This window comes from Amborella trichopoda, chromosome 8, assembly GCF_054954075.1.
Source record: "Amborella trichopoda isolate Santa Cruz 75 chromosome 8, AtrichopodaSantaCruz75HAP2 v2.0, whole genome shotgun sequence".
Lineage (NCBI taxonomy): Eukaryota > Viridiplantae > Streptophyta > Magnoliopsida > Amborellales > Amborellaceae > Amborella > Amborella trichopoda.
The window spans coordinates 15,258,883-15,330,971 of NC_142343.1; the positions used below are offsets into that span (position 1 = coordinate 15,258,883).

General features: G+C 36.0%; 2 protein-coding genes and 1 long non-coding RNA gene across 7 annotated transcripts; 2 read left to right on the plus strand and 1 right to left on the minus strand.

Moving 5' to 3' along the window:
* Positions 1-8,803: 8,803 nt before the first annotated feature.
* On the plus strand, positions 8,804-40,612 carry RIBA3 (monofunctional riboflavin biosynthesis protein RIBA 3). 5 transcript variants are annotated; one of them, XR_016061340.1, is made up of 8 exons: positions 8,805-9,138; positions 9,921-10,257; positions 10,433-10,654; positions 10,768-11,093; positions 18,409-18,538; positions 18,991-19,287; positions 39,533-39,733; positions 39,906-40,612. XR_016061340.1 is itself a non-coding variant. In XM_020667165.2 (7 exons), the coding sequence occupies exons 1-7, from the start codon at positions 9,080-9,082 to the stop codon at positions 21,336-21,338; spliced, it is 1,617 nt and encodes a 538-aa protein (XP_020522824.1). In that variant the 5' UTR covers positions 8,804-9,079; the 3' UTR covers positions 21,339-21,968. The 5 variants fall into 5 exon arrangements, 3 of the variants coding, with proteins under 3 accessions (XP_020522824.1, XP_088730679.1, XP_088730680.1); XR_016061339.1 differs by lacking the exons at positions 39,533-39,733; positions 39,906-40,612 and adding exons at positions 19,630-19,865; positions 21,093-21,330; XM_020667165.2 differs by lacking the exons at positions 39,533-39,733; positions 39,906-40,612 and adding an exon at positions 21,093-21,968 and having other exon boundaries at positions 8,804-9,138.
* LOC18434128 (1-aminocyclopropane-1-carboxylate oxidase 1) lies at positions 36,896-44,979 on the minus strand. The gene is made up of 4 exons (XM_006844207.4): positions 44,808-44,979; positions 40,310-40,545; positions 39,876-40,212; positions 36,896-37,363 (listed from the first exon to the last, which is right to left on the minus strand). Exons 1-4 carry the CDS (start codon positions 44,907-44,909, stop codon positions 37,109-37,111), a joined length of 930 nt encoding a protein of 309 aa, XP_006844270.2. The 5' UTR covers positions 44,910-44,979; the 3' UTR covers positions 36,896-37,108.
* A 22,208-nt stretch (positions 44,980-67,187) lies between these two features.
* On the plus strand, positions 67,188-70,464 carry LOC148780814 (uncharacterized). The gene is made up of 2 exons (XR_016060069.1): positions 67,188-67,697; positions 69,036-70,464. It is a non-coding gene; the product is annotated as an uncharacterized LOC148780814 (long non-coding RNA).
* The last annotated feature ends 1,625 nt before the right edge of the window (positions 70,465-72,089 follow it).

Genomic DNA, 72,089 nt, shown 5'->3' on the forward strand with positions numbered 1-72,089 from the left:
GTTACTGAGCACATGGGAGGATGCACTTGTTGGGGTAGGACAACAGTTCGAATCTTTTGAAGATTTTTGAAAAGCTCATAGCAAGTTTGCTATAGCAAACCATTTTACATACCGTCTTGTTAAAAATGATAGGTATCGCATAAGGGCAAAATGCAAGGGTGATGGATGTAAATGGGAGATATATTGTGCGAAGCTTGGTAGGACGAATGTTTTTCAAATCAAAACATGGACAAAATACCATTCATGCAATTTAGGGACAAGCAAAAATGTACAGAGAAGAGCGTCACGAAAATTTGTTGCATCTTTAATCAAGGATAAATTAAGTGACACTACACATTACAAGGCTAGAGAAATCATGAATAATTTATCTCAAGATTATGGGTTAGAAGTACCCTATTGGAAGGCCTGGCGAGGGGAAAAAACAGTCATCAAAGATATACATAATTCGCAAGAAGAGACATACAACAAGTTACCAGCATATGTAAACCGCATGATGGAGACGAATCCTAATAGTTATGCGACAGGACAAGTATGGTCACGAGGGTAGATTTCGTCGATTGTTCTTAAGCTTTTATGGGTCAATACATGGCTTTAAAAATAGATGTCGTCCACTTTTATTTCTCGATGGGACATCATTAAAAGCACGATACCTAGGGACTCTACTTGCTGCAAACTCACTCGATGGGGATGGTCAAATGTTTTCCATTGCATTCGCAATTGTGGATGCCGAAAGTACCGATAACTGGTTATGATTTATGTAAACTCTAAAAATTGCTATTGGGACGAATCGTGAAATCCCTTTTTTGTCAGATAGACACTCTGGATTAGTTGATACAGTTTGTCAAGTTTTTGATAATGCTCATCATGCCTTCTATGAGCGTCATTTAGTCTAGAATTTCAAAAAGGAATGCAAACACTTACCTAATAACGTTAAGAAGGCAGTTGTATGTAACTTTATCGGAGCATGTAGAGCATATACGGAGCAAGAGTATTTTGATAAGATGGTAGAAATTAGATCACTTTCTGAGGATGCATTCAAGTGATTCATGGAAGCATCACCAAATCGTTGGGCCACATCACAGTTCAGAGGTAATCGATATGACCAAGTAACAACCAATGTGGCTGAGTCATATAATAAGTGGATTCTAGAAGCACGAGATATGCCAATTCTCCAGTGTGTTGACTTGATTAGGAGACAAATCATGAAACTAATGGCCACTCGCAGTTTGAAAGTTGAAACCTGGAGTACAACACTTACCCCGAATGCTCAAAACGAATTAAAAAAAATCATTAAGAAATCCGTTTTCGTGAGGGTAACTATGACATCAAATGGAACAATGTATGAAACAAGGGGTGATCGCATGAATTATACAGTAAATATTATTACATGAGAATGTAAATGCCGGGGTTGGCAAATAACATGTTTGCCTTATAAGCATTCTTGTAAAGCCCTTCAAGTAATGTATAGGGACCCTGTTGACTATTGTCAAAAATATTTCACAGTTGCAAAATTTGGTGAAACATATTCTGTAGCTATCGTACCAGACTTATTTGGGCGTAGGTTATGTGGACAGCTTACTCCAGAAAAAGTAAGAGTGTTTCCACCTCACTCAAGACGTCCCCCTAGCCGACCTAAAAAGAAGCACATCGAGTCACAATAAGTACCAGTGCGACCTATACACTGTAGTCGTTGCAAAGGAACTAGTCATAATAGGGCAACTTGTAAAGCACCCACTTGAAGGCATATGCTTGTAACTTTTTTTTCTTTTGGTCTTTTTTAATTTGTAGCAACCATTTTGTGGGAAATACTGAAATTTGTTCTATTTATGTAAATTTTGCGCTTGTGGGGCACATATATTACATTCATTTCATTATTATCTGTTTTTGCGCATTTGGGGCACATTTATATATATATATATATATATATATATATATATATATATATATATATATATCAAGGTTGGATAGGGACATGCTCGTTTGTGAATTGTTTTTCTTTTAATATCATTTTCTACATTATAGGATCAAAGAAAATTTTATGTATGTTATTATCTATCCATATTTAACAATATTATATTAATTCAAAAGGTTAAGTAGTGGAGAGATTGAAAATTTTAGTATATAATTGCTTAATCTACCATGTAGTATACAATGGTAAGTACGCCAGATTGCTTTGGTGTCTGTTGTTGTTTGGTGTGTGTTCTTTCAATACCATGTTTTTATGTTCTTTTTTCTTTCTTTCTTGCTTTTGAGTGTGTTTCTCTCTCTTTCTCTCTTGTAAATGTCATGGGGTGTTTCTTTCTTTCTATATGAAGAGTGGGTTTGGATAACGTACACTCTCAATGTTTTTCCATATGAATGAAATGTGCTGAATTAAAGGAAAAGTGAGTATACAAGTAGTTTTTCATGAGTGGGCGTGTCTTATACCATGTGATTTGATTCATGAGCTATTATTTTCTCAATTTATCTAGGAAATGGTTCTTTGTTTGTTTTTTCTTCTTATCTATAGTTAAAGGACATTGCATACACAGAAGCTCTTTATTGATTGTTGATTTGGATTGAAAGGACATATGGCTAGTGGCCCAATGTTTTGGCATCAAGCATCCTATTATTGATAGACTTCTTATTTTTGATAGACTTCTTATTGTTGCATCAAAATTTGGCATCAGCCATCTTATTGTTGATAGACTTCTTATTGTTGCATCAAGATTTGGCATCAACCATCATATCCTCTTAATTGATGTGATGTGCACATGTAAAACACTGATAATATAAATAGATTTAACGATGCAAGACCTGAAACTGTCAAGAGGAACAAGGGACCCATCCATTTCGTTCGATCAAATGGAAAAGGTACGATAGTCTATTTACCATACTTCATGATTTATATTTATTAGATAACTCTTATATTGTTTATAACTAATGTATGTCATTTCTTATTGAACTTCATTTCAGATGAAAAAAAATATCCGTATTAATGAATCAACTAAGACCCGAAGAAAATGGGAACTAGATCCATGACAAGTACCTTTGGTCGAGAAGACCAAATTGTGCTCGCTGATTGACATTGGGGTCTCCATTATCGACTGTAGTTTATTGAGGGCCTTCATGGGGAAATGGTACAAAGTGACAAATATTGCACGTTTGACTGTTGGTGAGATGACTCTAACCTTATACGACATGTGGCATAGATTGAGGATATTTGTGATAGGAGAGCCTGTAACCGACATCAGACCTACAGACTACAAGGCTTTCCACATAGAGTAGATTGTCTTAAAGGCGACAGCGTATTCCGTCTTAAACATACTTGGTTGAGGATGGAATTTGGTCAACTACCAAAAAAGCCTACCAAATTAAAACTCCTTCAACATACTCGAGCATATCTCCTATATCTGGTCGACACAACGATATTTTCCGATGCATCTCAAGGGTCCATGCTTACAAGTTATATACAACTGTTTCTAGATCTCGATGAGGCTGGGAAGTATGCATGGGGTGTAGCAGCACTTGCCTTCCTGTGTTATTCATTGTCTAAGGTCGTGGATATGGATACGTGTTTTAGTGGGTCAACAACACTACTACAGGTAATACTTCTACAGATACGCTCAGTAAAGAGAATGCGTTGTGCCGGTCATATTTGATAAGTTTTCACATTGCAGATTATTATATACCAGATTGTGTGCTGCGGCAATTTGGGAAGTCGCAAGTTATTTCTGTAGGGCCTCCCAAGTGGGAGAGGAGGGAGAGGGGGGCTATACACCCCACTAGTTGGGGTGATGAGTTGGCTAGCGAGATAAGCGACTGGCGGCAACGAGACCACAATGTTGTCAACGCAGCCACAAATAAATATGGTGGAATACCTACAAAGGATTATATGGCCTGGTACAGTATGTTCACTCATAGATATGGAAATACTCCCTTGTGCCCCCCCTCACAGTCGCAATCTAATGTGCCCCCCTCGCAGGCCATGATGACGAGAGGAGATTGATATATTATTTCATTAATATATTTTAGTTTTTATTGATTAAATTAATTATCTATTCAAAGCAGTTATTTATATTATTTTTATTGTCAACTTGCAGTGATTAACCTGTATAGGGATGCTACAAGAAGCACTTGGTGGTGAAGTATTAGTAGGAGAATCAAGACATTTGATACAGACGACCCATGATTTGTTAGTGCAGCACACTTCTATAGATAACGCCGAGGAGATGGTGGATGTCAGACCGATGGTGGAGATGACAACGACAGTGAGACTGATGAGGAAAGCAAAATTGAAGAGGGAGATGGTGGAGATGAAGAAAGAGAGAGTGAGACTGATGAGGAAGATGAGAGGAGAACGAAGAGTAAAAATGATAAGAAAAGAGAGATCGAGATTGATGAGGAAAATGAAATGAGAAAAAAGAGCAAAAATGATAAGGGCAAGGGCATTCTATGTTGGCCAAAGAAATGGTTGAGGCCAAGAAAGTGAACGCCAATGTATTTTTTTGAAACAAATGTAAATTTAAAAGTATGAACCTTTTTTGAGACAAAAGTTGAGTATCAAGATTGAAACTGATGTTAAGTTATTTTTGTATAATTGAAGCTACTCTATCATAGTAGCCAATTAATGAAATGTTCAATCTTTTTGTTGTCATTATGTTAATGAAATCAATACCCTTTTAAGTTCTTTTTGTTGTCATTATGTTAATGGAATCAATACCCTTTTAAGTTGTTTTTGTTGTCATTATGTTAATGGAATCAATACCCTTTTATGTTATTTTTGTTGTCAAGCTTTGAAACTTGGTCAAGCATATGCCAATGTGTTCTTTATGAATGAGTTTATAAAGATTGATATGATTGCATAAGCATTTCATATTTGCATAAGCATATGCCAATGTATTCTTTCTTGAATCATTGCATAAGCACTTCAACTTCATCTTGATCAAGTTTTATTACCTTTTGGTCTTCACATCAACTGTAGCGGACTCTCCTCTTAGAGTGGTAAGAGTTATATCTGAATTGGCTTCATTGGCCCCTTGACATGACTTCCCCCTTGGTAAGAGTTATATCTTACTTTTGTTTCTTTGATTATCTCTCTTGCTTCTATTTTTATTTTTTCCTGTGTTGTGTAGTGGTTGCAGATGACGAGGAGAAAGGCTCTCGTGGCTGCTCTAGAGAAGATCAAAGAAGGTTATATTCTTGTAAATGGAGTTTTCATCATGTTTTTTGCTTTAATGGGTTCCTGTTTTTTTTTTTTTCCTAATTAAGGGGGAAACTTATGAATTAAGGGGGCATATGTATCTATTATGGGTTAAAAGGATTGCATGCTGATTTTTAATGAAAGTTGGAAGCTATGAACAAATCTTTAGGGCATGCTATGACTGTGACATGGAAATCCAAGGAATGTACATGATCTTGTAACATGTGATTGACCTATCAAATGATGCTTGAATTGCTTCAAATTATCACCATTAGAAAGGTCTCTAAGTCTAATTTAATCTTCATGTTTGGGTCCAATTGAAATTCTGAATAATTTGAAAGTTATACTTCATTTTATGCACCTATGTCACTGTTGACAGACTCTGTAAATTTCAGAAATATCATTATAGTTGCACTGAGGTTTTGTTTGACCAAATGAAGTCCAAATGACTCATAACCATAGCCATTTGAAAGATACACGAGTTTACTATGAGTTTCATGTTTTAACCTTATCCAAATTTTGTCTAATGTAAGAGTTGTGTTTCAAAGTATGTAGATATATCACTGTCGACAGATTGTAGAAAACTCGGAATTTTTGTTCCTATGTTCATAAGTTTTAAACGATCGAATGGAGTTCAATTTCCTTCAAACCACTGTCATTTGAAAGTTCTATGTGTTCTTTTGAATTCACATGTTATAAAGAATTTTGAAATTATTTCTAAATCAAGAGTTATATATCAAATTATAAGAATACGTCACTGATGATCAAACTCAGCAATTTCCAAAACTATTGCTTCTGTTACCTTAAGCTTTTGACAGACCAAATGGAGTCCAATGCTCTCAAATTACTATCACATGAAAGCTAATAATGTTAACTTGAAACTTTGTTTTGGAATTATATTGAAATTTTGTATAAAATTGATGTTTATATCCCTGTTTATGAAACATACCCCAATAAGACATTTCAGAATCTCAAGATTCTATATTAACCCTGAATTGGTCATGCTCAATTAAGCTTCATACTTTATGAGATTGAGGGAGGCTCATACCCACTCTCAAAGAGCAATTGAACTGAAGTAAATTTCCCTCATAAGTTGGATGTTATGTCTCACCTTGCACATGCAAATTTCTGATAAGAATTACAATGAATTCTTAGTTGTGGCATAGATCATACATCTGCTATGCACAGATATGTTGAACATGGATATATTCTTTTCCAAGATGATTGAAGTTCTATTATAAGATACTGAAATGGCACAATAGAGAGAGAAAGAGAGAGAGAGATGGAGGTTTTACACAATAGAGGTACTCTAGAGAGAGAAAGATGGAGATTTCACACAATAGAGGTATTTTAGAGAGAGATTTCACACAGCACAAATGTTTTCTAGAGAGAGAAAGAAGTTTGTTTGGTGAAAGAAAACTAGTATTTATAGCGAACAAATAATGAAGGAACAAACCAAGAACTTGGAGCATTTTTTATGGATCCGGCATTTTTTGAACGCACTCCGGAGATCACAGTCCGGCATTTATGAAATGAGCTCCGGCAAACTAAAAATCACTCCGGCATTTTCTGCAATCACTCCGGAGATTAGTTCACTGTAAAAAAGCAGTCCGGCACCTGTAAAAAGCACTTCGGCAAAATTAAAACTCACTCCGGCGTTTCTTGAATCTACTCTGGAATTGATTCACTATTAATAGGCATTCTGAAATCTAAAAAAGGCGCATAGGCAAAACAAAGACGCACTCCGGTGTTTTCTGAATGCACTCCGGAGAATGTTCACCATTAAATAAGTACTCCGGCATTTGTAAAATGAACTCCGGCAACATTAGAAAGCACTCCGTCATTTGCTGAAGGCACTCCGGAGATTAGTTCATTGTAAACAAGCAGTCTGGCATCGATAAAAAGCACTCCGGCAAACTAAAAGGCACTCCGGCCTTTCTTGAACCCACTCCGGAGATTGATTCATGGTTAATAGCCAGTCCAGAATCTAAAAAACGCGCACCGGCAAAACTAAGAAGCACTTCGACATTTTCTGAATGCACTTCGGAGAATGTTCACTGTTAAATAAGCACTATGGCATCTGTAAAATGAACTCCGACAATATTAGAAAGCACTCTGGCATTTGCTGAAGGCACTATAGAGATTAGTTGACTGTAAAAAAGTAGTCCAGCAACTAAAAGGCACTCCGACCTCTCTTGAACCCACTCCGGAGATTGATTCACTATTAATAGCCAGTCCGGAATCTAAAAAACGTGCACTGGCAAAACTAAGAAGTACTCTGGCATTTTCTGAATGCACTCCGGAGAATATTCACTGTTAAATAAGCACTTGTAAAATGCACTACAGCAAAACTAGAAAGCACTTCGGCATTTTTTGCAAAGCACTTCGGCGATTATTCACTGTTAATATGTAGTCCGGCATTTGTAAAACTCACGCCGGCATATATATAAAACACACCAGCATTTCATGAGCTCACTACCGCGAATTGTTTACTGTATAATAGTGCACTCCGGCACTTGTGAAGATCACTCCGAAGAATACTTCACTGTTAAATAGGCAGTCTGACATCCATAAAACGCTCTCTGGCATATTTGGAAAACACTCCGGCAATTGATGAACTTGCTTTGGCGACTAGTTGACTAAAATTGACACTCTGCCACATGTGGAAAGCACTTTGGCAAACAGGTTTATGTAACAGTCCGGCCCATGATGAAGCCACTCCGGCGCTTCATTCATATAAGTCTGGCACTTAGATTCCTAGATGAAAGGCCAATCCGGCAATTCACTACCTTAGTCCGGGGAATAGCTCCATGGAATCATGAGCACTCCGGCATATGAGGAAAGCAGACCGGCAGTTTGCTTCTTGGAATCCCAACCACTCTAGCGTTTGTCTGCCTCGGTCCGGCGAAAACGCCACTGGAATCATGGGTTATCCGGTAAGTGATGAACATCGAACCGGTAGTTTCCTCCCTGGAAATTTTTCAGTGCGGTGATTCATCATATCACTCCGCGATATGTTTCCTGGATATAGAGGCACTTCACTCCGGCGTTTTAGATATTCAATCCGACATATTGTTTTCTCATAAGTACTCCGGCGAATAATAACCGCGGTTCGGTGTTAATGAAAATTGGGATCCGTCTGCAGGATTTGATCGCATGTTCAAGGTATAAGAAGAGGTATTTTTGGTAAAAAAATAAACCTTTTTCAGTTGGGGGGGGTTAGTAAGGAAAGTTGGTTTTTTTAAAAAAAGAGTAATGAAAGATTAGGGTGGGGGTACAAGGTCTAAAAAGCTCATTTTGAAGGGGTACTAGTAATTTTCCCAAAAAACTATTCCCAATAAAAAAAAATGATGACAATACCCTTGAAAGTTTTAAGGGGTATTTTAGTTATTATAGTTTATCGAAACATGATTTTAAATAATTTTTTATAGGTGCGACCTAATGAAATACCAAATTTCATATTCATAAAATTTGTATTAAAAAAATTAAAAATAAAATACTATGAGACGTCAGATCTAGGATCAAACGTCGCGTGACTCACTTTATCAAAATTGGAGGGCTGGATGGCACGGAAAGCATAGAGGGGAAGTATAGAAACGTTTCCTATAAAATACTCGAGATTGAATTCTGCTTGAGGGAGTGAATGGAGGGAATTTTCTTGGCATTTTCACAACTCTCGGAAATAGGCAGTTCAATATTCTACAGCGGGACAAAGGTTTTCAAAACTTGTATTTCCTAACCGTTGTGTGGATAAAGGAACAATGAACACGTATCTGAAACTTGCGGTCAGTTTTTATATGCATCTCAAACAAATGGCCACCTCCCTATATCCCCATTTCAACTTATGCAACTCCTCAACTACACCTTCTCCTGTACTGAAACTTTGATTCTGTTTCTATGGATTGCTCCCCACTTTTCCTCCACTCTTCTTATCCAACAACCACCCACATTAGAAGGTATCTAATGGCTTCCTGCAATAATCCACAAATTTTTAGTTCAATTTCGGTTCATTTTCTTTTGAATTTCGAGTCTTCTTTGCTGAAATCAAAGAACCCCATCTTGAATAACCAAGTATGAAATCATTCTTTCTTGCACTTAGCTTTGACACTCCATCTTTTTCCTTTCATTTGTATCTGATTTATTGATGTGAAAACTGTTAAATTTTCTTGAAGGGAGGACACAATTCCCATGGTAGAGCATTTCCTGGTTTAGTTATTTAACTTGGTACTAGTGTCCATAGTTTAGTTTTAGTTCTCTTTACATTTTTTTTTTTATGGAAGTTTCATTTTTACTCTGATGAATTCAATTAACTCAATATTCATTTTGCTTTGGGCTTCCACTCCGACCAATTAACTGAATTCATTCAGGCTTAGACTTTGTTCTGATAATTTCATTTTTATTTCTATTTATATTTATTTTGGGGAAGGCTTCAATGCTTATGGATGAATATTTACTTCTCCCCACTTCAACCAGTTACCCAAATTCAGCAATTCTCTTGCTTTATTTTGAACTGTAAATAAACCATTGTTCTTCTTTTTTGGTTATATTTAGTTTCCTTTTGTTATTATGTTCTTTGGGGAAGTTCGATTCTTATAGTCAAGTATTTCATTTTGGGAATGCTAGTATATTTCCTATAGCCAGGCACTCCAAACCTGTTTACTTTACGCCAATAAAATGGAGAAGGTTGGGTATTTGGCTTACTTTCTGGAGTTTGAGTTTTGAAATTTGTTGCTTTCAGCTGCCATTGTCCTTATGCTGGTGTACACAGTGTTGGGCTTCAATTGAATCTGAAGGGTCAATCTTTATTTGCTTGTCGAGTCCAGGGCACAAGTGAAAATGTGGATTCGAGCATTGCTGGTGTTTCTTCTTCTTCTTCCAATTATTTGGGAGATGAAAATGGTTCTCTCTTTGGTGGTTTGGATGAGGAGAAGGTCACTTCTTTTACTACTTTAACTGCAGAAATCACCCCTGAAACAACAGATTTCTTTGTTAGTGACGCGGAGGATGACCCTGACTGCCCATCAGAGGGTTTTTCTTCGATAGACCAAGCTATTGATGCACTTAGTCAAGGAAAGGTGAAATTTTTATGCCCATTTTTTTTCTTTTTCTTTCGGTTTTTTTTGTAATTGGAAAAGTTGGTTCATTACATGCTTCTTCATTCTTATGAGCTTCATAATGGGGGCTTTATCTGGTAGTGTTCAAAATTAGCCACTTGTTACTCACAATTTCTTTTATTTCTTTGTTATATAGTTTATTATTGCTGTAGATGATGAAGGGGATGACATTGAAGGGGATCTTATAATGGCAGCATCTTTTGTAACCCCACAGGCTGTGGCTTTTATGATTCGTCATGGGTGTGGTATTGTTTCTGTTGCAATGAAGGAGGAGGATTTGGAGAGACTCAAGTTACCCATGATGTTTCCTGACAATGACAATGAGGAGACATTTCACAAGTCTTTTACAATTTCAGTGGTACTGTATTTTCATTGCATACTGCATTTGGTTTCACCTTAGTAAGTTATTGAAAGTATAGAAATCACCATTTCACTCAATGGTGATAGTATTGATTTACTTTTTGTCAATAGGATGCAAAGGGTGGAAAATCTGCTGGTGTTTCAGCCTTTGATAGGGCAAAGACTATTCTTTCTCTTGCATCTTCTGATTCAAAACCAGATGATTTTAGAAAACCTGGACATGTATTTCCTTTGAAGTATAGAAATGGTGGTGTCCTTAAAAGAGCTGGGCATACTGAGGCTTCGGTTGATTTAGTTACCTTGGCTGGCTTAAAACCATTATCTGCCATTTGTGGGATTCTTGATCCCAATGATGGTTCAATGGCCCAATTGTCCCAGTTAAAGAAGATTGCAGAGGAGTATAGCTTACCAATCATATCAATCACGGACCTTATCAGGTGAGTCTACCAGTTGATGCATAACTGAAGTTAGATGACATGAAAATCTGTTTATAACACAGTTGGTTATATTATTCTTTGTCGTGTGATGCTATCACAATTTTTGTTATATCCAATAAATAGAATACTTAAAGACACAGAATGTACCCCAAAGGTTTAGCAATTAGGACATTTGGCGGGTTGCTCTTTGGTTTGAAGTAAACTTCTTGAAGCATCAGCAAATTACAAACAATGAACCAAAAAATTCTTAATTCACAAATTTCTTGTGAAAATTCCAATGGGGTTAAGTTAACAGATTACAAGAAATAAGCATGGAAAAAATTATGAAATCTTACCAAATATAAGATTTGGATCTCCTCAACATTTTGTTAATGACCGATGGTGATCTAGGCAAATTGCAATTGAGGGACTAATATCTCTGTAAACATGAGTATTCGTATGGAAATGAAAATTTGGACCCTGTGGAGCAGGAAGAGATAAACACAACTCTTAAAATCGGTGTCCAACATGCTACTGCCAAATTACTGTAGAGGGTCTCTTAGGTTAATAAACCTGATTCATGAGGGTTCAGGGATGTATGTTTTTCAAACATGTACAAGAAAGGATACCCCAATACCTAGACCATACTTTTAGGTTCCACTTATTCTGAAATACACAAGCAGTGAAACCCTCTTAGCCTGCATTATAGCACAATAGAATATTCACTTCAAGCCAGCTAGGATCCTCTACGGTACAAAAGTTGAAAGATTTATCATGGTGGGAAGAGGAAAAGTAGGTTATTGCCTCACAAAACAGAAATTTGGTATGGCTAAACCATCTGGCTGAAAGAGCTGGCACACTGTTTTCCCTCTGACCGTTTTCTCAGCTTGGCCATAGAGTTCATTTCTTCCATACATCTTGATTTTCCTGGGTGATACCTAAAGCCAAAGGGAAGAATGCCAGGTCCATGCTACCCTAGAAACTAAGAATTTCAAGAAATCACTCCAATAAAGCTGAGAACCCATTTCATATGTCATCAAGTTCAAACCCCCCATATTAATAGTATGGATGAAGTGAATGATATTGTGGAGTTCAAGTTGCCGACATAGTTTTTATCCTTGACCTACACTATATTAAGTATACAGAGTAGGTGTATGGGATGAGCCATGGTCGATGTCCTTGGGTGTTTGGTGATGTAGGTTTGAGTTTGTGAAGTGCATAACCTGCATCCTGGATGTAAATTTGCTTATGGTTATTATCGTACGTGTAGCTTTCTCTGTTGTGATCATCATGAAGTCCCATCCATTTCAGGCCAATGTATTTCACTAGTTTCAGATTTGTAATTTAGTAGTCTATGTTCCACAGTGGTCTCAAACTAATTGGGCTTACTTTGAAGCCGTTACATACACGTTACAACCAAATATCCAGTAAAAATGTACTGATACAACCCATAATTTTTATTTAACATTGCCCAAATAAAGATCATATCACCTCTAGGAAGTCTCAACATGCATTTCATTCAATTAGACAATGAGAGTTTGCTTGGTTACAACTCAATATACTCATATACAAAAATCAGCCATATACATCAATGAATCATTACATGGACCACTTTCGAGCAACAACAAAATCCATTCCAATGCAATCTCTTCATCACAACTCATAAACCAAAATAGTAACACAAGTCATAAACCATGGGGAAGCCAATTTTATCTCAAATTGCCCGTGATCACCTCCACGGGACTTGGTATTCCCCATAATAGATCTTCTCGTTGGATAGTGCCGGGATTCAGGTCCAATGTACTACTCAAATTGGGAAGCAAAGGAAGAAAGCATTCTAACACACATAGACCATTAATAGGGGGCTTAGAATTGAGTGTAGAGAATGGCCAAAAACGCACATTATGGGTTGTGGAGTCTTTGGGATTAATCATTGCCCACAATACTGCACAAATGTAGGAGACAATGTGGGCAAAGGAGAGGGCTTATAAAGGATGACCATAAAGCTTCATGGAGATGAGAAGTTACCTTGCTGAAAATGGCCTTGAATTTCAGACATCTTGAGAGAGGCATGGAGGTCCTTTGATGGAGCCAAGGAGTAGGGATTGGTAGAGAAGAAGGTGATCCATAGCCTTTGGTGGTACACAAGGGGATAGGACCATGAACTATGGAGGCTATTGTGGATCATGAACCAAGGCCAACTTTCTCTCTAGTTGGGGTGTGCCATTCCAAGGGCTTGTCACTCTACAAATGAGCAGCATAACAATGCTTTACAGGTGGATGGAAAAATGAGTGGCAAGGAACCCTATTTATAAAGTTTAAGAGTATAGGAATAATATGGGCCCTTGATGTAGGAGATCTATGGGGCAAGAGAGCCATTGAACCAAGCCATTTGTCCCTTATCTAGCTATCATAGAGTAAGGGCTGAGATTAAAATACCATTCCCCTTAGCTAATCTAAATTCTAGTTTCTTTTTAGTGTATTCAGTCCATATAAAGATTATATTCATTAAGCCATAAAATGTTACTTTCTTTAACCAACTTTACATGTGTTCCATTATTAAATGACAAGTTTCATAAATTATCTTACATGTGGAGTATGGATCTTGTGTCATGTGTCCCGCCATAGGCTATATCCATTCCCCCATGGTCCCATGGCATAAAATTGCAAACTATGTTCTTATGTTCACACATGCGCACATACATCCACTATGCCATACTGTAAGTACAAGCCCGTCCCTACCACCAAGAAAGGGAAGAGCAAATGGACTCGAAAGGCCATTCGTCGTAACACAAATCACTCAATGTGCACTATTCATGTGCAAAGTGTAGGCGCTTTGTCCGTGCTTATGATGAGCGTTGTTCACCCACGCACCGTACAATTTGCACTACGTGCCCCAAAATACATGTGCCCACCTAGGCGCCCAAGGTGCCCTCCTAGGTGGCGTAAAAGGCGGGCACCTAGGCACTACCTCGCTTAATGGCGAAAAATGTCATACGGGCAACTCTAATCCAAAGAAGAAAGGTGGTCTTCCCATAACTAGCTTTAGGCCTGTAAACCTTTGCAATGAGATTTGTAAGGTAATTAGCAAAATCGTTGCTAATAGGCTTAAAGCATGTTAAACTGCATCATTAACCGTAACCAACATACCTTCTCCAAAATTCAAGCATTTTCAAGCGAGTTGTAATTGCACTTGAACTTATCCATAATATAGCAAGGAAACAGAGAGAAGCACATCTTTTTTAAAAGGTAACCTCCATAAGGATTTTGATAAATTTGATTTTGGAAATTTTAATAAATGAACTTCACAGATGTTGTTTATAGATAAATTCATTAATTAGGTCAAGATGTATATTACAACATCGAAATATTGTCTATTTTACCTAATGGCACAACTTTTGGTTATTTAAGGGGAAAAAATGGGCTTTGACAAAGGTGCCTTGTATCCCCATGCCTTTTTCTTATGGCTATGAAATTATTATAGCACGCTTATCAGAAATGAAATGGGGAGTGAAATTACTCTCTCTCATCTTCTCAATGCCGATGGCATTCTCATTTTTTGTAAGGCAAAGACAAAATCATGCCAATTCTTCAAAGTACCTTTAAAACTTCCAATCCTACACCGGCCTTGAGAAAAACTTCCCCAAACGAACATATATTTTTCAATTCCACCACCTTTAAAAATAACCTGAATGCATTGTTTTTCTAGAATGCGGCATTTCTAATCTACCCACTTCTTCTTTTTTTATGGGTAAGTCAGTGGGGGATAAGGCCCCCCAAGTGTTTTTAATAATAAAAAGGAATACAACTCATAAATTTACAACACTTCAATGGGGCAATTGCACAACATGATGGAGTAAAGGAAGGAAAATACAATCAGGTGGTCTAGTGCGCCAAACGGTGGCATCAAAAAAAACCATGGCTTTTTTAGTGTGTATTGGCCACCATATTGGCCTCACGATAGATATGTGAAGTGTACCACTCACGTCCAGTAAGTCTCTGTCTGCTATTGGCAGCAACAATGTGAAGACACCATGGGAATGCATCTATCTTAAATAACATTAACAAGTAGAGATGAATCACTTTCAATTTGTAGAGGAAAGCAATTTAACTCGATGGTGATATCCAGTCTAACTTTCAAACTATGAAATTCAGCATAATTATTTGATGCAACTCCAAGGGGTTGTGCAAATGCAGTAATAAAAGAACCATCTTTACCTCTAATGATCCCACCTCCACCTACCCTTCCTGAGTTATGTAGAGAAGCTCCATCGATATTGAGTTTCAAATGGCCTGGGTGAGGAAAGGACCATGCAATTGGGATAGAAGATTTCGTTTTCTCTTGCCACCAAGTGATACGAAGATTATCTGTTATGGCTTTTTCGGATATTCGAAAGGTTAAAACCTTAGCACTTTCCATCTCTATAATATGCAATATAATCCTCTTGACAAGTTGTTTTCTCATAGAAGCCTTCCCTCGAAAGACCCGATGGTTGCGCTTCCCCTAAATCTACCCACTTCTTTAGGTTTGCCACTATTCCAAGGTGGACTAACCTCTAATCTTTGCCAACCTATCATTGATAAACTATTTCCAAACCCAAAGGATGGAAGTTCAAAACCCATCATACTTTGAAAGATTCATCTTGCTCATATCATTCCTCTCCCCAAATCATTGGTGCTTCGTTTTCAATCCTTCACCAAATGAACAATCTAGAGAGACTCCAAAAGAACTTCCTTTGGGGCAGTCATAAAAACTAAAAGCACGTAAAACTTGTCATATGAATCAGTGTTTGCAAACCAAGAAGCAAAAGTTGGTCTTAGAATTTAAGGGCTAAGGATATGCTAATATACTTATTAGCTAAACTTAAATGGGAATTGTCTAGTGAAAGCCATTTCATGTGGACATATCTAATGAGAAGGAAGTGCCTTTGGAGAATCTCCATATATAGCTCTAGAGTAGTGGCGGGCAAGTCTTAGGCATGGAAAGGAGATAAGTAGTGCTCCCAGCGTCCCACTAATAATAACAAATGGCTAAGGTTTCGTAGGGAATGTCTTTTGGTGCGATCCATGGCTTAATAATCAAAGGTCCTTTAATGAGTTGTATGGGGAAGAAATCATAGGAGACTTGGGCCTTGGAAGATCCCTAAGCATCTCCCAATCTGAGACAAAACTTCGCCCTACATGTGGTGGAGATTGCGGTCTTGGAAGATAACCACGGGTGCCTAATGAATATGGACAGATTGCCTAAAAAAGGGCTCATAAACTTATTAGAGAACATGGGGGGACAAAATACAACACTTGAATCTATATGGATGAAATCAATACGCCCAACGGCTTAGTGGTTTGCATAAGTAACTTATTATAAGAGATTTCCAATTAACAATGGAGTACAAAGCAGTAAGTGCTTCTTACGTACTGATGCAATTGAAGATCCTTATCTTCTTTTCATTACATGTGCCTTTGTAGGTGATATTTGGAATGTAATCATGTGGAGATTTGGCACCATTATAGTTTAGTGGAGAGTTATCGAGATCTTCTAAGGAGGGGTTCGCTTCCACACTTTGGGATCCAGATCCTTATATCAAAAATCATGGTTCCGTGAGTATGCGGAATCGCGATTCCACTAACTTGGAATCGAGTATCCTCTAATTTGGGAGTGAGTTTTATAGACACATGTTTTGGTTCATACACCATGGGATTTGGACCTCCAATTTCTTAGGACCTACAAGCTCTCTGAATGCCATGACCTCCAACTTATTTTACATTTCACAACTTTACGGACCTTGTGAATCGTTACTTATGGATAGTTTTAAAGAAAGGTAACAAGAGAGGGAAAGGAGAAGTTAGTTGCGTTTTGGTTCTATTGAGGAATGTCAATATGCGTAACTTCCATAGGGCTAGTCCATTGGGCATGTCTACCTTTAGAAGGACTTCTATCACTTGAATGTTGGTTAACCAAATCGAGGCACTCATGGGGTTGCCTTAGGGGGATGGAATAATATGTATGCATGGATATGTGAGGAATCTCTCATCTCTGTCTTTGAGCCCCTAGCAATCTTTGACATAGGAGAGCTATGAGTAATTATATATGGAAATGTCTTTTCTTTTTTCTTGCTTTGCAAAGGAGTGCTTAGCTGTCTGTGGCATTTTTTTTTTGGAAACAATCTATCGTTGCATTCTTATATGTAATCATCAATTGATATTCAAGTGGAACTCATCCAATCCAACTGATTGGTGCCAAAAAAGAGCACTTGTACTTTATATGTAGACCAATGTAGGTAGCTGTGCAATTTTTGTGATGGACCCAGATGAGTAATTTTTTATAGTGATTCTTTCTGAAGTATTTATTTTTATCACTATCCATTCCCATTGATAACATGGGATTGTGGACTTTGGTATTATTTTCCATATTGGATTTTATTATCACTATTCATGTGTGAAATCATACTCCAACGATAACAAAATGTCCGAATTCAATGACCTGATTCTGGTTTACATTGATACTTGGGTTTATGAATTTGTAAAAAGTTAACATATTTTTCAATAGAATTCATCCCAAATTACAATGCGGTTGTTAAGTGAGCTTTGAGAACTTTGATACCGATCACGGCGGAACGCAATCCCATTTAGTTAAGAATTCGCTCCCGTGAAAATATAGAACATACTCCCTACAAAGTCAGGGATCTTGATCCCTTGACCTGATCATGCACAGACTTCATCCCCCTACCACAGACCTTCAAGCCTACCTCACTCCGTGCTCCTGCTCTTGATCTTGGAGCTCTTTTCTCTTATGTTCCCAGTAACTATGATACAGAGGTCCAAAGCCTCATTAACAAATTGGTTCCAAAAGAAGTTCAAAAACAAGTTCCTATACAAGCTTCAGTGAGCTTCTCTTCCCATTCTAATTTGGGTAATGTGATAAGAAAGACATTGGCCGGCAAATGAAGACCATCATCGTACCATTCAATGGACACTTGGAGAGATGACATGGAAAATCTGAAATAGCACCTTAGAAGTTAAGATATTACGCCCAAGGAGGGGAAGAGAAAAAATCATATATGAAAGATGGGAAGCAGAGCAAATATGGTGATGTGGGAGACTTGTAGTGAGACCCATTGTTAAAATATGTCACAAAAAGAACTAGCTCCTCACTTATTGTAAACTTCATACAGATCAACACAACTGTGGGATTCTCTCAAAAAGCTGGCAAAACAATGAATAAGTAAATAAAAATATATATATATATATTTTTCCTTTGTTCTTTCACAGAATTTGTACATTACAATTTATAATGGTCTTTATTGGCTTTGTTAACGTTGCGTTGTTGTAATTGCAGGTATCGGAGAAAACGTGAAAAACTAGTTGAAAGGATTGTTGTTTCACGTTTACCCACAAAATGGGGTCTATTTCAGGCATATTGTTATAGGTCAAAGTTAGATGGATTCGAGCATATTGCTCTTGTAAAGGTAGGACATTGATTCTGGCATTCTCATGTTTGCAATTGCATTGTCTCATAGCAAAAATGGAGATGCATTGTGCTTGAAAAGTCTTAAGGAGTTTATATATTGAGTTTTGATGTTAAGGTGCTTGTATATATCGCCTATGCATGGAGGGACAAAGAATACATTCAATATTTCTGGTCAGGTTGATCATCGAATGCTTAATAAGTTTCACATATCTAAATCCCAGTTCCTCTATGAATATGTGTATAGTATTCCTCTGCTTAGCCTCTTGCATTTCAGTATTTGTCACATTCAGATACTAATATTGATACAATTGATAGACTTAGCCAGGATTCTGAAGATAATAGTATAATAAATGAAATCGATGAGTATGTTTAACATTTAAGATAGGGTTGATGCCCTTGAAGGTATATTTAATCATATCCTAATATTGTGTTCTGCTGCAAATTTGACAGGGAAATATTGGGAATGGGCAAGATGTCCTAGTAAGAGTACACTCAGAATGCTTAACTGGTGATATTTTTGGATCTGCTCGTTGTGATTGCGGAAATCAATTATCATTGGCGATGCAACTGATTGAGCAGGCTGGTAGGGGGGTTGTTGTTTATCTTCGTGGTCATGAAGGAAGAGGGATCGGTTTAGGTCACAAACTTCGTGCATACAATCTTCAGGATGAAGGACACGATACTGTGGAAGCCAATTTGCAACTTGGGTTCTCTGCTGATTCTCGTGAATATGGTATTGGTGCACAGGTAACAGCCTGATGTTTCCATTGTATGCAATCTATATATCTACTTATTGTATGTGCATTCTCATGCGTGCCAAGATTTATTTATATATGTTATTATACATCTTGGCTGCATGGTTATAAATTGTTTGGTTACATACAGCTATTTCCCAATGAAATAGTTCCTGAATTGCTATTGAAGATGTTGTATATGGGCCTTACGGGCTCTATGTTCTCTTTGGGTCAACTTTGGACATTTTTTGAGATTTTTCTTTATTCTGTCTTTTGGTGGTTTCCTAACAATAGGACTTGTTTTGACGTTATGGTATTGTTTGTGGGGCCTTTGGCCATATGATGTCAAATCCAGTTTGTATTAGGGAGGTCGAGGTCTCTCATCACCAACATCCGTACCTGCTTTGGGAGGATCACCTAATATGCTCAATGTAGGATTGTCTTCAACTTCACCATGTTTCCATTAAGGAATTGGAGGTTTAAGGATCCTACCCTTTTGGATGATCTCCCTTACTCCCTGAAGCGGCACAACAGAAATATGAATCCATTTCTTCAACAAACCTCTTGGGGTATCCAAGCCAAAGGTTCAAGGTGAGATTCTCATTCACTTCCCCATCGTTAGTGAAGTGAAACAAAGAACTCTATGGGCCTCTTCCACAAAGTGACGCTAATATTATCCCATTTTTCCTTGTACAGTTACTCTGATACCCAAAGTGGTCTTCAATATCCTTTGCATCAACTTAGAGATCGTCTATAGACTGGGAAACATGGATAGGAATTTCTGTGACTTCCATACCCATAGTGGTCTTCAATAACCTTTGCCTCAACTTAGAAATCGTCTATAGACAGGGAAACATGGATAGGAATTTTGTACGTTACGGCTACGAAGATATTATTCCAGTCTACTAGAAATAGCCTAGCCTATACTAAACTATACTGTAGTAGCCTAACCTTCGGTTCCCACAACCTGGTAGGTTACTTTGGTATCTCTCTTTCTGAGGGGCAACCACCTATTGTATTTGGTTGAAAGGCTACCGACTCAATTCCCCCCCCCCCTCCCCCTCCCCCTCCCCCTCCAGAAGGGGGAGCAACGTTCTCCTTCTCCTTCTCCCTCTCCCTCTCCCTCTCCCTCTCCGGAAGGTGAAGCAACGTTCTCATTGCGACTACAGAGTTGTGAAAGATAACATTTATCTGTGGGGAAATAAATCCCATATCCCCAAACCAGGGGTACTGGCTGTGCTCCACAAAATCTAGCTCCACCATCACATTCAGAGTCTCCTCAAATACAATACGTCCAGTAAACCACTTTTGGGCAAAGTTAGGTTACACTAAACCTGTCGTTCTATTGAACTTGTCATTGTCCATGGAAATTGACGAAAATCCTTTCTCTGTAAAACGATTTGCAGATTCTAATAGAAAACAAGGATGTTTTACCTTCAAAAGGCAGATAAAGCAATTCTTCACCATCAAAATAGTTCACTGAATTGTCTTAGCAATTCCACACGCACAAATGTGCATGCATAAATGGAATGAATGTGCATGATTCTAGGAAGTTTGTCCATGTGATGGTTTCCCGTGCTCAAGACAGTAGTAGTTCAACCGTGCATCACCTGTTTTATTGGCAATACAATGTGATGTAATAATCAACATTTTTATCTCCAATGTACTTAACTGAGTTATTCTAGGAGTAAGTTTTCATGCTTCTAGATGTTTTGATGGCCTGCCTTGTGTTTCCCACATTGGTTTTTAGTACAAAATTTCAAAGCATTTTACCATAAGGCATACACACTGTTATATAATACAATACTGATGGTGCAGATACTACGGGACATTGGCGTGCGTACTATGCAACTGATGACTAACAATCCAGCCAAGTTCACTGGCTTGAAAGGATACGGGTTGGCAGTGGTGGGCCGCGTGCCTGTTATCTCACTCATCACAGCCGAAAACCAGAGGTACTTGGAGACTAAACGCGTAAAGATGGGCCATGTGTATGGCTCCGATTTGCCAAGCACCGTTGCCGTGGATGTAGATACTGACAATCCAGCAAAAGATACACTATAACCCTGAAAGCAAGCAGGCAATTGATTTCTGCCGCACAAAAGAGTGGCATCGATGGCAAAGTAACGAAGGCACTTTTCCTAATGAAATTCCTGAAACGTTTATTCTTTCCGTAGAAATGGGTGGTTTGAAAAAAAATTGGCTCACTAAAATAAAAATGATAAGCATGAAGATGTTCACTGTTGGCACAAAAAAGTCACAATCATCCTTAAGATGTAAAATCAAATACGACGAAGGCATAAACCAATGTTCAAGAAAGAAGATCAGTTCGACTCACCAATCTACTTTTATGAGCATTGGTTCACACTTTCGAAGCAGTGGAATGGGTCCAATGGTTGTTCCATGTTGCTCCTTGAGTCTCCCTAGCTGGGGCTGGCCACAAACTGAGGCCCAAGGGTCTGGCCACAAACTGAGGCCGAAGGGTCGGGCTAGGACCAGTTTTATATTTTCTTCTTTGTTTTTGGCCGAGCCCATTACGACCCTTAATTCTAGCGTGGTGGCCCAATGTTGTTGCATGATTCTACTTGGGGTGTATGTGGTGCTTCTTGATCGTTGATTTTTCAAGGTGTATCGTCAATAAAGCAACGCACGGTAAACCAAATAGAGTAAAATACAAGCAGTCCAAAAAGAAAAGTGTTGAAAACAGGGGTTGGTGACCCAAACCGTGCATCCAGATTTCCGAAACCGGTCTTTGGAATGCGACTACTCAACAGGTCATTAAAAAAATATTGGAAAAAAAAAGTGGGTCTGGTTTTGACCCGTTCTCTATTAGATCTGGGCAGAACCGTGGCCTGTTTTGTTAGGGAAGTGGCTATAACCGATTGAGTCATGAGTGGAACCGATTGGTTTTCGATATTTTAGGGGACCTGATTCGTCCCCGATGATTCCTCATCCAAATTGGTTAGATCTAATCCAGATTGGCATTTTTTCAAACATTGGTTGAAAATATAGCCCAGTTATGAGCAGTATCCGCAAACTCGGACAGTCCAACTCAGAACCGACTGGTCAAACTGGAATTGGCCACTGGCCGATTTGGCTTTGGCCGGTTTTGATGGTCTGGCCAGGAAAACAGAATTCGAAAACAAAATATATAAAATTTCCAAAGAATAATGGACTTGTTTGTAATGTGCTTTTGAATGTTTATTTATCATTTTGGCATGGAACGGTTTTTTAGTCATGAACACTTTCCTATCTTTTTCTTAGGAAAGTTTGAAAGTACCTCTGGGCACAAAATCCACTTTTTTTCACTACTTTTCAATTTCATTTGGATATATTTCATTTAATCATGCTTTAAATATATATTTTTTATATTTTTTGGATTTTTTGTATTTTTTTATTTTCCTTCCACATTTTGCACTCGCCGGGACCTGCTCAGTTAGGCCGATTAAATGAATTTGCTTACCGATTACAAAAGAACAAATTGATTTTGATTTTGTAAATTCTTAGATCATGAAATTCACCAAATAGATGGTCTAGATTTATTTTAGAAGTGGGATTCGTTTTTTACAATATCTAACGTGCAAATTAAATTTTAATTTTTTGGAGTTTGATTATTAGCATGAAGAGATGGTGTGTGCAATTTTTGGTGTCATAAAAATGTCACAAACATAGTTTGGTAGAAATGTAGTTGCATTATATGACAATTACATTGTAAAATCACTCTCTTTTCTCTCTCTCTCTCTCTCTCTCTCTCTCTCTCTCTCTCTCTCTCTCTCTCTATATATATATATATATATATATATATATATATATATATATTGTTTGAAGTTTGATTATTAGGATGAAGAGAGGGTGTGTGCAATTTTTGGTGTCATACAAATGTCACATACATATTTTTCTAGAAATGTAGTTGCATTATATTACAATGTTATGGTAAAATCATTGTCTTTTCTCTCTCTCTCTTTATATATATATATAATGAGACCATTTACCTTTGATACATAGTGGTCACAATTAATCTTGACTATTGGATGTGAAATTGGGTCGTTCATTTATTCCATTGATCAAGCTTAAACATCAAATGAAATTTTTTTGAACTTTGTGATACACCCAAGCTATCAAATTTTACTTCAGATGGTTGTAGGTAATTGTGACCACCTTGTATTAAAGGTAAATGTTCTTATTGTATAGGCTCATTTTTTCCAGTGAGCCAGTGGGCTCACCCAACGCCTATAGGCGAAAATGAACAGTCATTTCGCATATCATCATCACCATCCAAACTTCATCGTACGGTCACAGTTGTTCAGTAGTATTTCAATTTTCATTTTTTTTTACCAATAGTAATGATCTGAAATTTGGAGCGTGTGTACATCTTAATGAAGTGCACCTATAAAAATATGAAAAAAATAATTTGCAAAATATAATTTGACCCAAATACCCCTTGGTCAATTTATATTTTACGAATTATTTTTTTCATATTTTTATTAGGTGCGCTTCACTAAGATGTACACGCGCTCTAAATTTCATACCATTACTATTTGGTAAAAAAAAAAATGAAAATTGAAACACTATCGGACAACTGTGACCGTGCTATGAAGTTTGGATGGTAATGAGGGTAGGCGAAATCACTGTTTATTTTCGCCTATAGGCGTTTTATAGTATCTTCATATATATATATATATATATATATATATATATATATATATATATATATATATATAACTACTACAAGACACCTATAGGCGAATATGAACAGTTCCAAAGTTCCGCTTTCTCTACAAGTTTCGGAGGTGCCTTAGTTACAAGGGGCACCCAAAGCCTTGCAAGGGCACTCTGAGACAAGCCACTGTTGAGTTTAATCTCTTGTTCCGTTATTTTTAACCTTCTTTCTCTACATTGGTACTAACCTCTTGTTGTTACAGATTTTCCAACAACATATCGGGGTGTTTTTTTATACTTTGTTGAGTTGTAGATTTGGTTATTCTCTACATGCCCTAGTTGAAGCATTTAGTTAGTTCGTTTCATATCTCATATTTGCTCATTTAGTATGATTCATAGCTTGGTTAAAGTATGATTTAAATGATAACTGTTTGGGGATTTGTTTTGATAAGATCCTAGTTACAGATTATTGTTTATGTTTCTTATATGCTTGGAATATATGCACATGAAGTGTTTGATATTATTCTCAGGTAAAGTTTAAAGAGAGACATTGATCTGATTTTGTTTCAATCCATATTAGTAACCATTCTAAATCGATTTTAACATTGGTATTAGAGCTTTGGTTAACTTCAATGGCTACTACAAAGACTATTCTTTCCGATTTGATAAAGATTGAGAAATTAGATGGCTTTAACTGTTCAATTTGGGAAAGTAAATTGTTTTTCTTATTCCATAATATGGAATTGTTATATGTGATTAATGATGAAAAACCTGTTGAACCTGATGATACAATTCTTACACATAGACAAAGGTTTGTTAAGTGGAAAAATGATTATTTCACATGTAGAGGTGCCATTTTAAATTGTCTAAGTGATATACTACATAAAGTTTTTGAATGCTCTGAAAATGCTCAAGATTTGTGGGTTGGTTTTGATAAAAGACACACCGATGATAACTATATGGCTAAGTGTGAATTGTATGAAAAATACAATATATATATGATGAAGGAAAATCAACCAGTACTTGAATATTTTGATGATATGTGCATTATGGCTAACTAACTTGCTTGTTTTTGTGAATCTATAAGTAAACATCAACAGATTATGAAGATTATAGAAAATCTCCTTAAGTCATGGAAGTATTTAAAGAAAAATTGTATTATAATGGGATTGTCCATACTTTAGATGATCTAAGAGGATACTTAAGGATGAAAGGAAATGATAGGGTTGAGGAAAAAAATTAAAAAGATAGAAACCAAGCCTATCTAGCAATGGGCAACAAGAATGAGAAGGGAAAATCTAAAAGGAAATTTAAAAAACCTCCCTAAGGACAAACTTTAATAAAATTTAAGAAATGTTATAATTGCTATAAATATTGTCATATTGTCAAATATTGCATGGAACTCAAGATGAAAGATGCTGGTCAAACAAGTAACACTAAGGATTTTACTTTTGTGGCTAAATAATCATTGATGGTGAGTTCCACGAATGAGTGGTGGGTGGAATCGAGAGCCACTCGGCACATTTCCAACACCAAAGAACAACATGATAGACTTTAAATAAATGAGTGACGATGTTGGAAAACATTATATAGGCAACTCGTTTAGCATCAACAATCCTGGAGAGAGAATAGTTAGACTTCAACTTCCAATTGGTGGCACTTTAACTCTTACTGATGCATTATTTGCCCCAGATATAAGGAGGAACTTGCTTTCTCTCTCTAAGATTGATAATACTAGAGGTCATGTCTATGTGAAAGATGGAAAAATGATCATTAAAAAAAATGGGGCTTTTATTGTAAAAACCACTATGGTTGGCAATATGTACAAGCTTGATCTTGATAATAAAATAAAAATGTCATTTGCTTGTTATGAGTGTTTCAATAGGTTTGGTCACATTGGTTATGAAAAATAAATATATTAATGAAAGAAAATATAATCCCTTATTTAGAAAAGAAAAATTTCAAATGCGAAAGTTGCTTCAAGGGAAAAATGCATATGAGATCATTTCTTAAAGGTAAAAAGGCTCAAAACTTACTTGAAATTATCCTTACTGATATTTGTGGTAAATTAAAATACAAAAGTCTTGGTAGGTATGAATATTTTATCACTTTTATAGATGATTATTTTAGATATTCTTGAACTTATTTAATAACCCATAAAAATGAAACATTAGACAAATTCCAGGAATATAAAGCAGAAGTTGAAATCAATTAAATAAGATAATTAAAATTCTTATGAGTGATAGAAGAGGAGAATAGATATAATATGAGTTTAATCAATTTGGTAGTGAGAATGAGATTACTAAGCAAACTTCCTTACTGTATACTCCTCAACAAGACAAGAGATCGGTGTTGAATATTATTTTTGGGGTGAAGCTATTATAGCAGCAACATACATATTGAATAGAGTACCTTCCAAATCGATTAATGTAACATTTTTTGAGTTATGGTTTGGAAGAAAACCTAGTTTAGAGTTTGGGGCTCTTTAGCACATGTTCATATTTCTCATGAAAAAAGAGAGAAAGTGGGACCAAAAAGTGTCAAGTGTATAATTGTTTGGTATTCCGTTGATTCAAAGTGATATAGATTTTACATTGATGAAGTTAAAAAAATCGTTGAGAGTAAAAAAGCCCACTTCTTTGAAGACTTCCAAATACTGATATATAAGTAATCTAGATTTTTAGAAGAAAGTGACCAAGAAGTATCACCAAATCCTAGGACAACTGATGTAAGAAGCTCTTCTAGAGTTGATCCGACCTCTAAGTTTTATGAGCTTAGAATGAGTACTAGGGAAATTAAAAAACCTAGTTATTTAGATGATTATGTTTTTTTTAATGAATTGAATGAAGTACCCCATAACTTTAAAGACTTAATTGGCTCCGATGAAGCTAATAGTTGGTTAGAAGCTCTGAAAGATGAATATGAGTCCTTAATGAGCAATAAAACATAATTTATAGTATATTTGCCTTCAGATAGAAAGGCAATTGGTTGGAAATGGGTACTCTAAGAAATTAAATTCTGATGGTAATTTTGAAAGATATAAAGCTAGATTAGTGGTTAAGGAGTTTAGCCATAAAGAAGGAATTGATTTCCAAGAAACATTTTCACTTGTAGCAAGAAAATCTTCAATAATAATAATATTTGAAATAGCTAATCATTATGATTTTGAGGTTCATCAAATAGATGTAAAGTCTGTATTTTTAAATGTCAACTAGAGAAGGAAATCTGCATGACTCGACCTGAAGGTTTTGAATCTCAAGGTCAAGAAGATAAAGTATAGAAATTAATTAAATCACTTTATGGTCTAAAACAGTCCTCAAGGCAGTGGTATTTAATGTTCACTCAAGCACTTAGAGAATTTGAGTTTAATAATATTACTGTTGATTACTGTGTATATACCCGATACAATGGGGTATACATTTGAGTTTGGTCTAGTATGTAGATGATATAATTTTAACTGGAGTGATGCAAAAGTTATTCATGATTGTAAAGAGTGGTTATCCTCTAAATTCGAAATGAAAGACATGAGACAAGTTGATAATATCTTAGGAATCAAAGTAACGAGATATAGAAATAAAAGATTGTTAGTTATTAATCAAGATCAGTATACTCTTAAGATATTAAAGAAATTTAATATAGTGAACACTAAACCTATGGCCACCCCGATTGACAAAAAATGTAAGGTATGTAAGGAAATGTATCATAAAGTGACAAGAAAAGAACATTATGAATAAATACATTTATACACAAGTTGTTGGTTCTCTTAATTATTTGATGAATTGTGTTAGACCCAATATGACTTATGAAGTGGGGGGTTGCTAGCTGATACATGGCTAACCCTGGAATTGAACATTTGAAATTGGTAAAGATGATATTTAGATATCTAAACGGGACACTTAATTATGAGACTAAGGATCTGTTGTTAAAAGGCTATTATGATGCAAATCTAACAGGAGACATTGATGATTATAGATCCACATTAGGATGGGTGTATACATTTTGTGGGACATGTATATCTTGGAGAAGTAAAAAGTAAAAGTGTATATCATATTCTACTATGGAAGCAGAGTATATTGCTTTATATCATGTTTCAAGAGAAGTGATATTCTTAAGGCACTCTCTTAGTGAGATGCCACTAGTCAAATTTGATCATGCACCGACAATAAATTATTGTGATAATCAAGTAGCAATAGCAATTTCTAAACATCCAATGTATCATGGCAAGTCAAAACATATTAAGAAAAAGTATCACTCCGTAAAGGAATATGTGGAAAATAAGGAAGTAAAAGTTAGTTATCTTCCTACTCAATTGATGATTGTTGATTCACTAACAAAGGGTACTCATGTGGACCATTTTATAAGAAGTGTACTTGCCATGGGACTCAGATGCATAGATGAGTCACAATGATATTAGATTTTATAGCATTTTGATGTCTAAGCAAAATATTGGAACTTTAATGGTTGTTGTATAGTGTCATGGATAGCCTTTGTGGTGCATTAACCATTATAACGATCACTTGATTTCCTGCTATTGTGGCATTCTGAGTTTTATCTCGATGACACCTGTGTGGCATGAGCATCTTAATGATGCAATGGTATCTTCGTGATACAACGGTTTCTTTGTGATCCACTAGCTTGTGTAGCATGAGCATCTTAGTGATGCAATGGTATGTTAGTAATATGGTAGTTTCTTTGTGATCCACTAGCCTATATGGCTAATACTCTTAACATTTATGAATGATTGGACCTTCGTGGTTTACCTTGTCATGTACAAGTATCTTTCGACAATTGAGGATTTCTCAGTGAGATGAATCTCTTTGTGGGATTACATGACAACTCACTACAACAATGAACTATCAATTTTGATAATGGGCTCATGAATGGCATCAAAGGTGTGGATGTTTGATACATTATGTTGTTGGGTACCTAATGAGAGAATATGGTGATCCAAAAGCCTATGCATGAAGTTCACAAGATGGTTGATGATCACGCAATACGTCACGCTATGTAATAAGCATGGGAAAGTGTGTGGTCGATGCCATTGAGTGGATAAAATGTATATATTGATGGACTACTGATTACTTGAGGATGTACAACACAAGTAATCATAATAAAGCACATCACTCCAATGGGTGGATGATTTCATTAAAAAAAAAAAAAAGCCGAAAACAGTAGGGAATGTTGGTGGAGATTTTCTCGATTTTTTTATTTCTTAAAATACTTTATTTTCTTATGACCAAAATGACCGTAGCCATATTATAATGTATTTTGCATGTATCCCTTTTGCCAAGTGTTAAAAAGGAAAAGAAAACTCATTCCCCAAAAATTCACACGTTTGGAAGGTTGATGCTTAAAGTGATGGGTTGTGAGAGAAAACTATGGTATTCTAGTCTCTCTCTCTCTCTCTCTCTCCTACTACCAAAAGTTCCTCTCTCTCTATAAATTTCGGAGGTGCCTTGGTCACGATGAGAACCCAAAACCTTGTAAGGTCACCCTGAGACTAGCCACTATCACTGTTGAGCTTAATCTCTTATACCATTATCTTTAACTTTTTCTCTCTACATTGGTACTAAACTTTTGATATTCCAGAATTTCCAAAAACATATTAGTGTGTTTTTTTTATACTTTGCAGTTCTAGATTTGGTTATTATCTAAATCCCCTAGTTGAAGCAATTGGTGAGTTTGTTCCATACCTCATAGTTTCTCATTTCATATGATTAATAGCTTGGTTAAAAATTGATTTAGATGATAGCTGTTTGGGGATTTGTTTTGATGTTTTGAGGAGATCCTAGTTGCATATTATTGTTTATGTTTCTTATACACTTGGAATATATGTACTTGAAGTGTTTTATATTATTCTCAAGTGAAGTTTAAAGAGAGATTTGATTTGCTTTATCCATATTAGTAGTCATTCTAAATCGATCCTAACAATGAGCAGAGTGATGATCTGTAGATGTTCCAAGATGAGTACTGTGGCCGTAGATGATGCTTTGTTATGTTGTTTTTTCACTTAACTTGGAGTACTCATGAGAAAATATGCACCGAACTCTCATGTGATGATTACAAATAACTACAAGACCCATTATAATTCCAATCTTCCATGTCCACATAAAATAATTGAGATTATCATTTTATTAGGGAAAGGAGATGTCAAGTTATAAGCTGCAGGTTCCTTAGGGCTCTTACTCCATAGTCATCATGAGTTTAAAAAGTTCACCCAGGGATTTAAGACCGTGTATTCTATAGTTTGAACTTTCAACTACTTGGTATTTTAATATAGGGAAATTAATCAAATTATCCATAAGAGTTGAACTATTATCACTTGACCTTTTTGGAACTATTCCATCAAAAGACTATGTGTTATTTTATAGGTATTTTAAAATGAAAAAAGTTTATATAGTGCCGAGGCTCCAAACAATCAAATTAGAAGCCTAGCTCAAAAATTTGACTAGAAGAGGTTGATACCCATATATCCTCAAATTGATAATCTTGAAATCAAGCTGCATGGACATGAGAAAAAAATGGATTTCAAGTTTTGGAAATAGTGCATCTTGTAACGCATTTTTGTACCTTTAATTTTCAAGATTTTCAAGTTTTCGTAGATCTGCTCGATCTACACTATTTTTAAATCTTTAAAATTTATATTCAACGATAAAAATATATTATTCTATCACAAAGATTTCCAGTATTGAAACCATATTTCTCAACACTATTTGAAGGTATGATTTATTTTTATTTTTTAGAGCCTCGACTCTATAAAAATTGCACCTTTTTAAAATTAAACATAAAGATATAGGTAAAATATTAAATTGGTAATCATCATGGTAATCCAATAATTTTCCCTTTAATATATAATGAAATTTTTATTCTCATTTTCATTTCTTTTTTTTCTTTTTCTTTTTTTTGTAACATATAAGAATTATTGTGTTTATACTTGAAATTACTAGTAGGGGACTTCACCCCCTCATTGATTTCGAGTGCAAATAAATCGATAAGTTGATAGAGTATGGGTCCCGTCAAAGTACGTTTCGAGGGAGAATCCGGTCCTAAGACCGCCGACAAGGTCGGCTTCCCTATTATCTCAACCTTAGATCTCAATTAAGAAAATTTCGGAAAAGCTTTGGAGATAAGAAGATTTTAAGAAAATATGAGTAAAAAGAGAAGACATAAAGAAAACCAAAGATAAACGACTAAACTAGACAGATTTAAATAAATAGGAGTAAAGAATCTAACCACTAGATGCAAGAAGAACAGGAAATTAAAAAGCATGGAAGCAAAATAAGTAAGGCTAATCCAAGCATACATAACATAAGAGGAAAGAGAGAGATATTACCATGGAGATGCGGGCATGGTTGCGAAGAAGGAAGGGGATAAGATCATCATCGACGAGACATAGAGATACAACATAAAATGTGAATAATGATAAAAATACAACATGAGGGGAAACAAAATATAAGAAAGAGAAATGAAAATGGCTTATACTAATACGCAATATGCAACATGGGTAATAAGAATAATAGAAAACAAAAGAGATGAAAGGAAACAAGAGAAAGAAGGTTAAGGTGAAAGAGATAAAGAAAAGTAGGAGATGGTTCATAAATGGGATAAAAGAAGGGTGGATGAACTCAAACTATTAACAAAAGTTAAATAGAAAGCAAGAGAGATAGATGTAATCGAAAGAGAATAAGAAAGGTTAATCTATTGAACGAAATATAAGGGAAAAAGGCCAAATAAATGGAAAAGAGAATGGAGAAGGAGATAGATGAAGAAGATAGGATACAAACTACCAAATAAAAAGAAAGAAAGGAGATTCAAGCGGAATGCCCCTTATTAAGATGAAAAATACAATAACGAAGAACTGACAATAATTTGATTAGAAAACATGAGAAATAGATGAAATATACATTATTATATGAACAAGAGAAGGAAAATAAGAGAGGTAAAAGTGAAATATCCCTAAAAACATAATAATAAAAACCCTACAAGCATTGAATTAAAATACATCAGAAATAGACAGAATACCTATGTTGTTGCATGAATAAGAGAGGAAAAAGAAAGAAAAACACAACCAATCAAGGAAATAACTAAAAAAGTAAAAAAAAAACTATCACCAAACAAGAAGAACGAGGGTCAAGGTAAGGAGAGAGCATCTATGCTTTCAAAGAAAGAGGAACCAAAAAAAAGGATAAATATAACCAAACCAAGAGAACCATTTGCTATAAGAGGAAAGACGATCACAATTTAATAAAGGAAAAAGAATAAAGGGGGAGAATGATATACATCATTAAATGAAAGAAACAAAGAAGAGTAATAAACACCCAATCACGAGAAATGAATGCACATCCTCTTAAAGGGAAAAATATTATGATTGAAGAAACAAAAGGGAGGTATAAGAATAAATAAAACTAACCTAGTATCATAAATGCTACCTTAAGTGAAGAAACATAAGAGATCAAAAATATGAGAAAATAAAGAAAAACCAACAAGTCTAAATGAAGGAAATAAATGTAAAGAAGGAGAAAAAGTAAGCTACATTCAAGAGATAAAGAAGAAAATGAAAGAACTCATAAAGATAAATGATAAATGAAAATAAATCTTAGGAAAACAAGTAAAAAGAAAAAAGAGGAAAGAGGGGAAAAGGTATATAGGCTGGTCCCTAGGCCTGACGCCTAGAGTCGGCGCCGATTCAGATACTAAATTTGCATAATCAACTCGAACTTTTTCAGTTCTTAACAGGGCAAGTCGAAATAGGAATAAGGGGGTCCGGAAGGTCTGATTATTCGAAGCGGCTTCATTTTGAGTGTAGCTTGAAGGAGTTGTGTTTGTAGCTTTAGATTGAAGGGTTGGGTAGGATGGGGGTTGCTCAAAGGTGATATTCTCTCAAGCTCAAGCTTGGGTTTTAGATCAAGAAATTTTTAGATATAGATGCTCAAGCTCATTTCTCTCACCTTCTTATTGAGGCAAAAGGGGCTTTTTATAAGCGAAATGTGCCCATGACAGCTTGTATCAGAGCTTTGGCGTCTTTTAGAATGGCACCGACGCTGATTAAAATGGCATCATCTCATTAATGTTATAATAATGACGATCAGTAGAAATTAAATGCTCATTAATACAGGACGTGTACGACCTGTCTGATTCTAATATCATTGGCAATGGCGCCCAGCACTGTTCAGGACACGTGGCGTGCTCTGATTGCTCTGATTTTGTCGATCGCAATTTGAAGATATTCCGACTAGTGCTGGTGACATTCTGAAGGTCGCCAGATACTAGTTGTCCAACCATCTTGGTTGTACTAGCTTTTAACCATCATCCAATAGAAAATCGACAAACTCACTCCGTACTGACAACTGACATGTTAGTACAAGTTTGACAAGGCGGCGGATACGGAACTTTGACCAAGCTCTGTCCTGGCTGTTGAAGGGCTCGGGCCATGGCACTGGCGGCAATGGCTCTACCGCTAGGCATCTTGATCTTGTTTTGGTCTTGAAGGTGGATCTTATTTGTAAAAATCCTGAAATTTCAAAAAAAAATGAAGAAGAAGAAGAAGAAGAAGAGTCGAAACTTTTAATACATGATGATTCGTTTGAACATGGTGGTCCTTAGGGACCATCGCTACTTTCAAAAGCTTTTGGTTTAAAAGCTTTTTTGCTTCCTTGCTCTTGCCACGTTCACTAAAGGACTTGGGCTTTAAGCGTTTAAAGCGTAACTCACACCTGTAACATAATGAAAGAATAAAATAATATGTTATTAGAATTTAAATTCGGAGAGGTGAGGACTCCTACCCTAGAAAATTTTTGAGATCTTTCTCTCTCTGGTCGAAACACAGTGAACTCCTATCTCTAGCCGAATTTTTATCGGAAGCTCCCCCTCAAATATTTTGTGTAAGTGACATCATCTTCCTGAAATATAGTCTGTTTTTAATAAATAGTGATATTTTCGTCCAGGATCTTTATTTTATAAGTTTTGTATGTAAGTGACTTCATTGTCTCGAAAAATAATCCGTTCTTTTTAAAAATAGAATGAAATAATTATTTCTGCTTATTATCATGAATTTTAGGCGCGATAAATTTTATGCGCACGCGAACTCATTATTTTGAAAAATAATCTTTTGAATAAAATTGTGATATTTTATCTATGTTAGAAATTTTAAATGTTGTAAATTCTTATAAATAAATTTATTTATTTTTCTTGTCTATTGTTAGAAAATTTTAGATACTGTAAAATTATTAGAAATAAATGTGATATTTCTGTTGTTAGTAAAATTGTGAGATTTCTTTCTACTGTTTTTGAATATTTAGACATTGTAAATTTCATATGCAAATAACTGCCTTATTATTTGAAAATTGATATTTTTGTAGTTGATTATAGCATTGTTGTGAAATGTTTATTTGCAAATTAACATCCCATAAATTGTGATAATTTCGTATTCTTGAATTTCTATAAGAGTTTTTCTATACATATTACATTGGCAATTATGCTAGAATGTCTTTACGAACTGCTACCGTTCTAAATTTGAGCCAAAAATATTTGACTGGGTATTTTTGAAATGTTATTGAAAGTGACTGTTATTAATGGTTTCAGTGAAATTCATATTAATGATTTCAGCAATATGTTGAGTACATGATATTGCTGCTTTCGAATGTTTAAAGAGATTTAGAAATACTTTAAGTATGCAAGTGGACTCATCCGGTTCGCTGGTGAGGTATAAGTGGACCTATCCGGGACGCCGGTAGGGATTAAGTGGACTCATCTGGTATGTCGGTGAGGTATAAGTGGACCTGCAAGGATTAAGTGGACCTATCTGGGACGCCGATAGGGATTAAGTAGACCCATTAGGACGCTGATTGGGGATATATAGGTGACCTACTTGGGACGCCAATGGGGTAATTTTGTGGAATCTTTTGAATTATGCACTGCCGTTAAAATGTTATATGCATTTCAATCATTCGGATTAAGTTTAATTGTGCATTTCTGAAAATGCTTGTGCTCACATTGTTTTTAATTGACCTCCATTTTGAAAGTTTGTTTATACCTTTCATCGATGATTATTTTTTAAGATTATGATGATCACTTACTAAGTAGCCAAACTCATCAAACTATGATAAATATTTTTCAGAATAACTGCCGTTTTATTTTAAGTACTCGTCAAGATCAACCTTGAAAAATATTGTAGTTGTGCCTAAGCTTTCTTTTGTTACTTTGTAAGAATTCGCCACTGTAAATTTGCCCTATCAAGAGATGTATATATGTTTTGACTGTCACATCTCAGGAATATCAGTATTGTAAATTCTTGGGGTGGGACATTATTGGAGCTTGAAGATGGGGGCCCGACACTTGGCGCCAATGAGAATGGTGCTGACGCCAATGGGAATGGCACTGGCACCAATGGGAATGACACTGGTGCCAAGGGGAATGGTGCTAGGCCTCTGGTGTCCTAGGTCGCCCAAACTGTGACCCAAGTTATTTTGGTATCTTGTTGTCGGAGTTTTGGTAGGGCTTTGATACCCGTTGAGGTAACATCAGAGCCTTGCCTCTTGAATGCTTCATAGTCAGGCCGATATGGGTCTTCCTCACCTGGTTCAGCCTCTTAACGCCCTTGTTCCCATTTGAGCAATAAGGGTTTTGGTAGAGGCTAGGTTTACAAAAAATGGGTACTGGTGGGTGAATGGTTTAAACTACCAAGGTAGTTTTCTTGAGATATTTCAACTTATCAATAACCTTTCCAGTCGAGATTCGGGTGTCTACACCTTGTATTATTGTTGTTATAGTAAGGGAGCAATATTTTGGCTAAGCATACCATTCATTGGCCCATGTTGTGTATTTTATATCTCAAATTACATAATTAGAATGATATTGTTCATAGGGGATTACACCATGCTTAGGGGAAATAAATAAGGGATTGAAACCTCCACAAAGGGTCCAAAATATGACAATTAACATTAGATTATTTATTCTTTCAAGTTTTATTTTACCAAGCTATCTCCACAAAAATTATATATAGCCCCCCCTTTACTCTACTTTCTAGGTATACTAATGCCTAATACTTGTAAATCACATTCCCAACCCCAAAACCTTTTATATTTTCTACCATCCCCCAAAGCAAAAAAGGTCAGATTTGTTTAGACCAAAATACCCTCGTTTTAGGACACATTTTCTACTTTTTCTCTTCAAGCTAGTTTGGCACATACTGACACAACTATATCGAGCCACTCCGGCACATGTTTTTGTGTCAGACCGGCTCTGTATTCAAGTTGTACTGATCCAACACATTTTGTGTCAGCCCGACATCTGTTGGGTGTTGTATTTTGGAATCATAAGTTAAATTTGGGGTATCTTTGTCCAAAAAAATCACTTAATTACTTAGGAGATGGTTGCAAAGAAAAATATTGTTGGGGTTAATAGCGTGGTATCAAAATTATTATGGGACGATACCTCAAAAGACAAATAGAAAGTTTTTTATAATTTTCCCTAAAAAGGGGTTGGGAACTTTGAATAAGCATGTATTTTAGTGATTTGACCCACCCTGAGCAAGGATATTTATGTCTTTTAGTTGGAACCTCTTAAGTAAATCATATTACTAAAAGACCCCTACTTATTCAGGTTTCCAACCCTAAACAGGGGCAATCAAGGTTGGGATTGGCAATGGACCTAACAGTTGAACCTTTCCAAATGTACTTGACCTTAAAAATTCGAGGCCAAGGCCACAACATTTGGCCTAAGGGATGGGCCAGGCCTAGGGCAAGGACTATGTGCACCCTTGCCCGAATCAGATCAAGACTAAGCCAAGCGGAAGCAAGATACCTAGCTCAGGCCCTGGAGTGAGTTGGGCCGAGTCAACCTAGGTCTAACCCCTTCCTAGCCGTTCGAGGCAAGAATATTGTTTTAAGAGGTATTCAATCAAGAACAAATTAAAATTAAACTCTCCAATTTAGTGACATCAAGATGTTTTGACACCCTAATGATGTTGTAAAGTATATGACCTTGAAATTTTAATTTGCCTACATATTTATTGTATGCACGAGGGACACAAGTGTCAAACTGAAATAATATCCGGCTAACCCAAGTACATGCAGTCTTTATCGCAATCCCACCAGAACAAAATGCTGATTTGCAAACCAGTACAAAAAGAAAGAAAGAAAAACCAGAACTTAATTGAAGCACAATGCCCTCAAACCCTAGACAAGAAGTGGAGTATCTACTGCATGCTTTTTCATAGCTTCAAATCTGGGTTGCTTGTCTGAGAACTTGGTGGAGGCGTAGATGTTCATGTATTCCCCGAACCTGAACCTGGACGGGTAGGTGAGCTCGGGGGCGGGGCCTATCTCTGCATCATCTGCGGGGTTGTAGAAGGTGACGATAGACAGCCTGCTGCCATCTTCCCTTGCCAACACCCTGTGTAACATGCTCTTGTATCTCCCATTTGTTATCACCTACACAGTGTTCAAGAAAATGGTTCAGACAGCCCAGCAAATCACCTGCTGTCAGTGACAATCCAGATTAGCCGATTTTGCAAGGTTGATTGATTAAATTAAGAACAAGGTTGATTGCTAAAGAAGTTAAAAATTTATAATAAATAAAAACGAATGGATATCAAGCAATTCTTGGGCTCTTAATAGCAGAATTTCCCACCTACCCACTCCAATCAATATCAGTATTCTTTCAAACTAATGTTCAAAAAATTGGATTGGTGACTCGGATCGCCCATCCAAAAAATATGCCGAGATAGAATCGGTTGGATCTAGCCTTGAAAAAAATTTCAAAATCTCATTAATTTTTTTTTTAAATCTAGTTTTTCTTTTTTTCCAAAAAATGTGATAAATTTTTTAAAATCTAGTTTTTCTTATTTTTGCCAAAAAAATGTGGTATTTGCATTATGGTTTTGTTATTTTATATAAAATACATAAATACTAATAACATATCTTATGTCAGAGTGTTTGTTGTCCATTATATTCATTTTATAGTTAAAATGAAATTTAAAGTGTAACTCATGACAATCAAATAAATCTCCAACTCAATTTTTTTTTATTTTTGTATTGTTATAATCTATAATGCTACTTGCGCTAAAGCACACAAATACAAGTTATGCATTGGGATGAAAGACAATTCCAAATCAGCTTTGTCTACGAAAAAGGAAGCTATAAGTAATGCAACTATGAATCTCATGGAGAGTTCGATCCTGTCTCAGGTTGAACATTAGCAGCATGCTTAACACATGCAAGTCAGACAGGAAGTGGTATTTCCAGTAGTGGAAGGGTGATTAAAGCGTAAGATCCTGCCCTTGGGAGGCGAACAACTTGTAAAAATAAGGGGTCTGAGCTACTCATGTCTCTCTTCTTTCTTTTTTTTGAAAATTAATTTATTGAATTAATTATTTATTTCCATTTTCATATTTTATAAAAAAAAAAAAAATTGAAAGTATCATAATCATCATCATCATCATCATAGTTTTTTTGCAATTTATTGAGGTCTGCTATACGAATCATGGTCTGTCATTCTACTCCATTGAAGACCGGTACAACGCGCCGTTTCTCAGGAACACCCTAGCATAAGCAGATACTGCAGGTTCGCTGCCTCCCTAACACAACCCAGCCCCATTACTTGGGCATGGAACGAGTTAAGAGAAAGTTAAGGTGTTCATCCTTCTTAGACCAAAAAAAATAATTCAAATTCTTTTTGAAGGTATAAGAAATAAAAATTATATATGAGTGAATTGGGACTGTTAGGAACCGGCATGTTTTAATAGTAATAGAACCTGCCTATTTCCAATAGACGAGAGGAACGGATTGGTTTCATCGATTCTTGATGCAAATTAGACGGTTCCGATCCGAGTCCGTATTAATTGATTCTTCATCTGACTTATGCAGTTCCAATACGTATCCCCAGTTCTTAAAACCATGTTTCAAACCCTGCTTGTCCCCTATTATACCACATCACACATTTGCAATCAAATGCACGCACTCACTCGCTCTCTCATATTAAAAAAAAGGAAAGGGAAACTTTCTAGGGGTTGCTATATTATAATATAATCTAGAAATTATGGAATTGAGAAGTACGTATGGATCTTTCTCTCTCCTTTGACAGTTCTTTAGAATATAAAAAGAAAGCACACTATTTTGGACACTGTTTCTATGCGGCCAGCCCACAAGAAATAATCTTCCTACTATTTTTCCTTTGGTGTGGATTGTATAGAGTCTAGGATTTAAAACATCAAATTATAGCATATTTTCAAATAGTGTCGAGAAATGTGTTTTCAATACTGAAAATCTTTGTGATAATCTTGAAATATATTTTTATCTTTATTTGTAAAGTTTAAAGCTTCAAAAATAATGTAGGTCAACTGATCTATGACGATCCAAAAGTGCGAAACAAAATACATCATTTTTAAAACTTGAAATCCATTGTTTTCTCATGTCCATGCAACTGGATGTCGAGATGATCAATTTGAAAATATTTGGGTATCAAAATAACATCTTCTAGTGAAATTTTTTAGGTAGGCTCTAATTTGATTGTTTATAGCCTCGGCTCTATATAAACTATTCCCTTTTTCCTTATCTAATTTTGTAATGTAATCCAGGGATAATGGGAAACTTATGTCACAGGGGTCATCAGATGCTAGTTGATACGATAGATGGTGATGGTTGAAGATTAGGACACACAATTTGGGTCATGTCATGATATAGTTGAGGGCATCCTCCCTCTCCATCACCACCCTTATTTCAGATGATCATGAACCAGACTATGTTTTTCCCTGTCATACTTGAGATTACACTATAATCCAGAGAAAATTCCTAGCAAAGCAGGTGATTTCTACCTCGCAAAGAAATAAAAATTTACTCTTTATCTTTTTCTGTTTCTTTTATTTTGTTGGGGAGTAGCATCGCTAGCTTTGCAACATCAAATGCCGAAAACTCTCTCTCTCTCTCTCTCCATTTGTATAATTACCTCCAACTGGTCACCAATGTTGATGAACAGGGAGTTAGCCAGTGGAGGGACATCCACCCATTTCCCATCTTTGACGAATTGAAGACCCGGAACTTGATCATCTTGAAGCAGGAAAATGATCCCCCCAGCATCAGTGTGGGCTCGTAGACCCCGAACCAGGTCGGGCCTAGGGCAGACCGGATACTTCGCAAGCTTCGTGCCCAGCATCGGAAGGCCATCCGACCCCAAAAACACCTTCTTCAGATACCCTCTTTCTAGCCCTAAGTTCTCACAAAACAGGTCCAGCATCATCTCTGCCACCTTCTTCACCTCTTCAACATACTCATGGATGGCTTGCCTGTGTAGAGGGCATTTTGGTCAGTTGTGTAGTCAAGGGTATTTTGGTAATTGAAAAAATAAGAGAAGTGAGGGGCAAGTGGGAAATTGTTACTCACTTGAGATCATCAGATATTTGGGGAAGGAGGGTTAAGTTGGAGGTTGGCATGTGTTTCACAAAGAAGCTGCACTCCCAGTCCCCAAAGCTGCGCACGTAAGAAGGAGACCTCTCTAACTCATTTTGCACGTGCGAGTCATGGAATTGGAATTGGGGCTTCATGTACTCCTCATAGTGGTCATTCATTAACCCCTTGAGCCTATCCATCACCTTTATCTCCACGCCATGGTTCACTATCTGTAACCTCAAAAACGCCCATCATGTATATTACGGATTCCTCTTTCAATTTCATAGTAAAGGTAAAGAATAGACTCTTTAAGTCGTTTCGTCATCAAAAATACATCTTTTAACGAGATTTTGAGGTGCACCTTACCGTAATTGTTTAAGGTTGACACCTTATATAAACCTCACCCTTCTTAGTTTCTCTATTATTTTCCATTCGTTGCATACAGTGATGGTCCACTCGAACTTAGTTGAGTAACTTGATCGCCTTTTGAGTGAGGGGAGCTCTTAATGAGTTAAGAAAATGTATAAAAAATAAAAAAATATACAAAACAAGAAAAAAAACTAGCATAATAGTTAGAGATAAGACTTTGCTAGTTTTTAATATCGTATGGGAACTATGATATTGTTCTTTTTTAAAAAACGTTTTCGAAATATTTCAAGGCATAAATCCACTTTTTAAATAATCCATCTTCATCTTATTTAGTCTCCTAGTAATTCTATTAATCCTTTTAACTTTTTTTCTTCTTTTTTTAACATTTTTTAGGGAGCTTTTTACCATTTTTAAGATATTTTACACTTTATTGGGGGCATACCTATCTCAACCAAATTACTCAACTGGGCCAAGTACTTTGGGCGAGTCGATTTTCTGTACGCTAATTACATAAATTTTTAAAATTCTTCTATATTGAACAGCATCCCCAGATGATCTGGGTGAAGAAGGCCAAACCCGTGGCTCTCTTTTTTTGGCTTTTCTTGTTGTATTTGTAAACTAATCAGAGCTGAGAATTACTGAATCGAATATGGTTAACCGCGAATAAGTCCCCCGACGGGGATTCAGTGTTAGAGTTTTAGAACCCTGGTTTCATCCATCAAATGTGTGGAAAGAGTTGAATGTTTTGGGTGGGAATGGCAACTATAGGTGCACCCAGTTCACCACAACCTAGGCACATGATAATTTTATTTTTGGGTAATATCCGGACAAAAATAGTTTGTAGAGGTTTCTTGAATTTCATATTCTATATAAAAGGTTTTCTAATAAAAAAAAAGGCAATGATCATGTGCAGATATGAAAAAAAATTTATATGAAGTTGACACCATATGTTGTAAAATTGAAGTGTGCATAAAAAATCTTTCTAAAAACATTATTTTGACTTTAGAAAACCATCTAATTGATGATCTCGACATTGAGATGTATAGATATTGAAAAAGAAAATGGATTTCAAGTCCCAAAAATAAAACATACTATTTGGACTATCCATTTTCAAGATTTTCATGTACTTATAGATCGATTTGATTTGAACCACATTTGAAATTTAAAATTTTATAATTACAGAGCATCTTAATAACTTTCGCCAAAATTGCATCTTATAATAGAGTTTGGAGGTGCACCTTATATAGTCTAAGGTTGCATCCCTATGCAAACCATACCCTTCAGATACAGAGTCCTACAGCGTATAAGAGTCATTTCGTCGTTTCTTTTTCCTCTCTCTCTCCCTCTCCGTACGCCTTAAAAAAAGAAACGACTCCCTCAATGCAACCTCCAGTATCCGTGCTGGTATTTTACGATAATTGATTTTGTGTTGCCGATTTCCGATCCAGATTGGGCGGCCTTTTTTAACCATTGTTTTAAACCTTAATTTTTTGGTTATTTAAGAAATGGAGGAAATCATTGTTTTTCTCAATTTCAGAATCATGTGCCGCTAAATAAACTATTGCGTAGATTATCATCACAGGAAGTAGAAGGAAAAGTAGCGTTCTCTAAATGAGTAGTTTCTCAATTTTTTTATTTCTAATTTGCTTTCTCAAATCCTACTTTCTCCCGTCGTTTTTCACTGTCCTCTCTCTCTCTCTCGCTCTCCGCCATTCATATGGGCCGAGAGAGAAAATGGGTTGAAGCAAATCAGTAGGGCGAGCAACAGGTTGGGTCAGGTCTGGTCTGGGTCTGGATGGACCCAAATAATATTTGGATCGAATATTACTACCCGGACCCGATCCGTTGGGTCCAATTTTTTAAGTGATACACAGATTCCGATCAGGTCGAGTCCTGGGTCAGGTCGGGGTCCATTGGCACCCCAACTAAATCAGGGTTTGGATTCTAGAGGAGAAATGATGGTGAGTGGGGTGCCCGTTGAGAGAAAAAAGCCACGGGATGAAGCTACCCGTGTCAATGAGTTTTCAGATCTTTCACTTATCAAGATGGACGGTATATAACTCAAATTCAAATGCACACCAGCATAGTTCATATTTACTCCCTCTCGAGAGGATCTATTTGGGAAGATTTTTGTTCATTTTGAAATTTTGGGAACCTTTTAATCACTAGATGATTTTTCTCAAAAAAAAAATTTGAAATTTGAATTTTCTAACACTTAGGATTTCACCATCTAAAAATTAGAAAGTTTCTATTCAATCTTGAGACATTATTTTACCATCTAAAAATTAGAAAGTCCCTATTCAATCTTGAGACATTATTTTTGTAAGTGCATAGCAGGTATAATTTGGGAATATTTTTTTTATCGAGGTTAATGTAAAAGATTTAAGTGGTTATATCCCAAGATTTAGAGTCCTAAAGTCTATCGCTGTTAGATTTTTAACCGAGAGAGTAAATGGATAGTTCACTCCTGAGGGAGTATTTTATCTTTTGGGCTATACATATGTTCATTTCCCATAAAAAAATTACTAGAAAATAATACTTTCAAAGCAATTGCCAAAAAAGACAGAAGAGTGCTTTTTTCTGAAAAAAATTATAAATTTCTTCTTAAAATTACGTTTTAATTGGTGGGTATGTAAAAGTGATGTTCTAAGCATTTCTCCTTTTTTAATGAATAAAATCTCATGATATCAAGGGGAAAAAAACGAGTCATGTCATGATATTCGGGTTCAAAAGTATAAAATAAACTGTGTTAAAGATACAAAAAAAAAAAAGTTTATTTTTAATCCATAAATTTTTAGATCCAAAAACCATCTAAGAATATTTTAGAGAGAGGACATATATAAATAGGTAAGCCGGCGGCTCATTGAGTCCTATGTAGATATGGTACCCTTTACATGATCTATTTTTGAGACGGATTTTAGAATTTTTAGGTATACCCGAGGCATAAAACATCCATCTCAAAGATGGATGCAAATTGGTGGTCCCTTTAAAAAAAAATTAAAACCAATTATCTTAATATTTTCTTCGTAAATTATCATTTTTCAATTTTCGAATTTTTCCTTTTTTTGTTTTTTACATATTCATGATCTCCACATTAAAGATTATATATTCTTTAAAAGTTAGATCTAAAATACATATCAAAAATGGATTTTTAAGAGGGGACTTATTTCTATATATGAGTATTAGAACTCATGGAAGTTGTGTCCATATATATAAAGAGAGAGGGAAAAAGTTTATAGGAAATATATGCAATGAGACCAATTATTATTTATAAAAAAAAAAGTCACAATCATCATGATTGTTAAATTCTAAAATAGGGGGTTGAAGATATGTCATTATTTGGGTGCAAAGTTTGAAACAAAGTTCCACTTCGATAGATATTCATAAATGTAGGAAACAAATGGATTTCAAATCTAGGAAATAGTGCATCTTGTAATTGCATTATCTGAACCGTCAAATTTCAATATTTTCATGTGTTTATAAATCCGTTTAATCTGCACTCTTGTTGAAGCTTTAAATTTTATAATTAAAGATCAAAATAAAATTTTAAGCCCTCACAAAGATGTTTACTATTGAAAAATCATCTTTTGATACTACTTAAAAATATACCTTACTTAAATTATTTAGAGCCTCGACCTTATACAAACCATACCCTAGAGAGAGAAATTTCTTGAATTGTTTAGAGCCTCGACCTTATACAAACGACACCCTTGAGAGAGAAAGTTCCGACTTAGTATGTATATTTACACGGGTATATGCCCATTGGCGTATACCCTTGGTACGCCCAATGGTTGAGATCTAAGGTGGGTTTTTCAACGGTTAAGATCGTTTAAAGCTTAGAGAGAGAGAGAGAGTTCCTTGTAAAGGAAGAGAGTTTTGTTTTTGGTAATTCAGTGGGGAATACTCATTTTTTAAATAGTTGGTGGTTTTTCAAAAGCCTCGATTACAATGGAATCTACAATGTTCAATTGAGGTATGGTGGTGCTAGCACCAGGACCCGACCCAGCCCCATTGCCAAACCAAAGTATACCGCATGGAATCGACAATATAAAGACAGCCGGCATGCCGAGCATACCATTTACACAGTGCCTAACAATCTTTCAAAGGCGAGAGAATACTTAACCTGAAAGAAGCCCCAATTTTCACATGCATCACCAAGTAAGGCCATCTGATGTTCTCTATTCTCTCCTCTTAGCTTCATCACGTCTATTACAGGAACCCCCATCTCCTCTCTCGCTACACTAAACAACTGCTCTCTCTCTCTATAACAAGCTGAGAAGAAATACCCAACTTTAAGAGATGAGAATTATGATTCATAGTGGTGGGTATATATAGACAGTTTCTAGAGAGAGAGAGAGTTGGATGCATTGGGAAATGTACGAGTTTGAATGCAGCTTCTTGTTGCAGAGAGGGTTCTTAAAAAGTTAAAAGCCTAGGCCTTGGGGATAGCAATGGTGATGCGAACTTCAAAAACCAAAGGGGACTAACTGCTTTTCTTCCAAAATACAGATCCAAACTCCAAAACACAGGTCTTTCTTGAGAGTGGTGACCCCAAAGTACATTGTCCCAAGTCTGAACATATATTTACTTCTTTGGTTCTTACAAATGCAGGTATTGTGGTCAGAGTTGATGGGATTGTAGAGTTTGGCCATGGTTTCTAGACTCGGCCAAGGCCACTCGGCTTCGCCTTAGTTATCGAGGCCGAGTAGGCCTGCCTACGTCAATGGCACAAGTTTGTGGCGAGTTGGCTGTAGATAATTTTGGGAGTGTATTTTTATTTGTACTGTCAAATTTTATAAGCGAAAAAATTTATATAATGTTGCAAATTTTAAATGTAAAATTATGGATGCATTTCAAAAATCCATCGAAAAATATTATTTTAATATTGAAAACTTTCTAATTGAGCATCTCAATATCAAGAATGTTTATGAAAGAAAAAGGATTTTGAATCTTAAAATAGTGCATCTTACAACACACCATCCATTTTTTAAATTTACATATGTTTATAGATCTACTTGATTTTAACTATTTTTAGAATTTAAAAATTTATAATTACATATAAAAATAGAGTTTGAGATAATCCTCGTCCAAAAAATTGCCACAATCAAGACCCGAATACCTTGGCCGAGTCAATGTTTGTAACGTGCTGCACATAAACTCGTTTTCTCACTTGGTAAAGAATGTTGCTCTAGCGGGATCAAAATATACGCTTATTGCCATGGGCAACGACTCATCTAAGAGTATCATTGAAAGGATGAGAAACAACCTACCCCTTCTAGCCCGAGTTAGGTATGAAATAAGTCCAAGAACAAAAGGAAAAATTTATATGAGGGGGTAATCTTAGGACGATTCAAGTAAGATCGAAATAATATATATTGTCCATTTTAATTGCACGGTGCAGATTTGACAATCTTAAGAACAATCATATTTTTTTATAATCTATTAAAAAGACGTACTTATTCAACGTTGTCTAATTAAAATAAAAGGTATGAAACACCACAAATCTAAAAAATCTTCACATTGATCATCTCAAACTTGAGATGTATAGATATGAAAAAAATAATTCAAGTCCTAAAAATAATGCAGCTTGTTACATATTATCCTGACTATCCATTTTCAAAATTCTTATGTTTTTTTAGATCTATTTGATCTGCACTCGGACGTGTGAGGGTATGGTTTTTTTTTTAATATTTAAAATTGATACCATATACAAACTAAACCTAAGGGGTACGGTTTGTTTTTATTATTTAAGATTGACACCCATATACATACTGCACCATGTATTACACGATTGTGAAACATTTTTAAAATTTTATTCTTTGAATTGGGTCTCAGCCGGATAGTCCCTATACATATTTTGATGGAGTTTGAGCAAGGAAAACTCTGCACTATACTTGTTATGAACTAGCATTGTATACATATTTTGATGGAGTTTGAGCAAGGAAAACTCTGCACTATACTTGTTATGAATTAGCATTGTAATAAGGGAGCCATCTCCTTCACAAGTGAAGGGGGTCTAGCTCAGTGATAAATGGGTCCCTTTCAAAATATCACTTATTTTATAGCATTTGAAGAAGTTGAAATGCTAAGTGGAACAAAAGCTAAACTAGATAATGAACCGACCTATATACAAGCATTTAGAGTAAAAAGGCCAACATATATGAATGAGTAGCACAAAGTGGTAGAAGTCTTCATGGCATGTGAATTATGGCGGACCAACTTCATAACTCATTGAAGCCAAGAGTGAAAGCTTCCCCAAAAATAACTAGTTATTTGAAGCTTAGATATTATACAGTTCAAATTATAAATTCTTTCACAAATAGGGAAAAATAAATAAAAATGGTTTTGGTTTTACATTAAATGTTTAAAATATAATAAAAAATAAAAATTTAGAAAATCTTTCATGAAATTATATATATATATATATATATATATATAGGAAAAGTCTTCCCAACACCTATAGGCGAAAATGAAGAGTTATTTCACCGACACTCATCACCGTCCAAAGTTCATCGCATAGTTACAATTGTCCAGTAGTGTTTCATTTTTCTTTTTTTTTCTCTACAAATCAGAATAATCTGAAATTTAGATTGTGTATACATATTAGTGAGGTGCACCTAATAAAAATAAAAAAACAATTAATTCGAAAAAAATATTTGACCAAAATATCCCCAAAATTTCTCGGGGTTATTTTGGTCAAGTTTTTCATTTAAAATATTGTTTTGATATATTTCACAGATTCGCTTATTTTTTATGAACATACGCTAGAAATTTCAAGACATTCTGATTTGTAGAAAAAAAATAAAAAATGAAACACTACCGGACAATCCTGACCGTACGATGAACTTTGGACGGTGATGAGGGTAGGAGAAATCACTATTCATTATCGCCTATAGGCGTTTTGTAGTATCTTCCATATATATATATATATATATATATATATATATATATATATATATCCGACAACATAGAAGTTCTATCGTCCCCTTATCCAACTGTCCATTCTGAATGGAGGGCTAAGATTGCCCCAATCACAACACTATTTTATTTTTAATTTTTTTCTATAAACTATTTTGACACAAAATTTTGGACGTCCATTCCTATATTAAACTTGCACTAGCGAAAAATATAAAAAAAATATTTTCAATAAAATAAAATGATCAAAATACCCTTAAAAGCTTCATGGGATATTTTGATCATTATATTTTATCTAAAAATAATTTTTAATATTTTTAATAGGTGTGCCCCGATGAGAAGATGGCACGTACCAAATTTTATATTCATACAATTTGTATAAAAAAAACTAAAAATAAAATACTTTGAGACGTTGAATTTAAGATCAAACGGTGAGTGGCTCTCTTGATCAAAATTGGACTGCTGGATGGTAGGGGGATGATAAAACTTCTATGCTGTAGAACCCCACACCCATGTGTATATATATAAAAACTCTTCCTAACGCCTATAGATGAAAATGAACAATGATTTCGCCTACCCTCATCACCATCCAAACTTCATCGCACAGTTATAGTTATTTGATAGTATTTTTATTTTCATTTTTCTTCAATAAATCCAAATTACTTGAAATTTGGAGCGTATGTACATCTTAGTGAAGCGCACCTAATAAAAATATGAAAAAAATAATTCGAAAAATATAAATTGACCAAAATACGTCTAAATTTATTGGGGTATTTTTATCAATTTATATTTTGTGAATTATTTTTTTTATATTTTTATTAGGTGTGCCTCATTGATATGTACACAGGTTCCAAATTTCATATTAGTATAAACAAATGAAAATTAAAACACTACCACACAACTGTGACCGTGTGATGAAGTTTGAATAGTGATGAGGTTAGGTGAAATCACTGTTCATTTTCACCTATTAATTTTGCTTATAGGCGTTTTGTAGTATCTTATATATATACGAGTAATGATCCTATGAGACCCTCCCACACCCTTGTGTGTAGGACCCAACGGATCACTATTAAATTTGCCATAGATCTATAAAAAATGTTATCACTTGGGTGTAGGACTTGACTTTTCTAGATATATGTGCCAAATTTGATGGTGATCCTTTAGAGTCCTACACACATGGGTGTGGGAGGGTCTCACAAGGTCATATATATATATATATATATATATATATATATATGAGCAATGATACAATGCAACGGTTGTATCATAGTATAATGAAACGACACTTCTAGAAAACCATGTTCGTGGTATTTGTATGACCCCAAATTTTACACACACACTCTCTTCATCTCAATAATCAATCCCTCTAAAAAAAAAAGTTCAATTTGAACCCTAGATATGGTAAAAATGAGTCACCTCCAAAAATAAATCTAGACCATTCATTTTGTGAATTTAAAGACCTTAGCCTTTATAAACTCAAAATTATTTTTTTCTTTTTTTACATTGTCCATCTAATAATAATAAAGTCATCCAAAAAAATTGGAAATGAAAAAATCCTTCTAAGACCTAGATCTAATCATCTCACCAAAATGAATGGGCTATGTTAATTGGGCTAAAAAAATACTTTATAGGTTGTGTTTTCAGTTTTTTCCTTTTTTGTGATTGTTCATTAGAATGAAAAAGTATATATTTCAAATTTTGGATCAAACAAATGGCCATAAGATAGTTTTTAAGGTTGTTGCATGATATTACTATACAACAGTTGCATGAAATCATTGTTACTTTTTTGTGATTGTTCATTGGAATGAAAAACGTGTATATTTCAAATTTTGGATCAAACAAATGGCCATAAGATAGTTTTTAAGGTTGTTGCATGATATTACTATACAACAGTTACATGAAATCATTGTTATATATATATATATATATATATATAGGAAAATTCTTTCCAATGCCTATAGGCGAAAATGAATAGTGATTTCGCCTACCCTCATCACCATCCAAATTTCATCGCACGGTCACGATTGCCAGTAGTGTTTTATTTTTAATTTATTTTCTACAAATCAGAATTACCTACAATTTGAAGAGTATGTGCATCTTACTGAGCATGTAAAATATTTTTTTTATAATTTTCGAAGATTTTCCTCTTTTTGATGAATATACGCTTCAAATTTTAGATCATTCCGATTTGTAAAAAAAGTAAAAAATAAAACCGTACCAGAATCGTGCCAGCGCGATGAACTTTAGACGGTGAAAGGGGTAGGTGAATTCACTGTTCATTTTCGCCTATAGGCGTTGCGTAGTGTTTTATATATATATATATATATATATATATATATATATATATATATATATATGTGTTATGTTAAATATATACATGTATTATTTAAATATTGTAACAAAACATATATAATTATATCTATTTAAATATTAATTAAATATTATTAAAATAATATATATTAAATATTATATATTATATATTAAATAATATATATTAAATATTTATATAATATCACTATTCAGGTCCAGTCCACATGGACCCAAACCTGGACCCAAATAGTAATATTAGACCCAAACACGACCCACCAAATCCAATTCTTGAGCCCATACCGAAACCTAGGTCGGGTCTAGACGTCAGGCCGAGTCTATTGCGACCCTTACAAGTTGAACCCACGAGCTGCACATTAAAAAAAAAAAAAATCCTCATGTTTTTAAAAAACCGCCAGGTTTGTTATTACTCGACAGGTTTCTATTCAAATTGACCGGTTAAGTGCTGGTCATGTGGGGGGGCGGAGGGGGGAAAGGGGGTCATCCAACCCCTCGAGTGGACTCCGAAAACTAGGGTTAGCGGGTTAGCAGGGATCGGTAGGTGTCCGGTTCCAATCTAATTGGCCTAGTTCTGAGTTGAATCAGCCGATATTTCTAACATTGGTGTTTAAAATTATAATGGTTTAAAAGCTTATTATTTATTTCTTATTATTTCTCATTGTACTTAGAGAGAACTGAGGACTTTTAGCTTCATTTATACCTCTTATAAACATCAATAGGATGAGTTGAATCTTGAATGAGACGCGCTTGAGCTCACATCAATAGGATGAGTCGAATGAGTCTTTGTCTCACGCTATGTGTATGTGATCTTCCTTTAGAGGCCGTTTGGGTAAGTGGAAATCTATTACGTGACAATGGATTACAAGGAAATATGACATTTACACTGTTTGGGTACACTTTAATAGTAAAGAAATAAAAAGACATTAACCAACATTTCTCCAAAAATCACGAAATCCATTAGGCACGGTGAGGGGTGAAAAATCTATTACAAGGTTCGAGTAATCTTTAGAAATATTTCGCGTGTGTCTCTCTGCCCTATCCCGGTTAAAAAAATATTTCCCTCTCTCACGTATACGTTGTACCTTATAATTATTAAGGTAAGTAAAAAGTGAAAGTAGGGGATATGAAAAAGGGAATCTAAATTGATTTGAACAGTTGTACGAGGACAAATTTCTACTGCAATCATAATAAAAAATTTCTATATCCCTCTATCCCCAATTTAGGTTGCAGCGCTCATCTGACTCTCATATAAAAACAAAAAAATTTAATAATTGATAAGTGGAAATAAGGGGTAATCTAAATTGATTTGAACAGTTGTAGATTTGATGATGACAATTTTCTAAGCAATCATAATAAAAAAATTTGTACATCCCTCCATCCCCAATTTGGGTTGTAGCCCGCCATTAGCTCTTGTATAAAAACATAAATAATAAAAATAATAATTGGTAATCCATGAGAAATTACACAACATAATCATAATAAAATATTTCACACAACATAATTCTCATAAAATATTAGTAAAAGCTCAATTGAAATAAGATCTCTTTAGACTCCTCCAATGCTTCAAAACTTTATACTGCAATTACTAAATCTTCTAGTTTACTAATCAAATTTCTTCCTATCTTTTAAATTGTACCATAAAGATTTTGATTTTGGTATTATTTATTGCTTATTTGAGATTATATATAAAGAGACATTTGAAAGACTTCTATAAAAAATAAATAAAAATAAGGCTTATCACAGTAAAATCATATTATTCCAATCATATTATTCCAATGACTTATCATGTTGAAACCAAAGTCTAATCATGTTAGCTAAACATAGCCATATTTTTCATATTTTGATGGTAATGCATTTCTCGTATTTCTTCCAAACATAGCCAAACAGTAACAATGTATTTTCCAAGTTGCATCTAAATACTACCCAAACAGTGACAATCCATTTGCAAGTAATGTATTACGCCCATAATATATTTCCCAGACAATATATTTCCAGGTATCCAAACAGCCCCTTAGCCAACTAGTTTATTTAGAGACTAAATATAATCTTCCTTTAAATGGCAAGGCCCACTAGTCAAAAAGTTTATATAAGTGTGAGGCTTTAAACAATCAAATTATGGAGCACATAAAAAAATTCACTATAAAAGGTTGTTTTGATGTTCAAATGTAGTCAAATTTATCATCTCAACCTCAAGATGCATGGACATGAGAAAAAGTATGGACTTTAAGTTTTGTAAATAATGCATCTTGTAAGGCATTATTGGACCGTCAATTTTCAAGATTTTCAAGCTTTTATAGATCAGCTCGATCAACATTATTTTTTAAGCTTCAAATTTTATAATTAGAGATGCAAATATATTTTAAGGCTATCACAAAGATTTTCAGTATTAAAATTACATTTCTCAAAGCTATTTGAAGATGCACTTTATTTTGATTGTTTAAGACCTTGGCTTTATACAAACCACAACCTTTATTTAGATACTAAATAGAAACGTTCTACATTTTGGTCATTTCGGGGAGTGCACTACAAATTAGGCTTTATAAGGATAAGCTGCAAGTTCCTTGAAACTCTTACTCCAATTAAGATGGATTGATGCAATTGAAAATTACTGACAATCAACACCCGGTAAATACAACCATATTTTAAAAAAAGAAATAAAAAACCAAAAAAAAAGCTGCAAGAAGATAGCACAATACGTAGTGTCCGAGTCCTCCACTACACGCCCACGAACATGGGAGGGAAAACATAAATATCCATAAAAAACCATCCTCTCGTTCTCTCTTTCGCATACACGATCTGAAAAGCATTGTTTTTTATTCACCAAAATCAACGTCCACTACAACGGCATGCATCTTTTTTTTTTCTTTTTTTTTTATTTAGAAAGGGTTCTATCTTTCTAAAAGATATACTGTTAATAAAAAACAAGTTGTATCCGTATAGATCCAAACATGAAGCTACTTTTTTTTTTACACGTAAATCCAAAGATAGCCATCTTCCTAATGATGTCAACCTACCTAACTCATAAATTAATACCCTTAGCTCTTATTTCTCACGCAAAGAAAGAAAATACGGATCTTTCAAAAAAAGGATGGATTTATCCTAAAAAAATAACATCTTACTAAAATAAGACTTGTTAAAAATAAATAAATACAAAGAAATAAAAATAAATTACTAAAAATCCTAATTTAATGCCATTGCTTCTGACCACGATCTGATAGCTCCAAAAAGATCTGGCTCGATAATCACGCTCCAAAAAAAATTCAACTCGATAATCTCATCTGCAGCATTCTCCCATAGTTGAAAAAAAACTCAACTTCAAGTTTTGAAATTCATTAAGATGATTTTTTCAATAGCCTCACAACCTTCTCAAACTCAAATATTGTAAACACAATTTTGAGACTTATGAGTTATTACATTAATTATAACCCAATGATCGTGTATTGAAAATGATAAATCCTCGAAGAAACGTGTATTGAAAATGATAAGTCCTCGAATAAAAGGTCGTTGTATATTGATAGAGTCCTTTCAGCTACATAAACTCGTTGAAATTGTTCAAACTTAATCTGAGGGTACACCACATATGCCTCATTGAGATGAGCACTAGATTAAATGGTCAAACTAATTTCACCTATTTATTCTCCTTTGAGGCCTTCCTATTTTTTTTTCGTCGAGTGTCTACAAAGGCTCAATCTCCTTTAGGTTTGTGTCGATATCTTCCTTATCCATCTCTCCAATGATGATAACGTTAGATATCATTGCTGCCCAAAGGCCAATTTCTCTCATTTCATCTTGTTCTTCATTAAATAGAAGACTTTCATTAACGATGGGGTAACCTATGACATCAAGGAATGATAATTCCAATTGAAGATCTAAACCTACTTGGTGTTCATTAACAACTCGTTCTTCATCAAACTTAGGTCAATTACTCTTCCGACCGTGAGGCTCTTGACACAAGCATGAACATGGAATGCATTTTCGAAAAAATCATCCAATTCACTACCGTATCATAATATCAGGACTGGATTTTACGCCAAGTGTTGGGTCAACTCCTCTACTTTCCTTCTGACCATGAGGCTCTTGACACAAGCATGCACATAGAATGCATTTTCAAAAAAATCATCCAATTCACTACCGTATCATAATATCAGGACTGGATTTTACGCCAAGTGTTGAGTCAACTCCTCTACTTTCCTTCTCAAATTTTTTATTTCTATATGTCAGAGGTTTTGCTCTCGTTGGATGGCTTGATTCCCGATACCTTGCCATAGATCATGTACATGTGCCATGATGCCTATTGACGAACACCACTATCTAATATCACCTAGCACAATTGAAAATTAGGCAACCAACACCTGACAAATACAAGTACGTTTTGTAAATAGAACTACGTTTTAGAGAAAAAAATAAAAAACCAAGAAGAACACAATTGAAAATTAGGCAACTAACATCTAGCCAATACAACTACGTTTTAGAGAGAAAAATAAAAACCAAAAAGAAATCTACAAGAATATAACACGGATGTGGGAGTCCATGTCCTCCACTACGCACCCACAAACACAAGAGGAAAAAAAAGAAATACCCACAAAGGGTCTCTCTCTCTCTCCCCGATTTGCAAAGATCACTTTGTTTTTTATTCACCAAAATCAATGTCCACTACAATGGCATGCATCCTTTTTTATAAGGGTGAGGTTCAGATGTCAACCTTATACTATTGAAGTAAGGTACACCTCAAAACTATACCGAAAATGCAATTTCAATTCCGCAAAGGTCTATGATTATATAAAATCTATTATGGCCCCTAATTATAAAATTTAAAAATTTCAGAAATTATGATGATCAAGGAGATCTATACACACTTTGAAAATCTTGAAAATTTATGGTCCAGATAATGTGTCAAAAGATGAACGATATTTATACTAGAAACCCCTATTTTTTTATGTCTATGAATAATGAGGTCGAGATGATTGATGTGAGCGTTTTCCATCATAAGAACAACCTTCTCTAGTTGGGTTTTTCGGTGCACCTTACTCGTACATAATAAGTGTAAGGACCAAAATCTTTCCCAGCTAGAGGGGGCTTGTGCGGCAGTAAAAAGCCAATGAAAGAGGAGAAGAGAAGTGTTATCGTCATTCGTGTTATCGTCTTTTGTGTTATTATTGTTTGTGTTATCGCCCTTTGTGTTTTAACCTTTTGTGTCATCGCCGTTTATGTTATCGTCGTTTGTGTTATCACCTTTTGTGTTATCACCATTTGTGTTATCGTTATTTGTGTTATCGCCTTTTGTGTTATCGTCGTTTGTGTTATCGTCGTTTGTGTTATCGCCTTTTGTGTTATCGCCTTTTGTGTTATCGCCATTTGTGTTATCACTTTTTGTGTTATCGTCTTTTGTCTTATCGTCGTTTGTGTTATCATCTTTTGTGTTATCGCCGTCTGTGTTACCGGCGTGCATGAACAAGACTGCCACTTGTCAGATGTATGCTGCCACACATGTCACTTGTTCTATTGCATGTGTGGTGCTTGCCACTTGTCAACCTTTGGACTGCCACCCCAGCCAGCAGGGTACTTAAGCCCCTCTCTCTCTCTCATGCCATTCATTTTCTCATTCTCTCTCTCTAAGAGCCCAACACTTAGAGCTCACCATTACCCCATTGTTGAAGCCTTTGTTAGAAGCTTAAAAATGGGGCTCTGAAGGAGGATTTGAAGGCACCATTGCATAGTAGGTAAGTGGATCAATCCACCATTGCATCTAAACTTGCGAGGCATGGAACTAAAATAATACAAGCATTAAAGGGGTGAAAGAAAGTGCTTGTGTATTAGTAGTTTTATGCACTGTTTAATTGAACTGATGCCTCTGTTGCATGATGGATTTTGATGTTGAAAATGACTCTATTATTCATCAAAATCTGAAGAAAAGTATTTATGTATTTCTAAATCAAGATGGGACTGATTTTATGATGATACCTCCTATGAATTGAAAATTATTAAGTATCCTTGAGGCATTTACTATGCACACTGTGAATTTTCCATGAACATTCATGTTTTTGTGACAAGATTTTGAACAGCTAAATGAGGTTCAAATGACTTCAAATCACTGCATTAGAAAGATATATGTGTCTATTATAATGTTTGTGTTTAAACCTTATCCTGATTCTTTATAAATGAGAAGTTATGCTTCCAATGGTGCCAGCATGTCACTGTTAACAGTTTTCTCTGAAATTTTAACTCCCACTATTGTTTTCATGGGTTTTGAATAACCAAATGAAGTCCAATTATTCTCAAACCATTGCCATTTGAAATATAACTGTGTGTATAAAGTTGCATGTTGAAAATATTTCGAAATTCCTCCTACATTGAAAGTTATGGGTTAAAATGTGAGAGCATGTCACTGCTAGCATATTTCACCAAATTCCAGAACTATCACTTCTGTTGTCACGAACTTTTGAATAACCAAATATAGTCCAAATGCTTTCAAACTGCCCTTGTTGGAAAGATATGTATTTTCACTCGAACTTTGGTTTTAAAACCATCTTAAAATCTTAAGGGATTGAAAGTTATAACTCTTTAAAGAGGGATATGTTACTATCACAATTGTGCAGCAGATTTCAGATAACGTGCTTCCATTGCATTGCGCTTTTGAAGGACCAAACGAGGTCCAAACACTTTCAAACTACCCCCATTTGAAAGATACATGTGTCTATTGTAAAAATTGGTTCTTGGAACCCTTCCCGAATTTTGAATAGATTGAAAGTTATGCCCCTATTTGTGACAGTACGTCACTATGAGAAATTGTATTGTGAAACATTGTGATACTGTTATACTGTGGAATACTGTCATACTGCTACTGTTAACCATTGTGATAATGACCACTACGCAATAGGATACCCATTGGTAGTGGGTACTGTTATACTGTGAAACATTGTGATACTATTACACTGTGGAATACTGTGATAATGCTACTATGAGCTATTGTGATACTAACAACTACGCAATGGGACACCCATTGGTAGTGGGTACTGTTATACTGTGAAACACTGTGATACTATTATACTATAAAATACAGTGATACTGCTACTGTGAGCCATTGTGATACTGCCCACTATGCAATGGGACACCTATTGGCAGCGAGTACAGTTATACTGTGAAACGTTGTGATACATTTATACTGTGATATAATGTGACACTGATCACTACGCGATGGAATACCCATTAGTAGTTGGATACTGTTATGCCGGCAAATACCAATTGTACCTTGACCCAAATGATAAGACAGGGGTCGGGAAGTGAAACTGAGTAAAAGGGAGGGTCGCAACCCCCAAATGTTATGGGCACTACACATTGGGACACCCAATGATAGTGTAACACCCTCTCGCCAAAAGGGCATAAGGAGAGGGTTGTGTCTTGCAATGCCATTGTCTATCAAATACTCCAAAGAGCGCTAAGGATGGGTGTGTGTGAGGACAGTATGAAATGGGTCACCCACTTGTCATTGTCCTCCCTCCTGAACGAGAGTAGAGGTTTCAAGCTACAGAATTGGCATGGCCTGATCAATAGAACTTCTACTTCAAGAGCATAGCTACTATTGTATATTATGTAAAGTTGTGATCTATCGAAATTACTGTTCTGCTATAGAGTAAATGGCTGATGGCTTATACACTTCATGTTATTCTATAATTGAAATGTTTATACTCTTACACTGCCAAAGTACTGAAGGGCATGAATAGAGAAAATTTTCTTGATATCTATGCAAATTAGTGAGCATTGTTATTTACCATTTATAGGTCGGAATGCAATGGTGTAGATCTACTTATTGGGCTTTTAGCTCATTCCTTTCTTTTTCATCCTTGTAGAGTGAGTTTCTGGCCCTTGGTGAGAGGGCAACTGTGCAGGCATTTGGGGCGCTCAAAGCTTGGGACTTAGTGAAGTGTTTCAGAGAAGCTTTCTATAGTAGGTGTTTGGTGTCAGCACTCCTGAGATGTTGTTTTGTATTTTCCATGTATTTTTGTGGGCCATTAATGCCTTAAACTGATTGCAAAGAAATTTTGGAGAATGATTGTAAAAGGATGACTTTGCTTTTTGTTTTAAATATATGTCTTGATGATATGATTTTTTTAGTTTTTTTTCGTGGTTTGCTTTTGATTCCACCTGTTATATGTGTTGAGTCACTCCCACCAAAGTGACGTTCGCCACCTCATATTGCAGTCCTGTACTCTGTCCCTTTGACATGTACGGTATGGGGTCAAGGGGTGGTCGTGACCATAAGATTGGCACCTTATATAAATTTTCTCTTTTTTATAAAGGTTTCTATCTTTTTAAAGATAGACTTGTTAAAGGAAAACAAATTATATCCATGTAGATTCAAAGATGAAGCTTCGTTTTTTATCCACAAATCCAAAGATAGCAATCTTCCTAATAATGTCAACCTACCCAACTAACAAACTAATACTCTTATCTCTTATTTCTGACACAAAGAAAGAAAATACGGACCTTCCAGAAAAGAAGGATTTATCCTAAAAAATAGCATCTTATTAAAATAAGACTTATTAAAAAAATAAAGAGAAAGAAAGAAAAATAAAATAAAATAAAATAAATTCTAATTTAATGCTACTTCTTCATACCGTGATCCGATAGCTCCAAAAAAATTCCAACACTCTTGATTGCATCACAAATCTAAGAAGCACATAGTTATCATGAGTTTAAAAAGTGTTAGGACCTAAGAACCCTCTTAGATGCCGAAACAGGAATTCCAAAAGTTAGATTCCACCAAAATCGTATTCCTATCCAACTAGAAACAAAATAGGAGAAGCACGAATCATAATACAAGAAATAATGAAATACACACGCCACAAAAACACAGAGTTACATGGAAAAAAGTTACATGATTCACCCCAAGAGGGCTACATCCACCACCCGAAGAGGGCTACATCTACCGATATGGTAAACTGAAATTCACTATACTAATGAAAGTTACATCATAGATTTACATCCACCGGCATGGTAAACTGAATCCATTATATCAACGAAAGTTACATCCTAGATTTTGGGACATAGAGTTACCTCTCTAACCCTCGACAAAACCCAGTTGAGCAAACCCTTTAAGACATAATCGACAAGACCCGCTAATCTCTCATCTCCATTCCATAGCGAAGCCACTGTCCAGGAAGAGCCCGTCTCTATTCCAGACTAAACCGTTGTTTAGGAAGAAACCCTTGAGAGCAACGTAGATTTTCTTTCATTAAAAGGTGAAACCACTCAAAATCTTCATGGAACCGCTTCTCAATAAAAAACCTAGCCTCTAGCCTCTCAATCTATAGAAGGTACATCTATGGTGTCTCCCTCCATAGGAAGTTCTCTTTTTTCTAAGGGTGGCCTCGACTCTGATGTAGAAGAGCTCATGCATCTCTCTCTAGAGGAAGCCACATTTTCAGTATATGGTGAACCAAATAGGGCACACATGTTCTGTCATCTTGCATCCCATATATATAAGGTTAAAATTCCATACTAAATAGGAAATTTCTTATAAATGTTTCATGCATCTCAAAACCAAGAAATATTTTTGGATTTCTATCTTTTTTAAAAACTTATCAATTTCAATTTCAATCCACATAATATGGGATTTTTTTATTTCGGTGATTTTGGAAATCACCGTATCCAACAAAAAAAGGTCACTCCAGGATTTGAAACATGTATCCTATAGTTTGAACTCTTTGGTATTTTACTATAGGGAAATTAAACAAATTATACATAAGAGTTAAACTATTAGCACTTTACCTTCTTGGAACTATACATCAACAAACTCTGTTATTTTATGGGTAAATAAAAAGATATGGGTAAACGATTGAATTGTTAATCTCTAATGGTAATCCAATAATTTTCCGTTTAATATATACTGAAATTTTTTTTCTCATTTTCGTTTCTTGTTTTTTATAGTTTGTAACATATAAGGAATCCTTGTATTATTGTTTTTATAGTAAAGGAGCAATATTTTGGCTAAGCATATTATTCATTGGCCCACATTGTGCATTCTGTATGTCAGATCACATAATTAGAATGATATTGTTAATAGCATGACTCAATTTATATTCTTTATTTAGTATTCTACTCTCACCTCTTGTAATACAGTGAAACTTTATTCCAGGAATGTTACAGATATGGGCTTCAGCTCCTTGTTTCTCTCTCCAACTCTCTCTCTATAGAATTTTATTGTATCTTGGTTATTCACAAAGTCCTGAACACAATGAATGGAGGTGACCATAGATACTCAGGTTCGATAAGTATGTTAACGTAATATCATTTCCTTATTGAATAAGGGAAAAAGAAATGGGGAGGTTTTTTTTTTTTTACCCCACCCATATATATAATATAATATATGTATCCTCCGGTCTCAGCCGTCAGAACTGAGTAGATGGCTGAGATGATTTGAGTCATAATGGCTCTAGATAGCTTTTAACCATCAGATCTTAATCAAATGGTTGATAATTTTTATTTTTATTTTTATTCTACAAATAATTTTGAATCAAACTTTGGGGCATGCATAGATCTGAAAGGGGTGCACATGATAAAAATAATAAAAAAATATATTCAGTGGCACAAAATTATTAGAATAACCCTAAACATTTCAAGGGCATTTTGGTCATTTATTTTTACTAAAAATTACTTTTTATTTTTTTTACATTTTCCTAATTTTATGATGGGAAGCCCAAAATATCAACAAAAAAAAAAAATTGTAGAAAAAAATAAAAAATAAAATAATACTTGATGTGACATTGTGGTTTGAACAATTGTAACTGTTCGATTAAGATCGAACGACTAAGAAGTGGGTGACATATAACTTATATGTTACTAAGGTCACATAGAAACATTCCCCAAAAGCAAAACCATGCCATGGGACTATGCCATGCTTAGAGGAAATACATAAGGGATTGAAACCTCTCATAGAGGGTCCAAAATATGTCAATTAATATTAGATGATTTACTCTTTAAGTTTTATTTTACCAAGTTATCTCCTAAAAATTTATATATATATATATATATATATATATATATATATATATATATATATATATATATATAAGCCCTTTGAATCTACTTTATAGATCATACTTCTATCCTCAAAATTTTTTATATTTGCAACCACCTCCTAAAGTAAAAAAGTAGGCGTTTTTTAGGCCAAAATACCTTTTTTTTAGGACACATTTTTCACGTTTTCTTTTTAGGTGAGTTTAACAATAATTGTGTCGGACTGAACTTGATACAGAGCCGGTCCAACACATTTTTTGTGTCAGACCGGCTTTGTACATGTTGAGCGTCACATTTTAGAATCATGGATTAAGATAGGGGTACTTTAGTCCAAAAAAACTAACTTTTTTACTTAGAGGTGGTTGTAAAGAAAATAGTTTTGGATTTAATAGTGCGGTATCAAAAATATTGTGGAATGATGCCTAGAAAGTACAAAATTGCGGGGGGTTTTATAGTTTTCCCTAAAAAATATGTGCATTGTTCTTGTTTAGGTTTGGGAGCCCTAAAGAAGCAAGCATTTCAGTGATTTGGCCCACCATGAGGAAAGATATTTATGTCATTTGGTTGGAGCCTCTTAGGTTGATCATATTACTAGAACACCCCTACTTATTCAAGTTTCCAACCTTAAACATGGGCGATCAAGGTTGGAGTTGGCAATAGGACTAACAGTTGAACTTGGCCCGATCTACTTGACCTTAAAAATCCAAGGCCAAGGCCACAACATTTGACCTTAGGGCTGGGGTAGACCACGGCCAAGGGCTATGTGTTGTAGCCTGAATCAGGTCCGGACTGGGACAGGCAGGACCAAGACACCTAGCACAAGGCCCGGGAGCGAGTTAGGCTGTGCAAGCTCAGGTTTGAGCCCTTACTGGCCCTTCGAGGCAAGAGTATTGTTTTAAGAGGTATTAAGTCCAATACAAATTAAAACTAAACTCTCCAATTTAGCAACATAACTTGATGTTTTGACACCCTAATGATCTTGTAGGGTCTATGACCCGTGAAAATTTGATTTTCCTATATGTTTATTGTTGGGAAAATTATAAAAAACCCCCAAGACCACACCTTCTATGCAACTTACCCCCAACCTACTTTTTTCTCCCACTTTTTTCCGCAAGACAAAGTTTCTATGCAAATACAAGCCCAAGGAAAAAAAGTTCAATTTTTTTAGACAGAAATGCCCTTCCTGTACAAAAAAATCATTTTGGCCAGATTTGACGTTGATTTTGGACCCCAGTAGTACATTGCCGGAGCGCACTATCACATTGTCGGAGCGCACAAGTGCCGGACCGCCCAAAGACAACTACCGGACCGAAACTGAGTACTGTCGGATCACCATTTACATAGAGAAAGAAGGAGAGAGAAAGAGAAGAAAAGAGAGAGAATGTACTTAGAATGGGCTTGAGCCTAGGTGCTCACTCGTCAGTCCTTTACATGAACATGAGATAGAGAGGTTTAAGCTTTGGGTCAAGGTTACAATCTAGAGGTCTAGGTACCTAACTTAGGTGGGTTGGGTTAAGCGATGGTGTATAAGGGCTATGGTGTATTGAATTGGGTAAGGTATAGGCTACTCAAAGGGTATATAACATACTACAGTATGTGGTGAACTATCGTATATGGTGTAGGCTAGCTAAGCTAAAGTATAGGGTGTATGGATTGGGATTGGAAGCGAGGAGTTCTAAGGTGTATGGAAGCTAGGAGTTTTAGGGAGTATGGGATTGAGAGTTGGGAATCCTAAGGTAGTTGGAATTTTGGGATTCTATGAAGTGAGGGGTTCTAGAGGTATTTTCTCTCTCCAAAAAATGTTTCTCTCTTCTCCCATCTTGATTTTAGAATTTGAAAGCAAGCAAACGATCAAGCAAGAAATTTCAAGAGTATTCAAGAGCTTGATTACAAATGACCAAGAATTCAAGAGAACAACCACAAAACAAGGGTTGAATACACAAAAACTACCAAAATTGTCAAAAAATACACATTTTATGAATAAAAATATTAATATCCTTTTGGACTAAATGACCAAAATACCCCTTGGCACTTTCAACAAATACCAAAACCATCCCTCCATGAGGAGCCTCTTGTCATTTCTTAGCCTCGGGAGCTTTTTCAGATGCTTACAATAGTAATTTGGGCAATTAATCATCGTTGAATTGATTCTTGAACTATTGCGCACCTTTTGATACCCTTTGATCATCTTGAAACGGATTTTTAAGGAAGAACCCAAACTCCGGCCAAGTTCCATTAACTTGTGATTCTTCAACCACCAATCCAACATGATCTATGACGTTCCAAGCCTTTATTTTGATCACAAATTGAATAGGATACTATCACGATTATTTTGTGATAAATTTCGTCCATTTTGGTCTTCGTTTGAGCATATTCCAATTCTGAGAAGTCGTCGAAAAATGGGATTCCTATGACCGGAATAATATTCCATCTTCGATCTCAAAATTTGTATCATCCGACCTCCGATCATTCACAAAATATATATCAAATTGTAGCTCTTCGAAGCATGGTCCCAACGGACCCATACTTGTGATGATCCGATATCGGGATCTTGAGTTGTGGCCTCTCAAAGAATTGGATGTTGTTCTTTTTAAAATATGTATTTTTCATATTTCGAGCTCATTTTTTCTCTAGAAATTATCTCGTTTCGAGCAACATCATGACGCATGTCTATGTCAAAATGAGCGGATCGTTGAGATCTAACTCGTATCCGAAATTGAGCTTAATTGGACTCAAAACGTGCAAGTTATGAGCATTTGAAAATTATCCCGAAATGAGAAAACACAGTTTCCATTTAAGGAAACTGTATCATCAAGGCTACACTGCAATAGTGTAAAACCCACCTTTTTACGATAAGTTAGTTCCAGAATGGTCCCGAAGGGTTCGATTGAGCCAAAATTTGGTACCTAGGGATTTTTCAAAATTCTGAATTCAATGGGCATGGTCTAATACTATTTTGAGACCCAAAAAATAGGACTATAGTTTCAAGGTCCATTTTCAGCATAATAGGAACTAGATTTGAAAACCAAGTTTCGTCCTGATCATATCAAAACTCGTCAAAATGTGACGAAACTTTGTGGGTGTCCTTAGGGTATCCAAAACTACCATCTTGTGAAATTTTAGGTCGTTATGACACTTCTTCAAAGGTCGCCCAATTGCTATAGTGTTCTCGTGATCTGACGGCATTTTGGGCACCAGTGGGACCAGGTTACTATCGGCTCTCTTCTTATTCGACTCGAGGATACAAGTACGTCAAAAATGACGTATAACAAGTAGCCCCTCCAAATGCTACTCTTTGAGAGAGGCAAGAAGTGTAACATTAAGAACAAACATCATCTTTCGAATCCTTACTAAGGCTCTATTATTATCTCTCAATCAATATTTTTCTTCTCAATCATCGACATCAACATGATACTTGAGGGGGAGGCCATACCAAGATTCTTTCCTACGAGATGACCAAAGTGGATTCTAGCGATTGGGGGTCTTTTATGGGCTTGATAAACCTAATACTACTAGAATTTGTTTTCTAAGGGAGCATGTTGACCGGGTGCCTTGTGGAAGGGCTTACTTTCCCAGCTCAACAATACTCCGTAATGAGCCAACTGGTGGGTGCCTTTGGGGCTTGATCCCTATCCAGTGGTATTTTTAGTCCCAACAATTGGGGGCATTGCTTAAGGGCTTTCTTCTCAATATTATCAGAATTTGGATGTCTCTGATAGTAAAGGGCCTTGCTTGGAGACTTCATTCTCAATTTGTTAGATTTTTTTTTGAAAGGCTAGTGGCGGGGAACCTTGCTTAAAGGCTTCATTCCCTTTTTACACTGAACCTTTGATCTTTATTTCGAAAGGCTAGTGCGGGGGGACTTTTTAAGGGCTTCCTTACCCTTTTAGACTGAACCTTTGGTTGTTTATTTTTCTTTAGATAAACAACTGAGGAGAGCCCTTAATGGGGTGTATGAACTACTTCACTATGAATTGGACTGATGGCACAGGGGGTGTGTCTTTGGAGGTTTACACCTAATATACTGGGTTTATTCAGGGGCTTTTTAGTGGCATTTCCTGAATGTCTAAACCTATTGGCAATAAGGGCCTTAGTAAGACGGTCTCTTTGGAGCTTGATACCCTGATCATATTAGGGCTTAGTCGAGGGATTTTTGGTGGCCATCCTGAAAGTCTAAGCCTGTCAGTGGATGGGAACCTTAGTAAGATAGTAACCCTCGGAACCAGGGCATCGATCTAGGCTAGGCAATCAATTTCCTTATAAGAAATTCTTTCTCGAATTGTCAATGTGCTCTTCCTATTTTTGGTTGATGTCTTGGAATGGAGAATCTCTTCAACAAATGGCTTTTCTGACTTTCCATCATGATAATTCTTTCGATTTTCAGGGGCCCTTCAACAAGGCTGACCTGAGTTGCTGGATTTTCTTAGGCTCTTTTTTGTCTTGTTGATAATTTACCCAAGAGGAGTATTGATTCCTAAACCACCAAACTTTCGTTGTAATTGGTTGAAGCCACCTTTGGTCGGATACTGCATCAACCTATTTATTAGTTCAAGCGCCCATTTGAGTTTTCACTTGAATTGGATAGAAGTAGTGCTACAAAACAGTTTTCACCAACTTCTTCTTTATATTGAGGCTCTTTTACCCATGATTTTGAGGTCTCGTCCACCTTTTCATTTCCATTTTTACTCATGACACCCTTTTGGGTTTTCACCATGCCCATTTTTCTATTTTTAGAACACTTTTCCTCATGGCTACACCCACCCGTCTTTCATTTTTACTAATGGTGCCCTTTCGGATTTTCACCTTGCCCAATGTTTATTTTTGGTAATCTTACCTATAGCTTCGTGGCTATGTCTGCATGAAGCTCTTACTTTTACTTATGACGATCCTCATCGATTGCTTATCATGCCCGACTTCTTTCTCTTTAAGAGAAAACCTCCTCCTTGACGATGCATAGGATAGAGGGGTTATAACTGTACAAGGTTCACTGGGGTAACAAATTCCATGGGTGAGGCTTTTAATAGGGAAGTAAACACCACTAGAGATATCTTTTATTTTTGTTGTGCAAGGTGATGAATGACTCACACTTGTCTGGTGGTATAGGGATTTGAAACTTCCCTGGGGATAATATGTGTTCTCAAGGTAAAGAAATGGTTACCTCCTTGGGTGGAGAAATGGTTACCTCCTTTGGGATTGAAAGGCTTCTCTGGGTGATGAAAGTATAATGTGTTCCATACACTGGTCATAGTGTACCCACATCACATAGGGTAGTGACTCACTGGGGATGATGAGCCGTCACTGAGAATCATAGGTCAATAGAGTGACAGACCATTGGGGTGATGGACTCATGAGATGATGGTCTACTGGAAGTAGTGATCCACTGGGGGTGATGGACCATCAGGGGTTCTTATGACTCTTCGAGCATAATAGTACTCATAGGGTCTCATGAAGGCTCAAGTAAGTGGGGTATGTTTTGGTATAGCTCTATGGGGATAATGGAGTTATGAGGTGAAGCCCAAGTGAAAAGGGTTCCTAGGATGGTTTCTGATATTGTTTGAGCTGACGAATGGAATTTCAAAAGGGTAATTTTTGACTTAGGGGGGGTCTATAGGTCCAACTAATTGGGTGATTGAGACTCCCATAGTTTTTATGAATCATCAAGGTCTTTAGTGGCAGTCATAGTTTTGTGAGCCATGCATCAACCAAATGATAGGGTTGACTGCACTTTTGGAATTCTATGCAAAGGTTCATCTCCATTGGAGTTTGAACATTCTAGGGACAAGAATATCTTTACAAAAATGCTCAATGTATTTCCACTGGGGATCAATCATATTAGGGATGTGTCTTCGCTGGGAATTAAACTCATTAAGGATAAAAACATCCTTAGAGTCCATCAAAACTCATTAAACTGAACCCAGGGTTATATTGGGTTACCAGGTTTATGGTTTGAACAAAGAAGGTTTGAAATGGGGGATATTGAGCTCAGAGTTATGGGTTTCACATGGCACAAAGTTACCCACTAGGGGTTTAGTGTGTAGGTAGAACAAGGAACATAACCTTTTGGTCACCTTGTGTCAAATGTACACAAGTGTGTGTTGAGTTCATGGCTAAACCATGGGCTTGTGTGAGTTAGTTGATAGATGAGAGAAAAATTCCCGACAAAGAAATGAAGTGAGAGAAAGTAACGGACCCGCCTTTGGGCATAGGTCCATGTGTTCAAGTTCCTAAGAGAGAGATACCAAAAGAGAATAGAATAAGAAAATGATGGACCCGCCTTAGGCGTGGGTCCGTATAATGTACAGTGAGTGAGAGATGAAGTGAAAATAGGTGATGGACCCGCCCATGATACGGGTGCGTGGATTGAACTATATGAGAGCAATGAGAGGGAATGGAGAGAAAGATAATAGACCCGCCTTGGGGTGTGGGTCCGTGTGTTTATCGATGAGGAAGAAGAGAAGATGAGGGCGAGAGTGATGGACCCGCCCTAGAAGTGGGTCCGTGTGTCTTGGTAAAACGAGAGATTGAGAGAGAGAAAGAGACAGAATGCACAAAAAAGACAGACCCGTGCCTAGGCGCAGGCCCAGGATTTTTGACGAAAAAAGAGAGAGAGTCCACACGACTTTTATAGCCCCCCCCCCCCCCCCCCCCCCCCCCCCCCCCCACCACCACCCACCTTTTTTTTTCCTTTTGGAGTGAAAGTGACCTTAAAAAACGAGCATTTTGGTGACCATGGCTAGCTTGTCTAATCCTCAAGGTAACCATCTCGTACTTCCCTCTTCCTTGCAATGTCTTTAGATGATTCTTTCTTCTTCCATTTCTTCTTATCCCTCCTTTGCACATCATATGTTTGACTAAATGTTTGAACACTCTTTTTAGTGTAACCTTGATAAGTTGATTATCTTTTGAGCATCTCTTGATCATGTCTAGTGCATCTTGCATCCTCATGCATCATTTCAAACAATCTTAGTGCATCTTGCATCAATTTTGAACATCACGAATATGTCTTAAGCATCACGAACCCCTCAGTCATGCTCATCATGAAGGAATACAACGACCAACTCTTTGAACGTCACAAAACACGTATGTCGAGTACCATGACCATCATGAACATGTTCATCCCATCCACGAACCATGAGCATTTTGAACCTCCATGCTTATTTCTTTAAACCCCCATGAGCATATTTGGGCTTCACGAATGTGCTTGAGCATCACCAACACGCTCAAGCATTATGAACATACTTGGTTGTCACACCACTTTGGACTCCATGAATAGTGGCTGATCGTCACACATTTTCTCTCGAGCATCATGAACTTCGCTGACTATGTTCAGCATGAACATTCTTTTTGAGGTCTAGTGAATATATCTGAGCTTCACGAATGCCCTTGAGCATCACCACCACGCTCAAGCATCATGAACATGAGAATTGCTTTAAGCACTTATGAGCACATGGAATCTTCGCAATCATTGCTTAGACTGACATGAGCCATGCTTTTGAACTATACGGATGCTTTCTTTGAGCACTTGAGGCACATAGAGATACCACAAATTTTCTGAGCACTGTTTCACGTCATGGATATCCTCTTGCACCGTTGTAAATGTTCCTGGGCATCATGAATATATTTTACCAAGCACTTCTAAAGATATTTCTTGAGCACTCCCCAAATGTGCTCTTTTAAGAACTTTGAATGTTACGAAAATTCTTGTGAACATCATGACCATCTTGAAGTGAATCTTTATATTCCTATGTAACTTTTCTCACATTTTCATATGCTTTTAATCGTGTTTTAGCATCCCAAGCATCTTTTTAGCATCTTCACGCACCCTTTGTATTTCAAGTGCATTTTTGCATCTCACTTGGTATTTTCAGCACCTCCACTGCATAGTTATGCATTTCAAAATTCTCTTGAGCACTTCTGAGCACTGACATGCATTTTCATGCATCTTTTGATATAGTTAAGCATAGTTGAGCATAGTTATGCACAATAATACATCTCTTGAACACTTCCATGCATAGTTACACATTTTTTAGCAGTCATGCATTTCCAAGCATTTTCATGGGTAGTTATGCATTTTTGGGTACTTCTTTGACAGAAAAGGAGCTCTTCTTGGTCACTTTTCGCGATGGGCACTTCACCCACAGACTTGTGATTTCTTAGAATCTCCCAGGCCTTTTGGACTAGCCAAACACCTTTCTCAAACCTCTGCATATAGGGGAGATGCTACTGAAATTTTTGCAAAATTCCTGATGCTTCTCTTCTTCTTTCACTTGAAGACCCTCATCATTCTAAACTGTCATCTTGCTCACTTCTTTCTCTTGTGCTTCTTTTGCAGTCACATCCCCTCGTAGAATGACCACTCGGAGCTCAAGTAGGGCTTTTACCCTTTGGAATAAGAAGAATCAGACCCCAAAAGATGTAATTATCATTCGTGATGACTCTGGAGAGGTCATTCCTCTAGCAATTCAGAGAGAACAAGACAGAATTACGACCCCTACAATGCAAGGGGAACCAAGAGAAGGCAATCCATGTCATTGCCTCTAACTCTGGGCAAGTTATCCATCCCTTTGATTGGCGCACCCACAGGGGACTTGTTATGGCATATGTGAGATTGCCTTTCCCAGATCAAGTCAAGAGACTTAATCATCATAGTTCTGATATCCGCATGACGGAAATAGGATATGATCTTCTCAAAGCCACCTATCAACTTTATTTTCATGCCTCATTCTCCGAGCTGGCCATTTTCCTATTCTTTGTAAAGAAGTTGGTGACGAACCTTACAGACTTCAATGTTTCGTGCACCGATCTATTTGAAAAGAAGATGGAAACAATAGTTCACTGGGGCCAGCGAGGTCTTGGAAATAGAAGACTTGGTCTCTTCTGAAAAGAATCCATCTATTGCACCATTACTTAAACTCCTTTCTGGGCCTATGCTAGATCTTGCCAAGCCATTCTGAAAGATCTTGGAACCGATCTGCTCCTGCGATAGTTTGATCATTCGGATTTTCAACATTCTACTTCGAAAAGGCTTTCAATCTCGAGGCAAATTGCATGTCTTGAAAATGAGAGTCATATGGCTACTCTCGAGCATCATATCCAAGAGACAGAAGGCTTGCTAGTCTTGGGTCACAAGGAAATGGAGGATCCACAGTCATCCCAACTTGATCATGGGGAGTATCCTCCTTTGGTCAGAAAGATCGGCCATCTCAAGGGAGAAATTTTAAAAGACACGATAGAGAAGGTGCAAAAAAACTACTTCAAACTCAAAATCTCTTGAAGGACTGATTCCTCGACCTTCTTGTTCAAGGCAAACATATATAGCTTCATCCCTTTTGTAACATAATTTTCTTTCTTTTCTAATTTGTGTAAGGTGTAATGTTATGGCCATACAATCTTGTTTGTTTATTTCTTCTTTTTTTTGTATTCAGAGGCCACAAAATTGCAACTCGTGGTCTCCATTTTGCTAACCACTTATGTATTTCATTTGCCTCAACTGATAACTCGTTTTTTTTTTTTGTAGTAAATTTTCCTGTTTGTATCTTGAGGTAGCAAGCCCATGACACCTTTATTTTGCCATGGAATGAATGCTCTTTTCTTTCTCCTTTGACTTGTCTGCTTCTCCTACTTTATGGTTTGGTTCTCTTAATTCATGGTTTGCACCTTTCTTTTATCCCTTGTGACCAACCCTTGTCTCCTTAAAAAAGGGTAAGAGATGAATATGGAGGTCTGCTTCGCATGGAAACATGTCTGATCTCCATCATGTGTGACTTGAATGCCCTCTCGGATTTTCATCCAAGTCCTTGTGGTATGTGTCATTTCTGGTTTTCACAAGGACCTTGTATACGTATTTTTTTGTGGCACTTTTTCTCATGGTTTTTACATCATATCTGCCATTTTTACATTTTACTCACGATGCCCTCACGGGTTTTCATTGTGCCTGTTTTTTTTTTTTTTTTTTAATTTTGATATAATTTGCTCATAATAGTTGATACTATTGCGCCCATCATTTTTTTTCCTTTTTTTTTTTTTTTTTTTTGACTTTTTTACCCATGACACCCTTGTGGGTTTTCATCGTGTTCGTCTTTTTGAGGAAGCAATTTTAAGGTCATGTTGCCGTGACCATGGGGAGGCGTGTTTAAGGTATTTTAAAGTCATCCACCAAGACCTAATGGAGGCAAGTTTAGGGTTGTGCCTTCGAGACCGTAACGTTGGTGTGTTTTAAGGTCATCCACGAAGACCTAGTGAAGGCAAGTTTAGGATCGTTCCTTTAAGCGCGTGTGTGATGCAATTTAATATCATGCCATTAGGACGTGTGCTATATAGTTTAAGGTCGTGCGGCTTGGACCGTTGCCATGCAGTTTAAGGTCGTGCTGCTGGGACCAATGCCATGCAGTTTAAGGTCGTGCGGCTTGGACCATGGTCTATGAAAAATACATTTCCAAGTATCTCCCATTAATTAGAGGCATAGCTTCTTCACCTTCAGCATTAACCAATACATAGGCTCCATTAGGAAAAGCTTTCTTCACCATGAATTGGCCCTTCCCATTTTGGTTCAAACTTTCCTCTTGTTCAACCATGAGTAATGATTGGTCTTCTTACTTCCAGAACCAATTATCCTTTAACAAATGACTCTGTTCAGATCTATTTATCAAAGGCCGGTTGCATACGGTTTCGATGAATCTCAAGACTTTGTTGTGCCTACAATCTCCTTTCATCGAGTGCATCCAGCTCTTAACAACGAATAACATATTGTTCTTTATCCATCATCCCATAATGGAGAGCTATTCTGAGTGAGGGCAACTGAATTTCCAAAGGCAACATAGCCTCACCCCCATATATCAAAGAATAGAGTGTCGACTGGGTTGGACGTCGAGTTGTAATACGATAGACCCATAAGACTTCAAGAAGTCTTTCGTGCCAATCCCTTTTTGTGTCAAAAATGGGACTTTCTTAGTGCCTCACAAAGGGTCTTATTAAAAGCTTCGGTCAAACCATTAGCTCTTAGATGATACATGGTCAAATACTTCCATTTAAACCCAAACTGGTTAACCAGGTAGTCAATGTGATGGCTTTGAAACTAAGGACCATTGTCTGAAGTGATCCGGTTAGGCACACCGAATCTATATATGATATTTTGGTGTACAAAGTT

What these genes read in the sequence shown, in the direction of transcription:
- RIBA3 (XM_020667165.2), top strand. Translation starts at nt 9,080, where the DNA reads ATGGATTGCTCCCCACTTTTCCTCCACTCTTCTTATCCAACAACCACC. An exon ending in ACAACCACCCACATTAGAAG is followed by an intron (nt 9,139 to 9,920) that starts GTATCTAATGGC and finishes TGTTGCTTTCAG; the next exon opens with CTGCCATTGTCCTTATGCTG. An exon ending in TCAATCACGGACCTTATCAG is followed by an intron (nt 11,094 to 18,408) that starts GTGAGTCTACCA and finishes TTGTAATTGCAG; the next exon opens with GTATCGGAGAAAACGTGAAA.
- LOC18434128 (XM_006844207.4), bottom strand. Translation starts at nt 44,909, where the DNA reads ATGGGGGTTCCTGTAATAGACGTGATGAAGCTAAGAGGAGAGAATAGA. An exon ending in AAAATTGGGGCTTCTTTCAG is followed by an intron (nt 40,546 to 44,807) that starts GTTAAGTATTCT and finishes TTGAGGTTACAG; the next exon opens with ATAGTGAACCATGGCGTGGA. An exon ending in CAAATATCTGATGATCTCAA is followed by an intron (nt 40,213 to 40,309) that starts GTGAGTAACAAT and finishes CCCTCTACACAG; the next exon opens with GCAAGCCATCCATGAGTATG.